Source organism: Mytilus galloprovincialis, chromosome 10, assembly GCF_965363235.1.
Source record: "Mytilus galloprovincialis chromosome 10, xbMytGall1.hap1.1, whole genome shotgun sequence".
Lineage (NCBI taxonomy): Eukaryota > Metazoa > Mollusca > Bivalvia > Mytilida > Mytilidae > Mytilus > Mytilus galloprovincialis.
Genome location: NC_134847.1, coordinates 76,473,913 through 76,543,189, shown reverse-complemented (window position 1 = coordinate 76,543,189; position 69,277 = coordinate 76,473,913). Strand labels below are relative to the sequence as shown.

At 31.8% G+C, this 69,277-nt stretch overlaps 2 protein-coding genes and 2 long non-coding RNA genes across 11 annotated transcripts in view; 2 read left to right on the top strand and 2 right to left on the bottom strand.

Moving 5' to 3' along the window:
- LOC143048420 (uncharacterized) overlaps positions 1–4,293 on the top strand; it is a 20,366-nt gene extending 16,073 nt beyond the window's left edge. The window contains exons 8-11 of the mRNA XM_076222104.1: positions 1,480–1,656; positions 1,957–2,133; positions 3,049–3,234; positions 3,874–4,293. Coding sequence (XP_076078219.1) covers positions 1,480–1,656; positions 1,957–2,133; positions 3,049–3,234; positions 3,874–4,148 — 815 coding nt within the window. The 3' untranslated portion in view covers positions 4,149–4,293. The remainder of the gene's footprint in view (positions 1–1,479; positions 1,657–1,956; positions 2,134–3,048; positions 3,235–3,873) is intronic.
- A 6,337-nt stretch (positions 4,294–10,630) lies between these two features.
- On the bottom strand, positions 10,631–66,718 carry LOC143048417 (transient receptor potential cation channel subfamily A member 1 homolog). 7 transcript variants are annotated; one of them, XM_076222097.1, is made up of 26 exons: positions 66,518–66,718; positions 59,218–59,505; positions 57,911–58,082; positions 56,599–56,693; positions 54,641–54,664; positions 33,990–34,190; positions 33,357–33,575; positions 31,502–31,791; positions 30,604–30,790; positions 30,143–30,250; positions 28,461–28,549; positions 28,020–28,166; positions 27,439–27,550; positions 27,046–27,182; positions 23,367–23,488; positions 22,971–23,123; positions 22,141–22,238; positions 21,462–21,631; positions 19,783–19,927; positions 19,300–19,431; positions 18,103–18,303; positions 15,073–15,282; positions 14,172–14,240; positions 13,050–13,229; positions 12,409–12,631; positions 10,631–11,677 (listed from the first exon to the last, which is right to left on the bottom strand). In XM_076222097.1, the coding sequence occupies exons 1-25, from the start codon at positions 66,635–66,637 to the stop codon at positions 12,440–12,442; spliced, it is 3,861 nt and encodes a 1,286-aa protein (XP_076078212.1). In that variant the 5' UTR covers positions 66,638–66,718; the 3' UTR covers positions 10,631–11,677; positions 12,409–12,439. The 7 variants fall into 7 exon arrangements, with proteins under 7 accessions (XP_076078212.1, XP_076078211.1, XP_076078214.1 ...); XM_076222096.1 differs by having other exon boundaries at positions 10,631–12,631; XM_076222099.1 differs by lacking the exon at positions 66,518–66,718 and adding an exon at positions 61,290–61,358 and having other exon boundaries at positions 10,631–12,631.
- On the bottom strand, positions 38,661–42,991 carry LOC143048419 (uncharacterized). The gene is made up of 3 exons (XR_012969820.1): positions 42,790–42,991; positions 40,826–40,956; positions 38,661–39,032 (listed from the first exon to the last, which is right to left on the bottom strand). It is a non-coding gene; the product is annotated as an uncharacterized LOC143048419 (long non-coding RNA).
- On the top strand, positions 43,078–51,857 carry LOC143048418 (uncharacterized). Of its 2 annotated transcripts, none has more exons than XR_012969819.1 (4): positions 43,078–43,244; positions 47,835–47,969; positions 49,350–49,416; positions 51,717–51,857. It is a non-coding gene; the product is annotated as an uncharacterized LOC143048418 (long non-coding RNA). The 2 variants fall into 2 exon arrangements; XR_012969818.1 differs by having other exon boundaries at positions 49,350–49,420.
- Positions 66,719–69,277: the final 2,559 nt, after the last annotated feature.

The following is a 69,277-nucleotide window of genomic DNA, read 5'->3' as shown; positions in this document are numbered from 1 at the left end:
CTTAATATGAATGGTTGTAGTCGGAAATATTGTGTAGACATCGGGCAATTGTTAAAAAAAAACAAATTACGTTTGCATACCTTTTTGGTCTCTTGTTCCTTTCATTACTGTCTCCGACATCACTACTCAAATAATATGTCTTGAAGTCGTTTTTTATGATAGGGATTTAAATGCAACAAAGTTATACCGAAGTGAAAAGTTTTATTTGTTTGTTTTATAGAATCATTTAGACTAATGTCAATGGTATTAATTTGTTAACTAGATTTCCAAAATAGGTTCGACTCAGCAGCTTGGTCTGGTAGGTTTCATATTCATATAAAATAACAATCTTACTAGATTGATCAATAGTTACAGTTGGCAAGAAATGATTATATATCGAGTTTTTTTTAATGTTTGGCCAACTTCAATATACACTGTCGCCTCAAAAACTGAATATTATCAACTTTATCTATTTTGAATTTGGTTGAATAACCTTTTAATAACAATAAGCGCATTGTTTATATATAATGTTTACAATTTCTTTTTGTTCAACATCAGATATATAGTGACAATTGCACAGTGCCCTGATATGTTACTATATGCTGGCCGAACTGTTACTTAAAACTGTGACAACAATTATAAACACAATTCTTGATTCTTGGATTTTGATATGAACATATCGTAAAAGTGTGACTTGGAACGGCACATTTCATACGTGTCAAGGTTATACTTGTACAAATAACAATCTAAAAGTTTAAGTTTCGGTCGTTCTATATGGTGATAATGTAGTATTCAATATTCTTTATAATGTTAAATTCAATATTCCTTTGAATTTTCTATAGCAAACATCTTGATTTAGAAGGTATATAGACATATAAAGAAAAAAATTATTTATTGAACAAATAAATGATTGAGTGAAATTCGAAAATCAAACAAATATCCCAGTAGACATATTGTGTCCATATACCATGTCAACTATGCAACTATGCAAGGTCAAGTTTCGTGGGCTTAAATACATGTTTACAACGCATAATGATGGATTTATTTTTTTAAAGTTATCTCATTACAAAATATTTTGGAAAAAAAAATTACAAGATGTTGAATTATCAAAAGTGCACATGGAACAAATCGGCGACTTAATTTTCTTTAGCGGTGTTGCAAACCTAAATAAATTAAGTCAAACTGATTGTTTGTTTATTGGAGGGCAATGACTTTTTTTTATCTGAAACCTCAATAAAATCCAATTTCGCTAAGACGAAATTTGAAAGGATCATATGCATAAACAGTTTTGATAACACATAAGTTTTGTTCATGAATGTCTATATGTCTGGTCTTATATAAATATTGAATTGTAGTTTCAGGATTGTTCTATTTGTCAATTATGATAATAATTTGATATAAGCCCTTTCCATGTATGCCATCTTTAGTCGAAATGAAAGTAATAATATACTAGCTATGTAATCTATATTGAATATTTTGTTTATTTTCTTTCAATTATAGTAATTGAATGTCCAGATCCATCTTCGTTGAATTCCAACTATACAATAAGTAATGGTTTAAGAGTTGGATCAGTTGTTACATACTCCTGTTATAGTGGTTATATTTATACATCTGGGTATCTTAGCCGTACATGCCAGTCTAACAGACGTTGGGATGGCACTGATCCAATTTGTTCACGTATGTATAACCGTAGTTTCTCAATTCAGTTTAAATTGACACAAGGCCATTCTAACTACCTCAGTATGTTTGATTAATAATTAAGAAATGATACATTGAAGCAATTGATGTGTTAATCATTTACACATAGCCTGAGCCGTGATTTTCGATTTTTATCATGAGCGTCCTACTTTCTTTAAAGATTTTTATAAATTTGAATTCATCAAAAAGGATAGTTGTTTCAAGCAATTAACCTGTTAATTTTTGGATTATTTTGTTGTATACATTTTCTACATGTATTATTGATTCTAATTTGAACAGATATGCAGTGTCTTTATCCAGATGGAATTGCAAATGGAACCTATGTTTTTACCGGAAAAAGTGTTGGTGACACTGTCAAATACACATGTAATGTTCATTATCAATATGAAGCTGGAGATTTAGAGCGTACTTGTCAATTAGGTGGATATTGGGATGGAATTCCACCTGTGTGCTCAGGTACCAATAATCATTTAGTTTTCGTGCTAATGAACTTTTTTAAACACAAACAATGTTTGAACTGTTGATCATTTGTACACGATTCGCTATAAAGTTTTTGACAACACGTCCTATTTTCTTCAAAGACTGTTTGTTTATCCTCTAGTTGCCAAAAAAAGCTGGAATATCATTGGTTGAAGTTATTTTTACAAGCATAGAAATTAGAAGGATGTGTTCTCAGATCATTGTTAGCAAAGCGAGCACACATTATCTTTGTAAAGCACATTAGCAAAACATGTGTAAGGGTTCCGCGGAACTTTGTGTCTCGCCTACTTATGAATCAAATCAAATAAATGTTATAAGAACTTTAACTCCAGACTATATGTAATGTTAACTGGAAGAAAAAAGTCCATATATAAGTAACATGCGGAAAAACTGAAAATACATTTTTTACAAAATTTCCTTCGTGATACTAGCTTTTGGTCATTAATAAGCTTCTGTTCAAGTTCTTTAACCACAGAGTGAATGTTATGTTAACTGGCAGAAAAACTAAGTCCATTTATAAGTTAAATACGGATAAACGGGATTTTTTTTTTACAAAATTTACTTCTGGATACTATCTCCAGGTTAGTTTAAGAAATTTCAAAATCTTTAACCACAGAGTAAATATTTGTGGACGCCGACGACGACGAAGATGACAGCGACGCCTACGACGGAATGAAGGATGGCTATGTCTAGTTTTTTCGACAAATTCCTAAGGCTCGACAAAAACAAAGGACAAAAATACACAAATTACCATATCACAATAACAAAATGACGGGATGTACAAGTATAGAGTCACGTCTCGAGAGGATGAAGATCGTCTCACACTCGATGCAGTGGTAGAATCTATGTTAATCTCAATATATGTTATATGCAATGAATACACTTTTTTAGTGATTAAATGTGCAGATCCAGGAGGTGTCTTCAACGCAACTTACAGGGTAGCAGGCTTCGCTCCAGGAAATACAGTGACGTATACATGTGTTGCTGGGTCAATGCATCAAACGGGAGACTCAACTAGAGTGTGTCAGTTGAATGGATCCTGGAATGGCATTCCGATAGTGTGTTATACAGCAGCAGGTATTACATCAGTAGAAACTCATTCAAATTTTACTTATTTTATAAAGAGACCGAGGCCGATAACACTTTGTTCAGGAAAACTAACTATACTATGAGTCACTTAAACCCAAACAAAAAAAATTGGCTGTGATCGAATATGCTCCGGTAGAATTAGTAAATCCTGCTTCACATGATGTATCAGTCGTGTTCACAATATGAAAAACTAAATCCTCTCTTGGGTCGTAATGTTGAGTTCATAATATAAGGTGTTCTCAATTGTATATGCAGTATTCTTTACCATAATCATTGAACTAAGTCAGTGAGATGACATAATCTATAGATCGAAACTTTAAGTGAAAGGAAACTGTTGTTTGTATTCATTCTTCCAGATTAGCTACTGAATAAAGTTTGATATATATTATTTAAGGAACAAGTAGGCAAGAACGAAAGAAAAATTGGTTCCAAAAGAAATGCTGATCATGTTTGTGACCATACCTTCCAAATTGTGACATATATGTTGACAACCAAAATTAAGCATATGAAAAAAGTCAGTTAAAATCAATGTTGACATTAAAACATTAAAAAGATGATCAGATATAAGTGATGTTGATACATAGTTTGGTTTAATAAGAATCTATAATTCTTTTGCTTTAAATTCAGGATCAACAAACTTCAATCCAGTTTTTTATTCTCCACAAGAATTGGCAGAAAGTATTGAAAAGACGAAAAAAGAATTGACTGTTGATAAGAAAACAACATCATCGTATGCTAGAACACTGGTCTGTGCTACGGACCCACGGCCGTCGTCGTTGTACATCGGTACTGGAGGCATAGTGCTGTTCAGTTCCATGCTTGCTGCTGTGATATTACCAGATATAATTATCTTTATACGTCATATTTGCCACATGTCAAATATTTATAGACGTCAAAAATGAAATGTTAACATACATATGGCAGGAATCCTCCTTTTGTCCTTGGTAATAGTACTTCTATTTTCTTTCTTGAAGCGACATATAGAACTTTTTTTGAAATAATGATCGAATTTGTAACAACATATCCGAATATACTTAATATATTCATTATGCACAGTGGTTTTGATCTAATTTTTTTTTTTAATTCTAGTGATCTATATCGACATACACACAACTTCCGTTTCACGATGTCAACAAATTCTAAGTCTGGGTATATTTAATTTATATCAGCCCCACAGGCAAAAATTGAATATTATCAGGAAGGCGGGCATTATAATAAAGATCTTGTTATAAGATGTTCTGCTTGAAGGATGTTTGTCACATAAGTAACATACATGGTATAGCGAATGTTTTCCTCGTGAACAAATGGAAAGAAGACCTTTCGTAATACAGTCTTAGATCTTTAGATATCAGACCAGTCGTCTGGTCTGTAATATTACCGATTGTGGCGTTTGACTGACTGCAGGCATGTAAATATAGATTCCAAAACTGCAACAAGTGTATTGCGATATTTCTCCACTCGAGACAGTTAAATTTTGATATTTAAAGCGCGAGGCTTGCCTTAAATGTTGAGAGTGAGGAAATATCGTAGTACACGAGTTACAGTGGTGGAATCTGTTTCTCAGGTGATTTTTATCCTTCCTTTTCAAAGATTTGAGGAAAGTTGTGTACTTCTGATGTGACGTAATCAGACATGGTTGCCTTTTTCATGACGTCACAATAAGAAAATTTAGAAGAAAACAAGAAAATTTAACGTCAATATTAAATTTCAACCAATCATTTGCCGAGAATAGATTTTTTCACTAGTGAGGAAAAATATTGTTCTCACACCGGTCAGGACATGTGAAAATAGCGCACAAATTAGACGAATCCGGTTTTGCTCCTTTCCAAGATAGTGAGATCACTTCAGTTTTTCCCTTTTATTTGTATATGTAAGAGATTGATGAGATATTAAACTATTGCTCTCTAATTAAAATTCAATGAATTGCGGTGGTAAATAACTGCACTGTCCATTAATCCTTTATTTCCACACCATATAACTAATTCGTTTACAAAGAAGAACTAATATTGGAACACTTGACACAAAAAACAGTACCATCTGACAAATATATTGAATTTTAGTTGATACTTGCAGTCTGTATGGTCAGGCTACAAACCAAGATAATGTATAAAAATTGATAATAAATGGAAAGGAATTGGTCATAATTAATGAGTTATTTCTTAATTTCAAATTTTTTATACAAATCACTTGGTTATAGCAGCATGTTAAATTTAAGGTACTTTTTGTGCTTTTTTGTTTTTGTTCTAATTCAGATTGTGACAAAGTGATTACTGCTGAACCCCTATTTTGACAGTTGTACCTATTATGTCTGTTTTTGTCATGCATCGTTGTAAATATCATAGAATTTGATGTGACTGTCATACAAGTGAGAGGTTTAGCGCTATAAAACCAGGTTCAATCCACCATTTTCTACACAAGAAAATGTCTGTACCAAGTCAGGATAATGACAGTTGTTATCCGTTCGATTGATTTGTTTTATCTTTTGATTAATTATGGAATTTTCATTATGAATTTTCCTCAGAGTTCTGAACTTTTCTGATTTTACTTTTTAGGCATACTTGGGGACTTGTCGGCACAGATATGTAAAAGTACAAATATGTGCCATTTGGACTCTGGAAGATAATTGTCCTATTGGCAAAAACACATATCTAAATTTTATTAGGTCAATCATGGACAATACATGTGGGATCAAAAATAGATGAATGTTGAATGTCTATGATCAACAAAACAGGCAAATACCCCATGCCTTTTGAAACTCAAATGTACACACATGCAATATGTATGTTTTTATCCTGCTATTTAAGTTAATGCAAGTGATGTTCTATTATGTATATCTAAGTTTTCAACATAACCGTTTGATGAAAATAGAAGAACACAGAGATTGTATCACACTCCTTTTTATACAATGTTGTGGATGTGTCACATAGTTCTGGTCAACTATACCAATAGTTATAGTTTGTTTATTATATTTATCATTTAATATTCTGTGTTCAAGGTTAATTTTTGTTTGTTCCAAAATCGGTTAATTTGATGGTTGACCTATTTAGGCATGCATATCAATAAACATGATTATGATTAATAGTTTTTATTATACAAAAAATAGGATTCAGAAAATTGGTAATTCATAGAACTAATGACAATAAATAACAATTATAAGTATCTATATAAATCTACATGGATAAGGTATACATACGTATTGGTAAAAAAGTTTCTCAGTATGCCTTCTTTCTTCAACACTATAATCCAGTCATAAATCAAACAACTCTACATAACAAAACAAAACAGGCAAAAACTTTTCAAATATTCAATCCAATAATAAATTTCAAATCATGTCATAAAAATAAATTTTACAAAGACTGAATTCATAGCTTAATTAAAGTAAATATAATGGATTGCTGCTGGCATACAACATGAAAGACTGTAAAACAATTCTTAATGTTTTAGAAAACCTTGTTCTATACTTTTGAAAAATGAATTGATCTTTAAACTGAGCAAAAATCTCTTGGAAATTGGTCTTTTATTGAATATAAAAACAATTAAAAAATCATATTTTAAACCTATACAGCATATTAGTGATGCATACCAAAGAAATTCAGAATTTAATGTACAGGTATACAGGTGAATAGGATAGATTTAACATTTATTCACCTATATGTGCACAGATCATTGGTCTGACTGTCATTTCTTTAACTTCTGACAGATAAAATCTAAACAATTAATAATTATTTTTCATGTCATTGAAGTGTTTACTTGATGTAACTAAGTTTGAAACATATGAGAATATATCAAAAGTGAAATGTAAATTTTTCAACATAAAAAACTAACTTCTTATTTTACCAGGTAAAACTGCTCTTTCCAGTATGACTGTATATACAGGACAATGCATTCATAAATATATACATACACATATATAGCGACTATACAAGTAAACTATGTCTTATTATATTATTAACAAATCATGATTTGATTTTAAAACCAAGCATTATATGAATGTAAAAATTTGTTGTGGTCATATAAAAAATGGAATTAAAATCTACAACAATTTTTGAGAAAAGAAACAGAAATTTTGTATGCTTAATATATAAATTCAGCAGCATTAACAACATATTAACAATTTTGATTGTCTACATCAGTGTAATAAAATATCACAAAATTTATCAAAACATCTACAAAAGATAAAGTTCAGAAATTCAAAGGAAAGAATATACTTGTTCAAAAAACATCTTGCATATTTCCAAATTAAAACTTAATAATAATATAAACAGTTCATCTTTTCAATAATGTCAAATTACAAAGTAGTACTAAATGGTATGAATTAGCATTATCTGTCTATTTAATTTATGATAGAAGATTGATTTCCATACCTGACTTTTAATTAGAAGTTACAATTTTTAATTCATTTTGTGTTTAATATGAAGATTAAAATAAAATGAATTAGAAGCATCAAATATTGCATACAATATACACAAGACAAAAGAGGTAGATTTACAATATACAGTGTCTGTTCAGATCTATACTTTTTAAACATATCTTAAATAATTAAATTTTACAACTTCAATATTTCAACCATTTGTTTACATTTTCCCCATCAAATGTTCATTTTCCTATATGCTCCACACTGAGCATATTTGTACTATGCACACAATTAGCTCATACAAATAAATAACACTGCTATGTAACTTATAAATTAAATATCCCACTTAATAGCCTTCAAATGAAAAATGATAAACGCAAGTTTGGACACAATATTCAAGCTTTATACCGTCTGAATTTTCTCAATACTGTGTTATTCACAATACAATGCAATTGAGAATTTCTTGCTAGTGCGCAAACCTAGTATTATACAAAGCAAAAATGTTAGCGGTAGTATAAAAAATGGTAGAAGTCAATTGTATCATCTGGAGTTTAAACTGCTTGAGAAGCTTTAATTTTGAACTTTAATACAGTTTACAAGTCTTTTTCCTCTTAAACATGATGCTGATAAAGGAGGGATAATAACATAATGAATTCATTTCATTAAACAAAACACAACCATAAATAAACAAAAAATAATTGGTCAAACAATAAAAATAGCAAAAAATAAAAATAATGAATTGGTCAGCATAAAAAACTGTAAAATTATATCTATAAAAAAAATGGTCTTCCTATTTAAAACACTTCACAAATTGTATCTACAAGCTTTTCCTTTGTTTGACAGTATTTCTCTGTTCCTTATATTTTGGCACCGCATAACTCTCAATATCTTTATTCTTATTTTTGATCTTCATTCTGCCGTTTCAGCAGATTATTTTTCATTCTTTTGAAACCATCCAAACCTTCAGGTAATTGTACACAAATTGTCAATATGACTTTTTATGCAAGTGTTAATATTCATATATTTTCATTTTTTCTAGGTTATATCTTTATGACATAAGGAATAATATACAATGTATTATAACAGTGATGAATAGATATTATTAAATTAAAGAAATAGCACTAATTACAATTATGAAAATGAACACAACATAAGTCATTAAATTTTAAACTATAGTAAATATGTCAATAATATTCTCTAGGATTTTTAATTTTCTTTTTATCTGTCAGAACAAAATTTGAAAATTGTCAACTAATTTTAGTAACTATAACTTCAACAACTGTCTATTATGATACTGATACAATCAAACAGATTATATTTTTCTGTTTACAATTATTAAACTAAAATTTACATATCCACACATAGAAAGAAAATACAACCATAACAGATAGGAACAACCTTCATATACAATAAACCTAAATAGTTTATATGGTAAGTCTGTGCTTTTTGTTTATATAACATGAAATGAAAGAACTTGCAAGACTTGCTTAAAGTAAAGTTGTATCTTTCATTCAATTATGCATAAGAAAAATTGAGCAAATAAATTGACCTGAATGAAAAGTATGAATCTATGTTTGGTTTGGAGAAAAATACTACTTTCTTGTTTCAAAACATGCATGGGTGGCACAAATATTGTGATACCAATACACATAAAATCTTGGATATAAAAAATATGACTTGAATATTTAAAGATATAAAAATTTATTAGAGTATGAACTATATGATAAAATTGAAATAAATCAACTCTTAAGCAAGTAGATACTGTTTTAAATTTTCATACAAGTATATCAAAGACTTGTTAAAGTCGCCGTCACGTAAAATTGGCACCATGTTTTTTGTCAAAATTTTCTTAAATATCGACCGCGTTTACTAAAGATCATGTTTTTCAATTAGTGGAATAAAAATCCTGTCCAAATATCCACTACTGTCCTACCTTTTATTGTGATTGCACTGTATAATCCTGACCTTCACATTTTTCAAGATTATTTACATTGTAAAACCGCCATCTTGGTTTCTATGAGGATCCCTTATTCCATAACATTCGTTACTCTCCGGTAATATCATTGTCATTGATGATACAATTTCCCGCGCTTTTTTACGTAAAGATGACGAAAAGCTCCGAGAGACACAAGAAAATGGAGAGCACGTGGAACTCCACGGCAACACTTCCGATAATAACAATGTCGGATTCCACCATACAAAATTATCTTGGATTATGTGAAGGTCAGGATTATACAGTGCAAACACAATAAAAGGTAGGACAGTAGTGGATATTTGGACAGGATTTTTATTCCGCTAATTGAAAAACATGATCTTCAGTAAACGCGGTCGATATTTAAGAAAAAATTAACAAAAAACATGGTGCCAATTTTAAGTGACGGCGACTATACATTTGAGTAGGTTTGATAAGGCCTCAATATGGACTTTTTCTAAATAAAATTTCTGGATTTATTATCAATATTACAAATGATCATAGTTTAAACAATGACTAAATAGAAAATGATGAAGACAGGTCAATTTCCATTCAAAATTACGGAATCTAGATATACCCTGATTTACCTATTAGTAAAGTTATTAGCATTTGTCTACCAGAAAAAAATATATTTGACAGAAATTTTCAAATTTCTTGAAACATTGTTTCATAAGTTTATAAAAAATATTGGTAGTAACAAAAGTACTTTAGAGGGATCTTAGAATACTCTATGAATCCTCAATAGGATACTTTAAATTACGTATCCTTAATATAAAAGTTCTGCACAAATCATAGTACATCCAGTATTTTAAAGAACTTTCACAATAAGTATACTAATGGGCATGTTTTCAACTTGATTTCTTTATTAATATCATCTGGTGACATAAGCACATTATAATAAAAATGATTCAATTACTTGCAATAATAGAAATTAAGTAAGACACAATATTTAGTATGCACTGGTACATATATACATACGTAAGAGTACATAAACACACATAACACTTATCTATACACATATAAGACATTTCTAAACATTTTACAAATAAGTATTTAGCTTACATTAGCAGTACAGTAGACTCCGGCCAATCGGATACCCAAAATGTCAGCTAAAAATATCCGATTGTCCGATATATTCAATTAGCCGATGAACGTATATTCCTCCAATTTTTCTTTCAAAATTGACAGACACAACCCTAAGATACCTATAGCTATTATAGCTGCTTTATTAATGGAAATTTGTAACTAATCTCATTGTTTTTTCAGGTACAAGTTCGGATAATTCGGTTGATTGAGTAACAGATCGATCAGTTGATAATAATGTATTTTGTTTATCTGTCAGTCTATTGATTATTAATTATGTGTTGATTATCTGAATAAAATATGTACCATTTAATTAATGTGATTTGTTGTTTTTGCGTGATTTGTTTCATTAGTGTGTTAAAACAGGTAAAAGCTAAAAATAGCTATGAATTCTCGGAAGTAGGCCACAGGTAAATTCTATTAATAGCTACAAATTCATGCTGACTATAAACTTCTAACTGTACTCGGATCTAATTTTCTACAGTTTTTTATTTATGAAACCCATTTCCAATTTCAAGTAATACAACTATGTTTATGATTATAAAATTGGGCATCAAGATGAGTAAAATTAATTTTGCTTTTCTATCTTATCTGTCGTGGTTCAAAATAAAAGGCTGATATTATGTAAATTAGGAAAGTACAAGTTACATAATTCTATTTCACCTGGGACATGCTATTGACACACGATTCCTTGTTTTTACACGGGACTTCTATATATTTTAATAAATTGTTGAGAAAGAGGTACAGTTCATTCATATTTAATAAATATTGATGAACATCACGCACAGTTTATCATTTCTGTTGTGTCATTGTTTGTGAAGTAAATGATAACGATCACATTTGGATAAACACAACAAACACATCTTGGGCAGAATATAATATCAAATTCATAAAATAAACAAGACAATAAGAAAAAATATGCTTTATTTGACTATGAAAGATCGTTTTTATTAATAAAATGAAACATTTCTGTACTGAAGTTTTCTTAAACTTCGTAATGGCGTAACTTCCGGCTTCATTTCCTGTAAAAAAAAGTATAAAATTATTTCAAAATATTCGATTGTACATGGTTTTCACACATTTTCCATGAATATTTCTATCCAATTAGCCGATATATTCTAATAACCGATATTCGATTATCCGATGTATTTTGACTGAAATGTATCGGGAATGGTTCTGTGTTTTGAAATAATATTACAATAGCCGATATATTCGATTAACCGATATCCGATTAGGTGGAGTCTACTGTATATGTTTCTATTGAATTTGATTTGTAAAATACTATATACTAAATATTAGTAAGTTAATATTGAAGTTTAACCACATAATACATTGTGCCTGAAATTCCAATCTTCATAATATTTTTTTTCTGGACATATTAAATGTGCTAATAAAAATAACCATGGATTGTCTTAGATAGTTTCAGATGTGCTGGAATGGAAAAAGCAAGAGGTTCAAAATTAATGATCCCACTTCTACCCATCTCAATTTTCAATTGTTCTCCCATTTTCATCAAAAACTAAAGGGAAATTAAAGTACAACCTTTGTACTTTTTCTGAAATTTTTCTTCAATATGAAGAAAGTTCCAAATTGTTCATTTACTAATAAAAAATTATGGGTGAAACAGAAATATATAGAAGTTTTCACAATACTTTTTACCTATTTGTAAGTCTCTACCAATTTCTTTTACGTTTCTAGATGGATTTTTGTTATTCGATTAGTAATAATATACATAAAACCAATATCTATCTACCATGGTTCATTTACAGACTAAAACAACATGTTTAAATGAGTTGTAAGTTTTCAGTGTCCTGGAAATCCTCCTCTTCAAATCCTACACCTTCTTTCTTCAGTAATGCCAATATCATGCTCTCTAACTTATTGTTCTGAGCCTGGATGTCTTTAATATTGGATTTTAACTTCTTCACATCTTTCTGTAGGTGGTCTTGACTTTCTTGTAGTTTTTCTATCTCATCCTATAAAATGTATTCAAACTTGGTGTAGAACAAATATGATGACATTACCAAATCCACAATTATAAAGTGTTTAAAAGAATGCTTTTGATTTCTAAAAGAATGAAATTATTAGAATAATGTTTATAAAATGATACTAGTACTCCATTTGGGGGGGGGGGGGGGGGGTAACAATAATAATTTTTGGGGTGGGGATTATTTTTTTCATAATTGTTTACTTCTTTTCCTTAAAATTTCTATTTTTAAATTGATAATTTCTGATTTATAAATAAAAGTGTAATTCTTCATCTGAATCTCTTGTAATCTTTTTTCCTCTTAGTCTTTTTTTTTCAAATTTTACATTTAATTTTACTTTAAGAAATACAACTTGCAGTTTTAAAATAATGAAACAGAAAACACTGCTTCATCAAATATATCTTACCAATTCTGGGCTCAAAGCCTTAGAAATAGCAGCAGAAGACAAATCCCCAGCTTCAATTGCTGAGAGCTTTTTCAGTGGATTCAATGATCTTTCGTTCGGCCTGATTTTTTGCTTTTGAATAACAAATCTTCTTCTTATAAATTCAGGCACAAGTCTTTCCACATCTAGAGCCAGTTCAACCTAAAACATTCAATATTTGTACTTGTCATGGCCATGCATTTACACTGATTTTCTATATAAAGAGAAACATAATAAACATGCCATATTATTAAACCTTACATATATTTCAAACAATTTTATTGGGTGAAACGTTATCATTTGACATGGAATAATTCAATTAATTTTCATTCAATTGCAAGGAAGGATGAATAACCCTTAAAATTTACACCAGCATTGAATAACCCTATTATTCACCTGTGAATAACCTTTTGAGTTTGTTGATTTGTACTTGAGTTACCTCCCATGAAAATGACGTCACAGACGTAAATAAACAAAATGGCAGCATTCAACAGTTACACTGGACGAGGAAATAAAGGCATTGGATATGAATAGAGCTGAGAGTGCCAGCAGCCAATAATATCTCTTATAAACGGTCCTTTTCAGGGCCATCAATATTTTACAAAAAGATTCTACTTTTGTTGTAAATTCAAGAAATTCGAACACAAATGTATTTTCAAACATCAGTCTGTGTGCTATGTTAAAAATAAATTTATTATTAAAAATATAGACACTATAGTAAATGCACTTCCTCTGTAAGTTCGGTATAATAAAACAATTGTGGCCCCTTAGAATCAATGAATATCCAAAATTGTCAGCCCTAAAAAAGTTATTTCACTTTGGGCTGCGCCCTCAATGAAATAACCTTCTCGTGTTGACAATTTTGGATATTCACCTTTTCAACGGCCCATAATTGTATAATATATTTCACTACTGATCACATGAAAAAAGGTTCATCAGATCAAAACTTTTTCTAATAAAAGTGACTCATACATAATGAATGATGCCAGATTTGTTTAATATTTTTTACAGTTAAAAATTTAACTTCGAATTTTAGGAACAAAAAAAAAGATTTAACTATAACAAAAGTTTAATTAGTAAGCAGGGTGACCCTTGTAATATAACCTGCATAGCCATTCTCTTTAATGCTGCTTGTTCCTGTACTGCCTTAATGTCATCTACAGCCAAACCAACCTATAATATTAACAAACATGAAGATTTGGAATATAAATGGAGGATCAGATATCACATCGGTAATTTGACAGCTCTTATTGTTATTTTTATATATGAATAACATGTTTACATTTGTTTTCGCAAAGCATTCTGCAAGGAAACAAACCTTTGCTTCTTGATAGTGGGATTAAAATGTTGTTTGAAAAGTCTGATCCAGACATTTTTAATTTTAGTTTCTTGTGTATAATTCGGAGTTTAGTATGACGTCCATTATAACTGTACTAGTATACATATTTTTAGGGGCCAGCTGAAGGACACCTACGGGTGCAGGAATTCTCGCTACATTGAAGACCCATTGGTGGCCTTTGGCTGTTGTCTGCTCTATGGTCGGGTTGTTGTCACTTTGACACATTCCCCATTTCCTTTCTGAATTTTGTGAAAAGATATAAGCTTCACTCCCTTTTGGATATGTGCATTTCCATCCCTAAATATAAATCCCAGGCCAAAACAGGAGGAAAACAATAGGAGTAGGGAAGGTTCATTTACAACTGAATAATTTAATTTAAACATACATAATATTAGCAGAAGCTTTGTCTAGTTTATGTTGCCTTGCTGACTCTAGCCACGAATAAATATGGCAACCAAGCATCTATAGGAAAAAAAACTTGGCACAAGCTGTAGCTTTCAATTACACAAAAAATCAACATAAATCAGAAAGACATTGAGTTGATCTGAAAAACAATACGATATTTTTCTTTCTGTTATTGGTTATAATTAAAGCAATGGATGTACAAGTTAAATTATATAAACTATATGAAAGCAGTGTAAACGAAATGATAAGTTTGATTCTTACCAGTAAGTTCATGATGATGATGGACATGATCACCATGAAGACAACAAACAACACATAAGTTATTGGTTCTTGGAATACAATGCTACGATAATCATAACTAGCACTTGATGGATCACGAAACTGGTCGTTAAAAATAGAATCATATTCAAATTCTCCTATCATCATTACGGTTGTCTTCATCAATGATTGCCACACTGAGGCAAATGGTTCCTAAAATATAAATAAAATTTTACTAATATAATACTGTTTAATTTTTAAGTCATCAAGACCTATTTTTTAGACATGACCAATCATTATAACTTCTTGGTTTCAGTAATGACAATTCTTAATACCCAAGAAGATGTGCAATGAATCCTTTTATATCACTTCATTTATTTAACTATGTTCACAAATTGGAATTATTCTGACAGTAAAATCTGTGTGTAAATGGGATTTTTTTTTTAGGAACAATACCTTTGTTAAAACAGCAACACATGCATTTCCTCTAAAAAGGTTTACCTAGCATAGTCTTTTTAATATTGATTCATACATTTAAATTATATCTAAATTAGAAAAAGTCTAAATGGAAAGCAAACCTTCAAAATATTTTGAACAGCTTGCACTTGCACAATAATGTATCTACATTTGTGCTAATGACACTAGTTTCAATTATAATTCACATGCTCAGAACAACAGCAAAATCTAAGGATAGATTTTTGCTTCTTTAACCCTCTTGCTGCCAAAGGGACATTTATGGCTTCTACACACAAATCTTGTTGATTGTGTAGAACGTCAAAGGTCCATGGTAACGTCACAATACTCAGGGGCACCGACAACGTCAAGAGACGGCGCCAAAAGGACGATTTAGGCGGGAAAGAAGCAAGCTGAATAAAAAAATGCATGAAAAGTATACTTTAAACGGATGTCAAGATATTATACAGGATCATAAGCTTGTTAGTACTATTATACCAACTTATTTAAGGTATTTACTAATTATCTAGCTCGTCATTTTCATGTAAAATGTTGCATTCTTTCGAGAAATTTGTTTTACGTTTTTTTCGTACATCTTTCAATCAGATTATCTCATATAATAATCGTATTCCTAATAGATAATCATAAAAAAGGTAACTGGTATACTTGATTACGCGAAATATTTATATTCAGTCACAATACACGCTTTATTTAAGAGAACTGGATAATTTACCTTTAGGGCTCAAATGTCGCGATTGAAATCTCAGTTAGTTTTTTTTTTTTTTTTTTTTTTTTTTTTTTTGTGAAAGTACACACATGTTAACCGATGTACTTGTATTGCAATACGACATTTCAATACATTTTAAACCCGTTTCATCATGGAAGCACTGACCTAAAAATATTTATTTTCATTCGAAAAGGGGATGTTAAATTAGTAGTAGACACAATGATTTCTCCTATCATATATATATAATCGATATCCTTTCCCAGTGGGAACCCTTTTTTTCTGGCATTCATCACAGATCTTTTACTTTGTTGGACCCAATGAGCAATAGATTTATTGTATATTGAATTTCAGACGTCCTTTGTATTGCATGACTGAAATATTTGCCACTGAACGTTGAGAAGAGAACAATTTATCAATTAACATATTTTAAAGATATTCCGTGTATGTCAATTACAGTTTGTACTTTATCATAGTAAATATGAAAATGAAGTATTAATGATTCAGGTTTAACCCCGCCACATTATTTATGTATGTGCCTGTCCCAAGTCAGGAGCCTGTATATTTAGTGGTTGTCGTTTGTTTATGTGTTACATATTTGTTTTTCGTTCATTTTTTTACATAAATAAGGCCGTTAGTTTTCTCGTTTGAATTGTTTTACATTGTCTTATCGGGGCCTTTTATAGCTGACTATGCGGTATGGGCTTTGCTCATTGTTGAAGGCCATACGGTGACCTATAGTTGTTAATGTCTGTGTCATTTTGGTCTTTTGTGGATAGTTGTCTCATTGGCAATCATACCACTTCTTCTTTTTTATATTACTTGTAGACAATAGCAATTCATTTTAGAGAGTTTCTTCCCTTGTTTTTACTATGTTGTTTTTGTTATTCTCTAAAACATTTTGAGCAATTAGCGGTCAACAAAATGATAATAAACATGATTAAAAAATAAGCAAATGGAATATGGATAATAATTTTTATAAAAAAATATTTCCTCGCTTACCGAAACAAGGATTGAAATTAAAATTTTAATCTGCCACGTTTGATACTTTACAACCAGAAGTAGTTCATAGAATTATAAAACAGCTGCTCGGAGATTTTATTTATTTTTATTTGTACACGTTTTGTTTTTATTTTTATTTTCATAGGGTGCCGATGTTTTGCCGTTTATATAATGATTTGGGAGATTTTTTTTATGATATTTACCTATTATACCAAGGTTTACTAACCTAATAAAAAATGAGAATAAATATATTTAAGTATTTCATATGCATGTGGTTAAGAATCCTTTATGCATTTCACTTGACAAAGATAAAACAAGGTCGCCTTCAAAGCTATTATAGCAATTGGTATATCATTTTCCACTTCATTTTCCCTTTATTTTAAGACAAGAAAGATACAAAAAAGAATATTTCAAGGTTATAAAAGTTGTATTTTTAATTAATGTTGTATTAAAAAACATCGTTTATGACAATTTTAGAGCAATAACTTCCGTAAAATTACTTAAACATTGCTTTTCATAATTACGGCTACATTGACGCGGGAAAAACTATGGACGGCGGGAAAGCGCAGTTCTACAGAGAGGCACAAGTTTTGCAACGTCACAGATAAGAAACGTCAAGATGCTTTTGGCGCGACATAGCAAGAAAAAAACTCGGCAGCAAGAGGGTTAAAGTGGATACACTGTATAGTTGGTAAAATGGTCCTCAAAACTACATTACAATTGTAGTGTGAATTGACATCTGTTATTGGTTTGTAGGACATGTAATTAATTGTTGTTGTTTATTTATAAACTTCATACTTATACATAATAAACCTTTAACAACCAAATTTTTCATAACTACACGAAATAATTACCTGATTTTGTAGTAATGTATAAAATCCCAAAGCGAAGGCCACAATGAATAAGACGAAAACAACGAAGAACTGTATGAATGTATTAAGGATGTCCTTGAACATCACAACATAGATTCCTAACGCTGGAAACTTCTGTAAAAACAACACCAATTCTATCCAGGCTAGAAATATAGATGTAGCTCCCAATGACCATTGCCAGTCCTGTCAATTATAAAATATTACAATTAAAAAACTTCATTCAAAAATAATATGAAGCATATACTTGATGGTTCATGATTTCAACCTGATATCTCAAAACTTGTTGGCCTATAAAAATAGTTATATATTTGTGGTGGTATATTCTTCAACATTGTTTTACTTGTACTCATGTTATGGTAGTGTTATCTGTTTAACAAGTATTTGAGACGAGGATGAATGAATGTTTAATGTCCAATTGCATATATATATAAATACATATTAAAGACAAGAGCATGTAAATGTCATAATTATATACACCCTGCTCTGTACTTGATCAACACTTTGAGCTTAATTCTTAAACTGAAAGTTCACTAGGTGAAAGCCTACAAGAAGACATGTCATCCTTCACAGAGATATTATCCTGAAAAACAGTGATCCAGTCTTTGCTCTTACATCTTTACATCATATGTTCAGGAGAGAAGCAGCAACTACTAAGTCTTTTGTTTGATCAAGCAAAGAATCAAATGCTTGCATGACCTCCCACACTTGTGCAAGATTCCTACCAGGAAACCACCTAGGAGGTCCCAGTATTGTTGAATTAGGTGATTTTTCAGCACTGCTCTTTATTGTACATGTATGTTGGTCTATGAAATTTTAGTTATTTCACAGACGGAAATTAAAAAGAGAAAGGTTGATGGTAAAAAAACAAATTGTTTAACCATGTCTTCCTATAAGAATGAACCTCAGCAATGATTGTCTTTAATAATTTTTACTGTTTCTTTTCCCTTTCAGAAGTTTGTAGCTATGGTATATATTTGATATATTTGTTTACCAAGTTCATTTGGTCTAGACACCAAGTAAATTAGTGCTTCATACATATCACATTGATAGTTGTCAATTGCTGAAGGCAGTATATTGACTCTAAAAATCTTTTGATATTTTTGTTGTTAAATTCTGTTTAATTGATGTACACTCAATATCTCTTTTGATTTACTGAATTTTATAAGCACAATTACTTACTTCTCTAAAACCAGTATCTCGCTGACAGGTTTTGAAATCAATCACCAACAGCAAGGCACAAATATAGGTCACCCATTCTATCAGATTCTCCCAACCTAAATATTGCAGTTTGGCCTGGTACACTTGGAGCAGCTGAAATCACATATTTACATACAGTATTAAAATTGTTACAACAGAAACAAATTTAAAAGGTATGAAAGAGGATGGTTTTTTCATGTATCAATTCTTACAAAAAGGTATACATAAGGTATATACATAAACTATCTGTTCAGTCAATTCATAGTTCTAAGTTGAAATAGACATCAATTCATAATATAACTTCTACATTTTAAAATCTTTATGTTTCCTATGTTCTCATTCAGAAATGGGCACTGAACATTCTTGTTAAAACTCATAAAGGTAGAAATGATGCTTTGAAGTTATATCTATCAAGGTTCTATTTGCATGAAAAGCAAACTTCACTCTAAATATCTACAAACTAACCTCTCTTAACAGATTCCATGCAGCCAAAGCCATGATGACATACTTTCCAATCCTAGCAAACAACGGTTGATCATAGTCTTTGTCTCTAGTGTTTGCAAGGTTCACCATATCACACGTGTTATTCCCTGCACCAAGTTCTAATTCACTACAATTAAACAACAAATAAGTTATCAATTAGAAATACATCTTAATTAAACCTAAAACAAGAGTGCACACACTGAAATGTCTCGCCTTCTTTACTAATCATTGATATTATGTTGATAGTCCTAAGTATAAAGCTTTACTACAACTGTCACATAAACTTAACATTAACCAAGATAGCTAAACAAAGACCAATGAACCATGAAAATGAGGTCAAGGTCAGATGAACCATGCCAGGCAGACATGTACAGCTAACAAAGCTTCCATACAACAAATATAGTTGACCTATTACTTATAGTTTAAGAAAAATAGACCAAAACACAAAAACTTAACACTGTGCAATGAACCGTGCAATTGAGGTCATGGTCAAATAAACCTGCGGGACTGACATATTGATCATAATATATTTCCATACACAAAATATAGCTGACCTTTGGCATATAATATTGGATAAAAAGACCAAAACTTAAAAACTTAACTTTGACCACTGAACCATGAAAATGAGGTCAAGGTCAGATGACATCTGCCCGCTAGACATGTACACCTTACAATCATTCCATACAACAAATATAGTAGACCTATTGCATAAAGTATGAGAAAAATAGACCAAAACACAAAAACTTAACTATAACCACTGAACCATGAAAATGAGGTCAAGGTCAGATGACACCTGCCAGTTGGACATGTACACCTTCCAGTCCTTCCATACACCAAATATACTAGCCCTACTGCTTATAGTATCTGAGATATGGACTTGACCACCAAAACTTAACCTTGTTCACTGATCCATGAAATGAGGTCGAGGTCAAGTGAAAACTGTCTGACAAGCATGAGGGCCTTGCAAGGTACGCACATACCAAATATAGTTATCCTATTACTTATAATAAGAGAGAATTTAACATAGGATATTGGACATGTGACTGACGGAAACTTCGTAACATGAAGCATCTATATACAAAGTATGAAGCATCCAGGTCTTTCACCTTCTAAAATATAAACCTTTTAAGAAGTTAGCTAACGCCGCCGCCTTCCGTAGCCGCCGCCGCCAGATCACTATCCCTATGTTGAGCTTTCTGCAACAAAAGTTGCAGGCTCGACAACAACATCAATCAGTATCATTATATAAAACATAGCCCAATTCTGAATCTTCTTTAAAATAACACCTGAACTATAAGTGTGTGTATTTCACGGAAAAAGATAATATACTGTTAATTCAGAAATGGTGTGTGTGCACTTGTTATTGTAATGGCAGGATGGGTTTTTCTATTTTGAATTCACTAGAGAATTAAAAGTTGCAGGTCAATCTTGTTAACTGTTTCATAAAATTTTGTTCCAACTCGATGATCAAATGACTTACAATTCTATTTCTAACATTTCTCCACCAATAAAATTTCATTATTCGACAAAAAAGTCTGAAAAAGCTGTTCATTTTAAGTTTGAAAATTTAGCTGTCTTCAGTGGAGAAATATCAAATGACACTTGTAATGCAGTGGTAGGATCTATATATACAACCCCTTTGAAAAACTAGATGAACTTACTATACAAAAGGAGGTTTAGTTTCTACAATATATCCTGTCAAAAAAGTCAGGAAAACAGAATAAATGAAGAAGTTGATGTAGTAGAAGACTCGACCAAAACTGTTCCATTTGTGCTTCAGTAAAGCTGTTACCAGTGGGTGAGCTAACAAATCTTCTCGTTTAGATGTCACCTGAAAAATATAATAATTATTTAATAATTTATTCACAATACTGACTTCAAAAGTTAATTGCACAGATAGACATAGATGCATTTAAAATAAAAATATACAAAATCGAGAATATATATAGTAAATACATAATTTTTTGGCAACCTTAAGTAAGTCAATATTTTAAAACAGTAGATACTGATATATATATAGGGCAACAGCTATCACTGATGCAGATATTAGATATGAAGGTAGAAATGTTTTTTGAAACACTTGATTCTTTTTTCATGTATAAAAAAAAATTATTTAACCATGAGGCTGTTATCTATTTAACTGATGCTGGAGGAGAGATGATCAAGTAAACCAATTCTGTGAGTTTTAATTTTCTTTAGAACTTTGAAAGAATTATAAGTATAAGGAAACTACTTTATTATGGGTGATGGAGGTTTATAAAAAGTGCCTCCTATCCCACCATGCCTATAATCGTGAACGTCCTTTAGTTTGATTCATGTTTTTCCAAACTTCAACCTTACCATTATCATCAATGGGTGATTTTTCTTCATCTCCCCAGAATCTGTAGTGTAGGCTCTAGCTTTTTTCGATAGTTTGAAATCATCACCATATACACTTCCTAAAATACAATACACAAATTTACATTAGCTTCTTGGCAGGTATTGTACTGTGTATAGTGAAACAGGGCTCAACTCAATCAAAATTAAATAAGGAACAAAGAATTGTTTTGTTTAAGCATGTGTTAGGTTTATACAGATGTTTTAAGTACAAACGTTAGTATAAAAGTACTTTGGTACAAGTCCTTTTTTTTAAATAGACAGTAATAAATTAACAAATCAAAAAAGGCTAATTCTAAATAATTCAACAGCATGAGTTTCTTGAAAAAATTAAATCTATGGTTAAAATAAAAGAAAATATCTAATAACAGTAAATATAAAGATGATGAAAGATTTATAGTTCACTTTCAGTGGCTAATATTACATGCATATCAGAAAAAAATCATGCTATCAAGAGAATCCAAAATGGCATCAGATAGATTAATATTATTGATGTGATTTTGATAGTCTAGCTACATAGCTTGTCAAACAAACAGAAATATATTTAAGCTATATACTAGCAGTTTCAATATTGAACAGAACCCTAGCCTGGTATGAGCTCATTTCTATGGAGACACTAGAATACGTCACAATTTTGAGCTTAATTATAGCTGTTCAACATGTTCAATAGTAACTAAAATTATGAGGGGAAAAAAAGTTGCTAATAATTATCATTATAAATATAAATCCAAAACATATAAAGGACTGGTGAACAAGTTAAAATAAAACGCTTAGACCTTAGAAAGGAATCTCACCTGATCCAGATCCTATTTCACTGGTTCCTGGTTCAGCCCAGTTGGCATAGGTATCATCCAGAAATTCATAGTTAAACCACACTGCATAATCTTTGTGTTCAGGATTCTTCTTGTTATCTGTCATACAGCGCAAAAACACAGCCTCTGCAACATCTGGAATTTAAATTAAGTGTTGATATTTTGCAATATAAATATAATATTTTATAATGCTAAAGAAAGAAAGAAAGGGGATCACTGGTAATTGGATGAACAAATGGTCTGGAACAGGAGCAAAAACATTCATCAGTTTTCTTTTTGGTTTCATTAACTTATTTATCCTATCAACTGGTTTTTGGTCTCTTTTCGATGGAACTACTGGATTAAAACTGGCAATAACAAAATAAAAAGTAAACGTACCTGGCATTTTCTTGATCAATTTTCTCATTGGTGTTGTCCTTGAGCCGGTAGCAATGTCAATAGTTTCATTTCTTAATGCATCTTCCCAGAACACAGAATTCACTATTTCAGTAGCAACATCACTGTAACAAAACAAAACCAAAAAATTTCAGACATCTATCTAACTGACATTTTTTTTAACAAATTTACCAGCTAAATTTAACACCGAATACAGCTTTACTGGGACTTACCAGCAAGTGAATATGTTTACAGTAGACTCCACCTAATCGGATATCGGCTAAACGAATATATCGGCTATTGTAATATTATTTCAAAACACCAAACCCTTCCCTATATGTTTAACGTTAATTTTATTGTGTAATCGAATATTGGATATAAGAATATATCGGCAAATCGGATAAGAATATTCCGTAAATTTTGTAAAAAAAACTTGTACAATCAAATATTTTCAATGTTTCTGACAGGAAATGGACCCGGAAGTTACGAATTTGCAATCTTGCAGACAAGAAGATTTTGTTTTTAAATAATTAAATAAATAAAAAGCATCATTTCTTATTAAATTGTTGCCTTTATTCATTGTTTTCCTTTGTCATGTGAATTAGATGCCCTTTTACTTCAAATAGTTGGAATCTATTTATAAATTATACAAGGCTCAGTTGACCAAGAGCAGTACGTTGCTGTTGGGAGAATTTTGATTAAACTCTAAATGCTCATAGAGTGAGAAATATAATTTAAATTGAATGTACCTCCTTCTGAATAATTTATTGCAATATAAATATAAATCCTTTTGACAAGAGAAATCTGACTTTTGTCAGAAATATTTTTTTCACATGTGCAAAGGTAATCACATGTGGTGGCCATATTGGTTTGTTTACAAATTTGTGAAGAAGCCTCTAGAACCATGACCTAAACATAAAGTCTTCAGAAAACATAAACTTTGTGCAATACTATTTTATCAATCATGATTATTTTCATAAATTTAAATTTGATTATTTAAAGAATAAAATTATAACAATTATTATTTTAGATTAGAGATTCTACACAGACCTCCGTTTCTTGATATTTTTTCATTAAATAATCAAGAATTTTCTCAATATACTGCTGAAATTTACCCCAAGGAACTAACTTTAAATAAATCAAATTTATTCGGTAATAACAGTCCTTTTCTGGATTTAGATATTTCGGTTTTAAACAGGAAACTCCACACTAAAATTTACGACAAAAGGGACGATTTTTCGTTCCCTATTGTTAATTTTCCATTTTTAGATGGTGATGTTCCTTTGGCACCATCTAATGGTGTTTATATTTCACAGCTCGTTCGCTATGCCCATGTCTGTTGTGACGTTTTTGATTTTAATGAACGTTATCTATGTATTACTGGTAAATTATTAAACCAGGGATATTGTTACCATAAATTACTTAAAACCTTTACTAAATTTTCCATAGATATAAAGATTTGGTTTTGAAGTTTGGTTGTACATGTAGAAAACTTATTTCAAATAGGAAACAGGAATAGCACATCCTCATTTTTACGGAAATGTTGTTAACCGTGCCCAGAAATTTCGAAATGATCCATGTAAACTTATCGCTCCTTTAAATAAATTTATTCTAAAAGGTTACCAATTCAACACTGTAATAAGATCATTGAATATTATTTTTATTGGTATAAATATTGATTTTGTTATCAGTAAATTAAAAGCAAACTAAATATTACTAGTATGTTATATACATATACACATTCATGGATCTACAATCTGTTGATACCTGTAACTTGCCTCAAGGTCTTGTTTTTCTCTGGCTGTTTACGTCTTTACACTAAATCCATTGGATGTTTGATGTGTACTGATTGATAGTTTAGTCTAAGATGCATGATTTGTTTCATTAGTTGTTATTGGCTTTGAACTAGAAGTCAGATAACTGTGAGTACTCTCAGATCTGTTCCTAGTGTCTTTTTTTGTCGGGATGTACAAGTACCCGGCCAAGTCCACTTGTAGTTTTGTCCATCTGATGAGTTAAGCCTTTTTCAACTGATTTTTATAGTTCGTTCTTATGTTGTACTGTTATACCACTGTCCCAGGTAAGGGGGAGGGTTGGGATCCCACTAACATGTTTAACCCCGCCACATTACTTAAGTATGTGCCTGTCCCAAGTCAGGAGCCTGTAATTCAGTGGTTGTTGTTTGTTTATGTGTTCCATATTTGTTTTTCGTTCATTTTTTTTATATATAAATAAGCCTGTTAGTTTTCTCGTTTGAATTGTTTTACATTGTCTTATCAGGGCCTTTTATAGCTGACTATGCTGTATAGGCTTTGCTCATTGTTGAAGGCCGTCTCTTTTGGATAGTTGTCCCATTGGCTATCATACCACATCTTCTTTTTTATATTTGATCTATTTATAGCCAAATTAGTTTAAATGTGTGAATAAGTAAATAATGGATATTAATTTGTTTACTTAAGGTAGCACAATACAAAGATTTTTTTACTTCCAATCACTAACCTTTAAAATGCTGTAACTTTCTTATGAATGCATAGAAAATAATAAAAGAGTTATATATAGATAGATAAAAGATTAATCTTTTAAATGGTTGCAATATTTTTATTATGCAATCATTATGTAATCCATTATTATGTAATTAGTGGCAAAATCTGGGTCAGTTCACTTGAATGAATTTAGCTCTATCATCTCTTTAACTATACAGAAAATTTTAACGAAATCTTAATCAACACATCATGGGCTTCAAAAGGGTGTCTCAAATTGTCTTTATGGTATTCCATTCTCTCATAAATCTCTAATTAGTGTAAACATCCTAACCACATAAAAGAAGGTAATGTTTGATTAGGTGTAAAATTTGTTCTATACATTCTATCTGAAATCTGAGACACCCTTTTGTAGATAATGGCCATAGGAACAACATATAATAAAATCAACCCTCTAGGGATACCTATGCAGAAGCTAATTTCATTTGAAAGTGGAAATTTGGTGAAAAATATTTTAGACACAGTTAACATTATAATTGGTTACATAATTGTTGCATAATACTAACATTGCATTAATTTGAAAGAGTAATCTGTTAGCTATCCAAAACTACCACTTTTATAAATTTTCAAGCATTATTAAGAAAGTTACAGCATTTTAAAACTTGGGAGTTGGAGTTGTAAAATCTTTGTATTGTGCTACCTTAACAAATAAAGACAAATTATGGATGGAAGATAATAAATATTTCAGGACATTTGATTTATTTTAATAAATATAATATTTAAAAACTGCAAGTGCAAACAAATTTAATCATTACATGATAATCAGCTGATAATTTTTTACGCAAACATGCAAACATCGTGGTGATGTAACTGATAAAAATCTATCCATCAATCCTCCATCCCTTTCACATATTAAGCAAATGTCAGGGTTAGTAACATCTCAGGATTAGATCTACTGATTATTGCAGAATATTCAATGAATATACATTCATCGTCTAATTGAATATATCAGGTAATCGGATATTTTTAGCTGACATTTTGGGTATCTGATTGGCCGGAGTCTACTGTACTTTCCATCATTGTTGATTTACACGAGTACGAAACTTGAAAATTCAATTTAAGTTGAAAATTGTACAGGCTATTTAGCAGTAATTAAAAAATTTAAACAAAAATGCAAATTAATGGATATTTCTAATACTTACACTTTATTGTTATCAATGGCCAAATCTAAGCAGTTATAGCCATCTGAATCACACTGGGTAACATTAGCCTTCCATGTGATCAAAAGTTTCACAACATCAGAATGGCCATAGCGACAGCCAAGATGGAGTGGTGTAGTCTGAAATTAATGATTATATGATATAAATCTAAGAATTGTTCATTTACACTTTTTTTCTTAATAAAAAGCATTTCTACAACAAAAGTATGTTTTTTTTTATTTATATCATACACTTTGTCACTGCAATCAACTGATAAAATTTAACTTCAAAAATTTGCATTTAATATTGTCAAAAAAATGAGGTTAAAAATTTTCAGAAACATGGTTAGGTAGCGGATATTGAAATGACGAAATGCAATTCAATAGTATAATGTACCTTTGTTTTATCCATAGGATCTACTGGAGAATCAGCCTCTAACAGAACTTTAGCTGTCTTAACCCAACCTTTAGCTGCAGCACAATCAAGTGGGGTCCACATACTGCCATTTCTGAAATCAAAGACACATAAAAATATGAGATAACTCACTTAATACAAAAAAATAAAGCAATAAAATTGTTTCAGAAATAACATGTCAATTACTACATACAATATTTCAATGTCTTTAGATCAATTATGATGGGATATTTTTACAAGTATCCCTCCTGAAAAAATAATCTCATAATTCAGATATTTATAATTATTGAAATCATTTGTGGTTTTGTTGAGTGGAAAAATTCATAAAATTTTTGAAGAGAATCCAACACAATACGAAACCCTATCCTGGCAACAACAAAGTAATAATGGAAGGACTGAATAGTCAAAATCATAACATTATCTACAACTTTGTTGTATTGGATATAATCACCTAACTGAGAGCAAGATGTAAAATGGTATCCAATCTGATTTCAAGACAAGTAATCTAAGTTTTAAAACTGGTCAAATACCATTAACATGGTTAAGGTGGTTTAATTCTTTACCTAGCGCTGACATCAGCTCCATTGGTCAACAGCAGATTGGCCACTTTAGAATGTCCACTCAGAGCAGCTAAGTGAAGAGGTGTGTTAGAATTCTCATCTTCGTCATTAGCAGCAGAATGGTCAGCACTTAACAATTCTCTTACACAACTAAAATTTACAAATTAAGAAAATCAAAACATATGGTGAATGTGCTCAAGGGACACAGATGATGTCTTTGCTGGCATGTAACATTATAAAGGAACATAACTCAAGAACGGTAAAATCATCTATTTTCATTGATTGAAAAACAATTTTTTTTTGTAGATGTCTGTTTTTTTTGTGGTTTTGTCAAATTTTGCATACAAGCCAATAGATAATTTGAATACTCATTTTGTGGTTTCACCAATACCCACAAATCCATGAAATTAGTACCCAAATGAAGAATAATGAAATTTTCCTTACTTTGTTCTGCCATTGTCTGCAGCTAAATGTAAAGGAGTCTGTTCTTCTTCATTCTTACTGTCTACATCAGCACCATTCTCTATCAGGATCTATAAATAGAAACATACTAGTTAAGACCCTTATATCTATCAGTATCTATAAATAGAAACATATTTCAGATTCTCATGTCTATTAGGATCTATAAATAGAAACATTCCAATTCAGTATAGGATTAAACACATTTTTTCTAGAGGTTATTGATGTGTAAACCGGGGCGATTAACTCACAATCTGAATAAAAGTCTGAAGGGCTTCTATGTTGAGTTTGTGAGTAAGAGCCCCGGTTTACACATCAATAACCTCTAGAAAAAATGTGTTTAATCCTTATAATTCTTCAGCCAAACATTTGTGATATTTAATAAACATTTGTTTTGTTGATGGCTACTATATATATTTACCATCAAAAGCACAATGGCAAGTCGTAACTAAGGAGTACGCCGCCATCATGACTTTCTAAAAACCATAAATGTCCGATAAATACAACGGAATCTTAAATGAAATAGCACCTACCTCAAAAACTTCATTTTAATTAAATGTTATCCGAATTTGAAGTGTACACGTAACGAAATAATCTTTCCCTTGAAAATTTCCATTTGTACGACGTCATGTTTTGCCATGACGTAAATTCGCCAAATCCTTCATGAAATTTCGCGGAATTTTATCAAATATTATTTTTATACATTTTCGAAGTTTTAGTGCTTTAAATTTATTTCTTTTTTTGTTATGTATGCACTAGAATAGTCACAAATGTTATACAATTGTTTTTGAATCTCAATTTGCTGAAAATCCCGGGATCACTGTAAGCTTGTGTATCGCGCATGAATAGATTAAAAAAGTAGTTTCGGAAACATGGTTTATCAAAGTGTAAACTTAGAGAAATATTCTAAATGACCAATCCAATCTAAGTATTTATAGATATGCAAATCATATAAGAATTATACCTTGATGTCTATATCAATAAGTATCAATAATAGAAACATACTTCTGTAAAATAAATTCAGAAATTTTTCCATGCACTTATTATTGCTATTTTGAAGAATGGACAACAATGTGAGATTAATTAGTGTTATTTATAATTTCAGGATATTATATATTAAATATCAGAAGTGCATTCTTATTTTTCGTATTAAATTAAAAAAAAATACAATTTCAGAACTTACAGTTATTCTGACCTTTATGACTAAGTGTTGGTTTGCTAAGCAACTAATACTAAAATGCCTGAAGAGTTCTAGAAAACTTGCAGCAAAATGTCTAGACTACTCAATTTACCAAAATAGAAAAATCAAATAAAGTTATCTTAAATCTTAAAACATTTTAAAAGACTGACAACTTTTAACATATTTCAGATTTTTATTTACTTGTAAATACCAGTCTTGATTTGTTTTTTCTTGCATGAGTTACACTAGTACTGGTTGAACTGAGGTCAATCAGCTAAATTTTAATGCTTTATAGAATGACAGGTTTTTATTGTGATGTAATAATACTAGAATTGTAACATAGGATATTTAAAGGAGTGCACATGTCTAGTTAACCTTAAATTTCACAATTTTATTTTATTACCTGGCAGTCATTTTGGTAGGGGATCATGATGGAGCCTTAATCAGAAACCAAAACAAGATAAACATATAAAAAAAAAATATTTACCCTTAGAACTTGTAAAAATCCTTTCATGGCAGCAATGTGTAATGGATCATAATCAAATCTGTCTCCAGTGTTGATCATATTACGTACAGCTTTGTACTTCAATAATGCCTGTAAAATAGAAAAAAGTAAATCTATTAATGATTATGAACAATGAATTAATATGCTGGCCTTTATTAATTTTTCTGTTATCTACATCCATTATTGTTTTCAAGGTAATATAAAAATTAACAGTGCAATGACCATGATGACACAATTAGGAATGGTCTTTAAATTTACACATGTTGATATTGTAACTCATGATTCCATGCATCTTGTAGCTTCTATTTAGGAGATAACTGTATTGTTTTTTAAGCTCAGACAGCATCAATTGGTAATTTGAAGGTTGAAAATTAAGTTTACTGGCAACACATTAATTTTGAATATTCCTAAAATGAGTATTTCGGTTAATAATTTCGCCTTACAGATAAAGCTTCTGGTTTATCCTCCTCACACGCCAAGTACACAGCTGTCTTGTCATTCTTCTCAACTGCTTCATAATCAGCTCCTTTTCTTAGAAGTTGATGTATGGTCTCAGCATGGCCATATGTAGCTGCTATCAACAGTGGAGAAAATCCATCTTTGTCTCTATACTCAATAGGAGGCTTTGGTCTAAAAGAAAGATAATAAATCTTTTGCCAAATTTCAACATCTTCTAGATGTTGTTTTTTTAAGACTAGAATATGCTGCTTATGTTTCACTGATGTTTACCAAACATCTCTGTTAGTTCATACAGGAAGAAAAATGTCAATACCTGTAATGGTTCGTTATCTTTTATTTATTGTTTTTTAAATAAATCACAATTAAAAAAAAAACACTTCCCAAGAAGGTCACATTGCATATATGGAAGGAAACTTCATAATAATGGTTTGACCTCTATATTATATCAAAACCACAGCAGCCATGTTTAAAGCTTGAGTATATGAAATATTATTTTTTAACAAATACCATATATTAGGCTGATTGTGGACTATAGGTTCCTGGCCTTGAAGTCACAAAACTTTCGAGTCAGATTTTGTACTCATACTCGAAAATCAACCAATCAAAATATTGAAATTCATGTTTCGAGCATGATTTTTATGCTCCAAGCACTGAGCAAAGTTTTATGACTCAACCCCAGATGAACAGATTTTCAAAAGGAAAAAGCATACGACCATGACCCCAGGTGATAACAATAGTTCAGATAGACTTCTAGTCCAAGATGAGCTAAACAGTCAGTTTGGTCAAAATAGCTTCTATTTGATTTGTGAACTTCATAGATTTAGATTCTTAAACAAGGCTATTTTTAAATATTAATCAAACTCGTATTTTACAATTACATACTGTCTCAAGAAAAACTCTACAATATCTTTGTGATTGTATTGAGCTGCAATGTGTAATGGAGTGGCCATTTCTATGTTTCTGACATCAATACGAGCTCCATAGTCGACTAGCAGCTTCACACTTTTAACATCGCCAGCCTTTGAAGCTAAATGAAGTGGGTACATGTAATTGTCGGCTGGTGTGTTGAGATTTGCTTTCTTCTGTAGACAAAGTTTGACAACCTCATAGTTTCCATTTTCCACAGCCAAATGAAGTGGAGTGTTGTAATCACAATCTCTGTCCGCTAACATCTATAAAAGATTAAGCATTTATGAAATAAATCTGATTTACATGAAAATTTAAACAAGAGCTCTCAAAATGACAGTAAACCGGATTCTTTAACATTTATTTGTGTTCTAGAATTTATCAATATTACAAGGACCAAAACTCCTAATAGGTAAAATTTATGATTATCAATATCAAACTTGACAACAATAACAACATATAAACTAGATAGAAAATGACCCTCTAGCAGGACAAACTGTGTGCCCTTAATGCATAAAGTAAGAAAAAATTACTAAGTCCACCTACCTAGGATTTTGAAAATATCTAAAATAAAATTTTAAAAGGTTTGGTTGAACGGTTCATGAGTAAATGCACGGACACAACCTTTTTTAAACTTTCAAGAACCATAACTCCTGAACAGTAAAAGTCAAAATCGTCATTATTGAACTTGACCTCCATTTTGTTGTCAGTAACAACATATTAAAATTTTAAAAGGTTTGGTTGACTGGTTCATGAGTAAATGCACGGACACGACATTTTTTAAACTTTCAAGAACCGTAACTCCTGAACGGTAAAAGTAAAAATCGTCATTATTGAACTTGACCTCCGTTATGTTGTCAGTAACAACATATTAAAATTTTAAAAGGTTTGGTTCAACGGTTCATGAGTAAATGCACGGACACGACATTTTTTAAACTTTCAAGAACCGTAACTCCTGAACGGTAAAAGTAAAAATCGTCATTATTGAACTTGACCTCCGTTATGTTATCAGTAACAACATATTAAAATTTTAAAAGGTTTGGTTGAACGCTTCATGAGTAAATGCACGGACAACATTTGGTTGCCGCCCGCCCAGCCGCCCGACTGCCCGCCCGCCTGCCCGGCCACCCGCCGTACATCCCCAAATCAATAACCGACATTTTTGACACAAAAATCCGGTTAAAAACAGATGTATTAAAAGTTGAGCAGATTGATGGAGGGAGGGAAGGAGATATATGTCCTCCTGCATTTTGCACCAAATATTTTATTTCATGCTCTTATCTTTTAGAACTTTACCGTTTTTAAGTTATAATTATCTTTAACAAAATGATGTTCCATAAAAAAAAATAAACAAAATTGTTCCATAAAAAAAATTAACAAAAATGTGTCTACAGTAAATAAACTCATCATACATGTAGATACCAGGACTAAAGTTAGTATATACGCCAGACGCGCGTTTCGTCTACAAAAGACTCATCAGTGACGCTTGAATCCGAAAAAGTTAAAAAGGAACAGATGCCTCACTCTCACTATTGTTTTCTCTGTTCAGTGGACCAAGAAATTAGGTTCAAGACTCTTATTCGGCACAAGTTTAAAAGTTAGAGACCATATCATAGGGAACATGTTACAAGCTGATTGAACTTCAATTTCATCAAAAACTACCTTGACCAAAACTATAACCTGAAGCTGGACAGATGGACTAAAAGACAAAAGAACAAACAAATGGATGCACAGTCTGAAAAAATATAATGACTCTCTAATATCATAAGTGGGGCATAAAAAGAAAACACCTTTAATTCAAATGTATAAAATACAAATTAAACATATTTACATCAGCAACTGATACCCAACTTCCTCTGGATTCAGCAGCTTCAAACAAAACTTTAACAATTTCAACTGTTCCTTCTGTGGTTGCACAATGCAAGGGTGTTAACTTTTCATTGTCCTGACATCGTAACTCACATCCAGCTTCCAATAACATACTGCATATAGACTCCTGGTTGTGGGTAGCTGCCATGTGGATAGGTCTCATTCCCTGTTTATCTTGAGCCTTAAATAGAATGGCATAAACATGATAAATATTGTGATGTTTACTTGGTGACGATAGACTTATTATTAACATTTAGCTGAATTTGCTTCCAGACTACAAATGTAAAGAACAATTTTAATTTTAATTATGCGGTTGCTTTTCTGTTCAAAATATACTCATCTTTTTTCAAAAGAATAACTAGTGTTGTGATATTATATTTTAGTATGGGTTATCACAAATCACATGATCAGAGAAATGTTCAATAAAAAGTGGACAAATATATCTTTATCATATTTATTGCAGCAGTAGTCAGGTGAAAATACTATAATAATCTCTATTCAGAAACTATCATTATATATATATGTTGGAAGATTCAATACATTGATCTAGGGAACCTTTAAAATAACTGGGTTTTCTTTCGTAAATATAAATTACCTCTAAGTTTATACCAGGTAAAGCTAACAACTCCTTAGCAACAATTTCATTGCCTCTCATAGCAGCATAATGAAGTGGAGTCTGACCATATCTGTCCTCTATGTTAATCTTGGCATTACTTTTTATCAGGAAATTGCACACACTCTTGGAGAAATCATCTGCAGACTCAATGTGTCGCATCGGTAACTCGCTTTCAGAAGGCTAAAATAACCAAAATATATATTTGTACATTTTTAGAAAATTCACTGATAAGCGAGTCCGATAACATCATAAAGCATATATAACATTATTAATTATATGGATTATTAAATGCTATGACTTTGAAATCATTCTTGAACTGACTTCCATAGTCAAAAGTAATGTTTAAAAATAATATTATAACAGTTCATCTGGAAGCTTTTTTTAACCAAATGTTTTTGACAATATTCATTGGGCATAAATGCCTAATTGCAGTAATTTTGAACATTAATTTGTCCTTCATTAGCTTGTAGCTGGCAATGTTTATATCACCATGAGGCCCTACTCCAAACTAGAGGCTCTAAAGAGCCTGTGTCGCTCACCTTGGTCTATGTGAATACTAAACAAAGGACACAGATGGATTCAAGACAAAATTGTGGTTTGGTGATGGTGATGTGTTTGTAGATCTTACTTTACTGAACATTCTTGCTGCTTACAATTATCTCTATCTATAATGAACTTGACCCAGTAGTTACAGTGGAAAATGTTGGTAAAATTTTACAAATTTTGTGAAAATTGTTAAAAAAAATGACTATATAAAGGGCAATAACTCCTTAGGGGTCAATTGACCATTTTGGTCAAGTTGACTTCTTTTTAGGTCTTACTTTGCTGTACATTATTGCTGTTTACAGTTTATCTCTATCTATAATAATATTCAAGATAATAACCAAAAACAGCAAAATTTCCTTAAAATTACCAATTCAGGGGCAGCAACCCAACAACAGGTTGTCTGATTCATTTGAAAATTTCAGGGCAGATAGATCTTGACCCGATAATTTTTTTTACCCATGTCAGATTTGCTCTAAATGCTTTGGTTTTTGAGTTATAAGCCAAAAACTGCATTTTACCCCTATGTTCTATTTTTAGGCGTGGCGGCCATCTTGGTTAGTTGGCCAAGTCACCGGACACATTTTTTAAACTAGATACACCAATGATGATTGTGGCCAAATCTGGATTAATTTGGCCCAGTAGTTTCAGAGGAGAAGATTTTTGTAAAAGATTACTAAGATTTACGAAAAATGGTTAAAAATTGACTATAAAGGGCAATAACTCCTAAATAGGTCAACTGACCATTTTGGTCATGTTGACTTATTTGTAAATCTTACTTTGCTGAACATTATTGCTGTTTACAGTTTATCTCTATCTATAATAATATTCAAGATAATAACCAAAAACAGCAAAATTTCCTTAAAATTACCAATTCAGGGACAGCAACCCAACAACAGGTTGTCTGATTCATCTGAAAATTTCAGGGCAGATAGATTTTGACCTGATGAACAATTTTATCCATGTCAGATTTGCTCTAAATGCTTTGGTTTTTGAGTTATAAGCAAAAAACTGCATTTTACCCCCATGTTCTATTTTTAGCCATGGCGGCCATCTTGGTTGGTTGACCGGGTCACCGGACACATTTTTAAAACTAGATACCCCAATGATGATTGTGGCCATGTTTGGTTTAATTTGGCCCAGTAGTTTCAGAGGAGAAGATTTTTCTAAAAGATGACTAAGATTTACGAAAAATGGTTAAAAATTGACTATAAAGGGCAATAACTCCTAAATAGGTCAACTGACCATTTTGGTCATGTTGACTTATTTGTAAATCTTACTTTGCTGAACATTATTGCTGTTTACAGTTTATCTCTATCTATAATAATATTCAAGATAATAACCAAAAACAGCAAAATTTCCTTAAAATTACCAATTCAGGGACAGCAACCCAACAACAGGTTGTCTGATTCATCTGAAAATTTCAGGGCAGATAGATTTTGACCTGATGAACAATTTTATCCATGTCAGATTTGCTCTAAATGCTTTGGTTTTTGAGTTATAAGCAAAAAACTGCATTTTACCCCCATGTTCTATTTTTAGCCATGGCGGCCATCTTGGTTGGTTGACCGGGTCACCGGACACATTTTTAAAACTAGATACCCCAATGATGATTGTGGCCATGTTTGGTTTAATTTGGCCCAGTAGTTTCAGAGGAGAAGATTTTTCTAAAAGATGACTAAGATTTACGAAAAATGGTTAAAAATTGACTATAAAGGGCAATAACTCCTAAATAGGTCAACTGACCATTTTGGTCATGTTGACTTATTTGTAAATCTTACTTTGCTGAACATTATTGCTGTTTACAGTTTATCTCTATCTATAATAATATTCAAGATAATAACCAAAAACAGCAAAATTTCCTTAAAATTAGGTATTCAGGGGGAGCAACCCAACAACGGGTTGTCTGATTCATCTGAAAATTTCAGGGCAGATAGATCTTGACCTGATAAACAATTTTACCCCATGTCAGATTTGCTCTAAATGCTTTGGTTTTTGAGTTATAAGCCAAAAACTGTATTTTACCCCTATGTTCTATTTTTAGCCATGGCGGCCATCTTGGTTGGTAGGCAGGGTCACGCCACACATTTTTTAAACTAGATACCCCAATGATGATTGTGGCCAAGTTTGGTTTAATTTGGCCCAGCAGTTTCAGAGGAGAAGATTTTTGTAAAAGTTAACGACGACGGACGACGACGGACGACAGACGACGGACGACGACGCCGGACGCAAAGTGATGGGAAAAGCTCACTTGGCCCTTCGGGCCAGGTGAGCTAATAAAAAGGAAATTAACAATCAAATACATATTTTATTATCTCAAATAAATCAAAAGACATTCATGAAAATGTGAAAATCCTTTCAAGTACAAGTTTGATATAAACTATAAACATGATAAACATGAATGAAATGCATTGTTTGTTGTAAAAAGTTATCAAATTATATAAAATTTTAACGCATTTCAAATTTGTGGAAATGTGAAAATTTGGTCAAAACATAATGAACAATCCATGAAGATTCTGTTTCTTCTCCATAAAATCTGGTGTGAGGTATAAATTATTTGTTAATTTACAAATTTGTCAACAAATTACATTTCAGCTGACATCAATTTATTACAGATGTTAGTATGTAAACAGATGTGATAAAACTGTAGTTATATATTATTATTGGGAATATCAAAGCAAAGCAAATTTTCACTTCTAAACATACATGGGAAAAACAAAGGAATAGACAAGTGTCCACTTTAAATGTACAGTAATAAGAATAACTCTGCTTCTGTAACACTGTTGACATAAATATATTATCCATCTGTTAAATGTAATCAAATAGTGAAATTTAAAACAAATCTGTGACTTTAGATATCACAAAGTCTTACTGGTACTGGAATGTTTCTCATTGATGCTTGACTGCCAGTTTTTCCATAATACTAAATAGTATGATACAAGAGTGATAAGATTTTGTCATACAAGTTATAACAACACAATCAATGTTTGCATATATTATTACCAATATGTACTTCTATTTAAGAACTAACTGTATTTCTATTTATATATTTGCTGATGTCAATCATTGATTTTAATGTTTCAAATTCATTTTTTCTGAAACAGGTTTGTTACCTCTGAGATATAAAAAGACATTGTGTATGAAGTTCATTAAATTGTATGAGGCAAACTAAGGAAAAAGTGGACACAAAAAAAAAAACTTCCAATTTTTTAATTATAAAGGAGCATAACTCTAGAAGGGTAAATTAATCATTACTAAAATCCAACTCTATCTGGGAGATTTGATTCTAAGCATTTAGTTTTATAAATTATGGATGAGTCAATCTAATGTAAGAGTGCCGAAACATTAAATTGGTGGACATACAGTCAAGCTGGGGTAACACTTAATGATCCCCTCAGATGCAACAGGGACATAAAAAAATTTAAAAACCAATAAAGGAAAATGAAGTAACTTTGATTTACTTTGCTAACTTTTTGTGTCATTGGGTTGGTATTGATGTTTATACTGCAATCAGCTGTTTTACCATACAGATAAAGCTATACCTATAAACGTTAGCTTTATATGTCAATGACCTCAACTAACCTATAAGCCCCGCCTACTTACCGGAACTACTGTATTTCATCAATAACGTCAAGTCACAACCATGACAACATGTAGTACACAGCAAAAAGTGCCACGCATGTTTCACGCATGGTAAAGAAAACGTGTGTAAAACGTATGTTTTTTGTGCGTTTAACGCATGATTTTTACAACATGCGTATAACAGGCGTGCAAAAACATATATTAAATATGCGTTACAAAACGCATGAAATATTTCACATGTGTAAAACATGTGTAAATACAAACTCATGTAAAATACATGTTTTACATGCGTTTTACATGAATTTCAAAATTATATTTTTTTTATGACTGATTTTTTATCTTTGGCTTATTTTTTTTTAGTTTTGTAGTGGAAATTAACAATTTATAAATGAAAGACATGATTGGAACCCCTCCTTTATCCTTGGTTGGGAAACCCCTTTGAAAAATGGGCTTTTGACTGGATCCGCCACTGAAGAATGTAATAACTTGAAAGTTTGAAAAATAAATGAAAATTACAAAAACATGTCTGCCTAAAATATTTAATATTTTAATTTCAAAGCATTTTGTTAAGCTTGAATAGACAAAATTTACACATGGTTAAAATGAAATGCTGTAAAGTATGTAGATGAATTAATGTGTTAACTGACGAAATATACATTGTGATATTTGATATGCTGTCATTTATTGTCTTTTCCTTTACTTCTCATCATTGATGTCCTCCAATAGAAGCATGAGAGTATTATCTGACACAAGTTTGGTAAATTCTATATTTTGATTCAGTTTATATTAAAGTTCTATTCGTCACAGTCCTGTTGCAACAAATGACTGGAACTGCTTCCTAGCAGAGTTACTTCTCCTTTTTAATTTGCCCAAGACATTTCTGTGTGACAATTTCTTCTGTAAACATAAAAAAGGTGATTAAGTAAAAAGACATTTGTGATGTTTATATAAGAGATGTTGAATTTCACAAGAACTGAATGTAACTGAAAGTTAAAAGTTCACGAAAGGCAAATATATACTGAACATTCTTATGAAAAAAATGCGCAAAATCAAGAAGTTATTATACTTGACATAAGTAACAAATGCAGTTTTCTAAAGCAGCTTAACTCCTGCAAAAAAAGCTAATCTGCAACATTTATTGAACTCATCCATGACTTTGGCTTGCCAAACTAACCTTTGAATTTGATAAAAAAATTATAAAAACAAACATGAAGTTGAACAATAGGATTGAGATTGACAATGCAATTTTCATTATACTTTCCATTTAAAGGGGAACTATTAATTCCTGTAAAAATAGTTTCTTAGCACTTAATTTTTAAACTAGAAAAAGTCAAACACCTTCCTTTTTAACAGAATTTCAATGCATAATTGACCAAAGCTGATTATTTAACTGGTCTTAGCAAAGGTGGATTTAGAGTGGGGCCAGGTAAAAATTTGGTTGATTATATAGAGAATCACTGAAGCATGACCGGAGCGGGCGCCCTCTTAGGCAGTCAGTGGCCTCCTACTTATGAACAAATGATGAAAATTTCTAAAATCCTACAACTCACATAGGCTTGAGAGAGCTCACAATGCTATTTTCTATATCATTTATATTTCCAAGTGGCAACATGTGTACAAACTACTATTATTTAACTTCACCAAAACATTGTATGGGAAAGAGAATGTGCAAACATGAAAAAAACTGGATAAAATGAAAACGTGTTGCATTTACTTTATCGCTGCAATGTGTTGTTTTGCAAGACAAAATTTTAAAAAGATGAAAAAGTACTAACCTAACTAGATATGCAAATGCAGTGAAAAATTTGCGGCTAGCATATAGACATAATAAAGGACAGATTTTTTCTGTAAAATTCCTGTTGCATATATTCATAAAATTGAGAATGGAAATGGGGAATATGCCAAAGAGACAACAACCCGACCATAGAAAAAAACAACAGCAGAAGGTCACCAACAGGTCTTCAATGTAGCGAGAAATTCCCGCACCCGGAGGCGTCCTTCAGCTGGTCCCCAAACAAATATATGCTAGTTAAGTGATAATGAACGCCATACTAATTTCCAAATTGTACACAAGAAACTAAAATTAAAAATAATACAAGACTAACAAAGGCCAGAGGCTCCTGATTTGGGACAGGCGCAAAAATGCGGCGGGGTTAAACATGTTTGTGAGATCTCAACCCTCCCCCTATACCTCTAGCCAATGTAGAAAAGTAAATGCATAACAATACGTACATTAAAATTCAGTTCAAGAGAAGTCCGAGTCTGATGTCAGAAGATGTAACCAAAGAAAATAAACAAAATGACAATAATACATAAATAACAACAGACTACTAGCAGTTAACTGACATGCCAGCTCCAGACTTCAATTAAACTGACTGAAAGATTATGATTTCATCATATGAACATCAGGCACAATCCTTCCCGTTAGGGGTTTAGTATCATACCATCATAACATATATGAGAAGATCATAACCCGTGTCATGCCAACAACTGGTTCTTCAGATGAAGGATAATTTATAGCATGGCACATTTGGTATTAACTTTCAGTAAGCAAAATATTTACCACTTGATATCTCTTCAGATTTAGTGTTTGTTGGGATGCTGTCCCACTAAAATATACTTTACACATTCTTTTATTCAAAAACAGATTAACTATTAAACAAAAGTTATTGCAGAATAAAACTTCTTACCTGAAGAGTCCATTTTTTCTCCAGTGTCGATTACAAGTACATTTCCTTTTCTTTTCTTTGGTCACGTTTTTTAAACAGTGTCTTCTGTCCCAAAAGTTTTTTGTTATTGCATGTATTGACTTGCTTGGAAACTTTAATAAAAAATATATCAGTTATAGATAATTAAACATGTTAAACAAAAATTGTAAAACGAATTTCTCTGATAATTACATCTATACATATATATATATGTGTACGGGAAAACATGGTTTATATATAATGTTTGAGTTTTTATTAGCTTTTAATGAGCTTTCAATAACTGAAAGTACTATTAAGTTTTGATTGTTTGTTTTCATGTTAGAATTTTTTAGCTTTGTACCAATTCAATGAATCAAAACAATTTCTAACTGATTTCACCACTTTGTTCCTCTTTTGTGCTGTTACACAACAGTCACAACATTCTATTTATGCCTGTTCCAAGTCCAGATGAAATTTAGTTGTTGTTTGATGCAGTCTGCCATATTTGATTTATTTTGACAAATCATTTTACATTTTGTCATGTCAAGCCTTGATGGCCTGTTATACATTTTTTGTAGCTGACAGTATGAGCTTTGTTCATTGTTAAAGGTATTAGGGTGTCCTATATAGATGCTTAAATCCAGTTCATATAAACATTAGTAGATAGTAATCTCATAGGCAATCATACTACATTGATCTCCTTATTTTCAATATTATTATTGAAAATTGTATTTATTTTAACACATGTATAATTAGTCACAAGGAATATAACTCAAGTTACAATCTAATGTAGCTTAGTTAATAAAGCTGCCAGTGTAGTGTGCATTCCAACACAAAAATGTATATATATCTTAATTTATTTAACACTGTGTCTGAATTCTAGTCATTTTGCCATGTTTGGAAACCTGGTCAAATGGGCACCTAAGCCACCTTTGATAGTTAATATGGCATAACAAGTCAAATCCGCCCCTTGTTAATTCTGGTAACCCGCAGTAGTTAAGTCCATACCCAAAATTAATATTATGTTTTGCAAGTGAACTGTTGAAGACTCCCATAACAGTGGCGGATCCAGAACTTTTCCTAAGGGGGGACCGCTCCAGTCATGCTTCAATGATTCCCTATATAATCAACCAAATTTTTCCCACAAAAGGGGGGGCCCGGGCCCCCCTTGATCCGCCTATGCATAATTGTTTTATAAACTATCTAATATAATTGAACTGATCCTTAAACCTCCTCTGAAAAAGGAACCATATTTTCACAGGTAGAATCTAGGTGCTCTATTTATATACAGTGCTGTTTCTCCATCTACCATTGGACATTTATCCAAATTTACATGATCTTGTGTGCTCTCTGTATAAACAATCAATGGAACCTATATTTATTATTTATATAATGAACTTTTATTTCATGACAACTGCACAATACTAGCAAACAATAGTATTTATTGTTTTCAAGTATACAGGTAAAAGCATAGGCGGATCCAGGGGGGGGGGGGGGGGGGGCCTGCCCCTCCTTTTGTGGGAAAAATTTGGTTGATTATATAGGGAATCATTGGAGCATGACTGGAGCATGCCCCCCCGTTAGGTCAGTCAGCACCCCCCCCCCCCCCCCCTAGAAAAAGTTATGGATCCGCCACTGAAAAGATCAGGATAATCAGGAAAGGCAGATTATCAAAAAAAAAAATCAATGATAAAATTTAATTGTTTTCTCTTCTTTTTATCCTCATCTGTATACACTGCAGTAGAGAAGAGAACCAATAATTACTTTCAAATTAAAGATGAAAACCGTTTTTAATATCAGGTGACAGTTAAAAAATCAATTGCAGAAATGTCGTGAAAAAAAGGTGCCGATTTGACTTTAATAAGGTGACGAATTACCAGGTGCCCGTGTGTTTTGTGTCCAGTAAAATTATTTAGAAATTACAGAGTTTTTTCATGTTAATTAATTCACCGTATCGATATACTTACACTGAGTGAGTCTTTGCAAAATTGTTCATTCTGTTAGGTACATAGTGGCAAGTGATAGTCATACCGTATTTTATTTATAAGTTGTACAAAAATAACCGCGGGAAATACCATTACACTGGCATGGAGACTCAGAGGAAATTACGGAATCCACATTCATATATTTTTTTTAAGGTCCAATCGGTTACCTACAATTATTAATCATGTTTACTTGTTTTTATTATTTATAAATCTACGCATGAATTTCAATCATTTAATGCCGTTTAAATGGAATTTTTAATGCTTCGCCTTTGGTTTAATATTAGCCCATACGGTTCACCCGGAAACGAGCGTTCAGACAGACGACACTGATATTGACATCATGATTCGTGAAGCAAAACGCAAATTTTATGGAAGATATGAGATGCAGCTAGGACAATGTAGGATATCTTCAATCTAGGACACTAAAGACAAGATGGGTAAGAATTCAACTTTAATATTTTATTCGATTAACATTTCACGAAGGATTTTTAAATGCCATTTCCAAAACTGATTTATTTATCCACAGCCACAGGACTCAGGAGTTTGAAATCCTATCAATAACGGGGTAAACATATACCAAACTTGAATATCACAGTAGAGCTTCACTCGAATCAATCTTCTGTGATTTATCCAGTTTGAGTAAATTATAAAGACATGCACGAACTTAAGTTAAGACCGTAAAGTAGAACCAGATGACCATTTATGCTTACACTTCCGTAGTCCAAATAATTATGACATCTTGAAAGGCTATTATAATTTTTTTCTTTGACGAAGTAAGGCGTCAAAGAAAAAAAATATAATAGCCTTTCAAGACGTCGTAATTATTTGGACTAACACTTCCGGAGCACCCGAGATCACCCCTTGTTTTTGGTGGGGTTCATGTTGTTTATTCTTTAGTTTCCTATGTTGTGTCGTGGGAACTATTGTTTGTCCTTTTCATTTTTAGCCATGGCGTTGTAAGTTTATTTTCGATTTATGAGTTTGACTGTCCCTCTGGTATCTTTCGTCCCTCTTTTATCTGTTTATAACCATTGAAATGTATATGTCTCTTTGATAAAGTTCTACATTTTTTGGTAGCGAGTGAAACCGGAGTGAAGTTAACACTGGCTTCGTAATATTCCTGTTGTCTTCCCAAGTTCTGAGATAAACTATCAAAGCACGTAAACAATAAGATGTTTATTTAAAAGACATATATATATGGTTGAATATAAGTTATATACAATACCATAAATATACAGTGGGGCTGCCGCTAGTCTACTTGTTAATGTTATTGTAACAGTCCCTAAAGTGGGAGCCATAGGATGAGCGTCCTCTCAATTCAAATCCTATTAGTAAACTTTCCTGAACCCAATGAGTGACATCATACTTATAGTTCCTAGCTAGGGACATAGAGTCCAATAGGGTTTGGAAGTCTGGCAAGATCAAAGTCCTGACAAGAATAATAACATGGCAGGTGGCGGTCTCGGGAGAAAGAGTTGCAGAACTATAACTGTATAAGTAATACATTTGTACTAAGACATACCTGCCAACTTTTCACAATGCCCATGGGGGTTTTACGTGCAAGATGGCTATAGTGTAAAACAATGTAGTCCTACAAAACCTTCAATGGGGCCTTCAAATACATTTTAAAGTTGTTTTTTGGCTTCTCCTTACTTTAACAAGCCTATGGCCATTTGAAAATTAATTGTTTTGTTATACGACCGCAAAATTTGAAAAGTTTTTCGTCGTATATTGCTATCACGTTGGCGTCGTCGTCGTCGTCGTCGTCCGAATACTTTTAGTTTTCGCACTCTAACTTTAGTAAAAGTGAATGGAAATCTATGAAATTTTAACACAAGGTTTATGACCACAAAAGGAAGGTTGGTATTGATTTTGGGAGTTTTGGTCCCAACATTTTAGGAATTAGGGGCCAAAAAGGGCCCAAATAAGCATTTTCTTGGTTTTCGCACTATAACTTTAGTTTAAGTTAATAGAAATCTATGAAATTTTGACACAAGGTTTATGACCACAAAAGAACGGTTGGTATTGATTTTGGGAGTTTTGGTTTCAACAGTTTAGGAATTAGGGGCCAAAAAAGGACCCAAATAAGCATTATTCTTGGTTTTCGCACAATAACTTTAGTTTAAGTAAATAGAAATCTATGAAATTTAAACACAAGGTTTATGACCATAAAAGGAAGGTTGGTATTGATTTTGGGAGTTTTGGTCCCAACAGAATAAGGGGCCCAAAGGGTCCAAAATTAAACTTTGTTTGATTTCATCAAAATTGAATAATTGGGGTTCTTTGATATGCCGAATCTAACTGTCATGACTGTGTATGTAGATTCTTAACTTTTGGTCCCGTTTTCAAATTGGTCTACATTAAGGTCCAAAGGGTCCAAAATTAAACTTAGTTTGATTTTGACAAAAAATGAATCAGTTAGGTTCTTTGATATGCTGAATCTAAAAATGTACTTAGATTCTTGATTATTGGCCCAGTTTTCAAGTTGGTCCAAATCGGGGTCCAAAATTAAACTTTGTTTGATTTCATCAAAAATTGAATAAATGGGGTTCTTTGATATGCCAAATCTAACTGTGTATGTAGATTCTTAATTTTTGGTCCCGTTTTCAAATTGGTCTGTACATTAAAGTCCAAAGGGTCCAAAATTAAACTAAGTTTGATTTTAACAAAAATTAAATTCTTTGGCTTCTTTGATATGCTGATTCTAAACATGTACTTAGATTTTTGATTATGGGCCCAGTTTTCAAGTTGGTCCAAATCAGGATCCAAAATTATTATATTAAGTATTGTGCAATAGCAAGGAATTTTCAATTGCACAGTATTCAGCAATAGCAAGAAATCTTCAATTGCACAGTATTGTGCAATAGCAAGAAATTTTCAATTGCACAGTATTACGCAATAGCAAGAAATCTTCAATTGCACAGTATTGTGCAATAGCAAGTATTTTCAATTGCACAGTATTGCGCAATAGCAAGAAATATCTAATTGCACAATATTGCGCAATAGCAAGAAATTTTCAATTGGAGTTATCTTTCTTTGTCCAGAATAGTAGTTGAATCAACTTAAATCATTGTTTTATACAATATACATGTACAATGTATATTCACTTTTACTACCAACTGATAAATTAAAACAATCTTTACCATTCAGTGATAACAAGCACTTTTTTTACATTTTAATATTTTATGATGTATTTAAATGAGTAGTTATTGTTGCAAACTCCATTAGAAATTTGAATTGAGATCAGTTTTGGAATAAGGGAAAGGGGGATGTGAAACAAAATTGGGGGGGGGGGTCAATTTTTCTTATTTCAGATTTCATGAATAAAAAGAAAATTTCTTCAAACATTTTTTTGAGAGGATTGATATTCAACAGCATAGTGAATTACTCAAAGGCAAAACAAAAATTTTAAGTTCATTAGACCACATTCATTCTGTGTCAGAAACCTATGCTGAGTCAACTATTTAATCACAATCCAAATTTAGAGCTGAATCCAGCTTGAATGTTGTGTCCATACTTGCCCCAACCGTTCAGGGTTCAACCTCTGCGGTCTTATAAAGCTGCGCCCTGCGGAGCATCTGGTTATCATTATACTATGGTTTGTTTTAATACAAAAATGTATATAAAATATTAATACAACTGTTCAAAATATATAGCATATTCCCTCAACCAATATAGCACATATATCGGATACTAGCATCATTAAGTCATGCTAAATTACTGAAATCTTCACAATTTTAGAATTTTAGTTAAATTTTAGACGTTTTTTTGTCTTGAATGAAAGTGGCCGTATTGGTGTCCATTCTTAAAAATATTGAAAAGTAAGTTGTATTTGATGATAACACATAACATATATAAAGGTTGAGGATGAACACGAATCAGCCATTTCAATTAATATTTTATAGTGCGTCTTTCTATGTTGTGATGTTACACTATTGTTTCTGATAAGGGTGAAGGTTTGGTACCATTTAAAAGTTTAAACCCCCTGCAATTGTGTGTCACCTGTCCTTAGTCAGGAATCTGATGTTTATTAGTTTTCGTTTGTTGATGTAGTAACTAAGTTCATAAGTTTTTGTCGTTTCTTCTTTTTATACGCCCATTTATGTGAGTACATATGTATTATGGTATATCGTTGTCTGTCTGTCCATGGTCAACATGTTGGACATTAACTCATAAATGCTTTAACCATTTTGCATAAAACTTCGGTGAATTGTTTATATCTATTGACATGAGCTGCCTTTCATTTTTTATAAGGTTTAGATTTTAAGTTTCTGAGTAACAGGGTTGTTCATAAAAAAAAGGTGATTTTCCAGTTTTTAGTCAATAATTCAAGAATGTTTTCTCCTACTTGCAAGAAATTTTGGTGTATTTTTTATATCTATTGACATGAACTCCCTTTCAATATTTATAAATTTTAAATTTCTGAGTTACCAGGTTTTATATTTATAAAAAAAGGGTGATTTTCCAGTTTTCAGTCAATATCTCCAGAATGTTTTCTTTTTCTTGCAAGAAATTTTGGTGAATTGTTTATATCTGTTGACATGAGATCCCTTACAATTTTTATAATGTTCTCGTGAAACTTTTGTGAATTGTTTATAGCTTTGATGGAAGCTCCCTTTAGAATTTTAAAATTTTAGATTTTACATTTCAGAGTTATGGCATGGGGTTTTATTCATTAAATAAATGGGATTTTCCAGTTTTGTACAATAACACAAAAATGCTTGCAGCAATTCTCATTGGATGGTTTTACTCTAGTAGTAATTTTTTGGGCCCTTTATAGCTTGCTGTGCATTGTGAGCCAAAGCTCTATGTTGAAGACTACTTTGACCTTTAATGGTTTTACTTTTACATGTTTTATAAATTGTGACTTGGATGAAGAGTTGTCTCATTGGCACTCATACCACATGTTCTTATATCTATCATCTTCATTTTGGCTTTCACATGAACACATGTGTCTGTAATTGTAAAGTAATATGAAAATAGTTTCTGTAAAATTTTTATGAAATGGATTTCTTTTTATCCTATAGGCTAGTTATCAAATTTGACCTCCCCTAGTATGTCAGGAAGGTACATGTACATGGATGTTTAAAAAATCCCACAAATGGTGAAGAAAATGGCAAGGGAAGACGCCTAGTAAATGTTTCAAGTACAATTCAGCAATGGTAAGTATATTTTTTGTATGGTGCAAGATTTTTTTGCTGAGTTGAAAATAATTCGTGGCCTTCCGTTGTTTTTTGCTCTTTGTCAGACTTTCTGTATTGAATATATATGTACTGGCCTTCCGTTGTTTTTTGCTCTTTGTCAGACTTTCTGTATTGAATATATATGTACTTTGTAAGACAACTTGCTTTCAATACATTATTTATGCTGAAACTTTATTACTATATATTAAGGTAACTTTGCTGTTACAGTCTTTGCCAAACTGAAATTTGAACTTTTCTACTATACATTCAACTAAAACATCTTGAAAGTTCTTTCTGTCTGAATTGCTTTTTGTCTGAGACTTGTTGGTGAGACAGAGTTTGGGATTCACTGCTGTTACAAATAGTAAGGAGAATTTATTAAAAAAGATATAATGCAATAGAGAAACAACTGATAACTTATAAGGGGTATACTATACATGGTATATATCAATGAATCAACATTAGTAAATACACAGCGAAAAAAAAAGAAACACATACAATTGCAAGATGGCCCTATATGGTTTTTTGAACCTCATGGAAAATTGACCATCAGGTCAAAATACAGCTATGGCAATTTAACCCCCTTGTATGGAAAATTGAACATTGGGGTAAAATATAGATTTTGGCTTACAAAAAATGTATATCTCTGAAAACAAAACATTTAGAGCAAATCTGACATGGGGTAAAATTGTTTAACCAAATATTATGAAACTTACACACCCTGATAATATCAACTAAATGCAGATCAAGTACAAATTTGGGTAGGTCACTTTTACTGTTCTGGAGTTATTTCCCTTATTATAACATTATACCTATGCAAGCGGGGGCATCATCTGTGTCCCATGGAGATAAAAAAAAAAAAAAAATTATGAAAATGGACAAATCTGACATTTTGATAAACCAAATATTTATAGTGAATCTAGTGTTTTATTTAGAGATGTCTAAAAGGATGGAAGATCATGATCCGGCATGTATTACAGCTGATTTCCTTATGCTTGCAAAGTAAAACTTTGGTTGGCTTGCTTGCTTTGTTTGTATAATTGTTTATACAAGCTTTGTGAATAAGATTGACATCTTTAAACCATATATATATAGGCATATTTAAACCTGTATATATTATATTTGAATTCAATTGGGTGTTATCCTAATATGATTGTACAATATACAAACAAAGCAAGCAAGCTAACCAAAGTCTTGCTCTACATGCAGTAGGAAATTAGCTGTAACCCTGTATGGAAAAACACTGTCATTGAGAGTGAATTGAAACTATTTGTACCTTTACCATGTTCATAATTAGTACAAAATGACATCTAATAAAGAATTAGTTCAAAACTTAATTTTATTTCATTTATGTTACAGGAGTTTCTGGAAAGCCAAGCAAAACCAAAGGATATTTTCATAGAAAGGACTTCTGTAGGCAAAAAAAGTAGGTATGTGTATTAATATATTTATATTTATGTTATATTTGGAGAGAGATTTTAAAAAAATAAATGTTTTAATCCTTGCTCTTCCAAACACATTGCAGTTGTTAAAGTTTCATGGGTTACCTATAAATAAATGAATGAAAAGTTTCAACTTAATTCTTATGGTTATAACACTTTAAAAACTGCTCGATTTTGTAAGTAAAAAGATCAGTTGTGGTTACATTTTGTATTGCAAGATTGTTTTTATTACAAATATTAATTGCTTCCAATTTTTAGCTACATATATTAAAGTTTAATATAAAAATAAGAAGATGTGGTATGATTACCAATGAGTCATTACTCTCCACCAGAGACCATTGAAGAAGAATTTAAAAATTAGCAAAACTCATGCCAAATGTAAAACCAAAAATCATGTGTCTAAGACTTAAATATCAATCAGTAAACATCTAATTGATTTAGCGTCTAGAGAATAGACTGCCATTAATCATAGGATAAGGACATGATCTTGTACAATGCCAAAATATAGGTATCAACAGTTTGTAAAACTGGTCAACATACATATGTGTATAACAATAATGTTTAATTTGGTTTTAATTTACTGATAGCAAAATCAATATTTATATTTATAAAATACTTTCCAGTTTTATTAAGTCTCCCAAACAAAGTTCTTCTTCTTCTTCTTTTTCTTCCGCCACTTTTAAAAATGAACTTGTCCGCAGCGTTTCTCCAAAACCGCTTCTCAGATTTACTTAGGGGTTCATAGAATGTTAGAATAATATGTCTAGGTGAGCCATCAATCTTTCGTTTGTGCATTTGGGTCTATTAAGGGGTATTTGGGGGGGGGGGGCAGAAAGAAGGGAGGGGTTTACTATAGAACCCTATAAATTTTTCAAATGAATATAACTTGAAAACTGTAAGTGATAAACACACTCAATCTTCAGAAATGATCATAGGACAATAAAACAAATCACATGAAATATCGGGTGAGTCCCTGGGGGTCATCCCCACGCCCTTCAATTTGAGAATATGCTATTATCTTGTAAACAGTCCAGATTCCCACCCTTAAACCATATATATTCGTGAATAGGACGACAAAACAAATCAAACGTAATTAAAGGAAAGTCCCTAGGGGTCACCCCCACCCGTTCAATTTGAGAATGTACTATTATCTTGTAAACGGTCCAGATCCCCACCCCTAAACCATATATATTCTTGAATGGGACGATAAAACAAATCTAATGAAATTAAATGGAAGTCCCCGGGGGTCATCCCCACCCCGTTCAATTTTAGAATGTGCTATTATCTTGTAAACGGTCCAGATCCCCACCCCTAAACCATATATATTCTTGTAGGGGACAATAAAACAAATGAAATGAAATTAAAGGAAAGTCCCTAGGGGTCACCCCACCCCCTCTTGTTTGAAAACTTGTTAACGGTCAACATCCCCACCCCTAAACTATATATATTCTTGTAAGGGACAATAAAACTAATCAAATGAAATTAAATGGAAGTTCCTGGGGGTCACCCCCACCCAGTTCAATTTGAGAATGAACTATTATCTTGTAAACGGTCCACATCCCCACCCCTAAACCATTTATATTCTTGTAGGGGACAATAAAACAAATGAAATGAGATAAAAGGGAAGTCCTGAGGGGGTCATCCCACCCCCTCTTGTTTGAAAACTTGTAAACGGTCAACATCCCCACCCCTAAACCATATATATTCTTGTAGGGGACAATAAAACAAATAAAATGAAATTAAAGGGAAGTCCCTAGGGGGTCACTCCACCCCACTCTTGTATGAAAACTTGTTAATGGTCAACATCGCCACCCCTAAACCATATATATTCTTGTAGGGGACAATAAAACAAATCAAATGAAAAGTAGGTAAAGTCCCTGGGGGTCACCACCACCCCCTCCTGTTTGAATACTTGTAAATGGTGGAGATCCCCACCAGTAAGCCATATATATTCTTGTATGGGACAAAAAATCAAATCAAATGAACATGGGACCATATGAATGGCGAGTTATGGGAGCTTTGTTTGGGAGACTTCGTAACAGCATCCTGTTACAATTACTTCTTGTTCAAATATGTTGTTATATCAAAACGAGACAAATATGAAAAAGTAGATGTGGTATTATTGCCAATGAGACAACTCTCCACAAGAGACCAAAATGAGACAGAAAAGCATGTTTAAAAGTCACTGAGGATATGTCATTATTTTTAAAATTAACAACTTACAGTATATGGGAATAAATCAAATTAAGTTTTTAAATGTATGAATGTAATTTTTTTTTTTCAGATGAAGACAACTTCAAGAAGAGTGACATTTAGAAGATAGAACATTCTATAGATATTGTTATTATGACAACAACAAAAAAACATAAAAAGTTGTGTAACGTTTTGAGATTGCTGTATAAAATAAAAGTAGATTGAAATCAAATTTTTGGGAGTTTTTTGAAAAATTTATATTCTGCAACAACTAGACAACAGAGAAAAAAAATATAAATGAAATTCTTTAAAGTGGATTTATTTAACATGTTTAAAAAAATAATACAATCTCAGATTTCTCAAGACATTGGTTATTATCAAACCGGCAAGGGACACAACTTCAAAATTGTATTTAAATTGATGCTAGAGGAAACATCTTATACACTTTTGGGGTTTTCCTTTTCATATTACATGCATAAGTCAACAAATGTGTTTGTCAAAGTTTAACCATAAGTAACATTTTAACAAAAATTGTCAAATACATGTACAACATTCCACAAAATCCATTTAAGACAATTTTGACCTCTTTTTAAAAGAGTTGTGGTATTACTGCCAATGAAACTACAGAGACAAAAGATTGTCGGTTTATATTCCATGAAATATTTCATATCATGGTCTTTTCAATCATCTTAGTGTCAAATGTACCTGATCAAGGTTTTAGAAACATGAAAATCATGTTACAGATATTTCTTTTGTTTATTGGTGTATTCAAACAGGAAAATTTTAAAGACTGATGATCACTGATGAAAAGTGAAGTCTGGTCTGAAATATATGATTCTGATGTTGCTTGTCAAACATGTCAAAAGGAGATTTGTGGTCAAAATAACATGAAGAGATGTTGTATGATTGCCAATTGGACAACTATCCAACAGAGTCCAAATTAAACTGATTAAAGCAATTATATGTCCAGGGAACAGCCTTCAAAAGTAAACATAAGTCGTCTTGGTTGTGTGGAATGTGAACTAGTAAACTTGACAAAGGTTTTATGGATGATTTGGAATAATATCTTATAATTTGTTTGAAATATGCATTATATGCATGTTTGTTACACACATGCTATACGCATCATTTAAAACGCATATTATACACATGTTTCTTACAACACATGTTTAACGCATGATTTTGAAACATGCGTTTTACATCACATAAATTTTTCATGTGTAAAACGCACGAATAATGCATGTTTTAAACATGCGTTTTACATAACATGTATTTTTCATGCGTAAAACGCATAAATAACGCATGTTTAAAACATGCGTTTTACATAACATGTATTTTTCATGCGTAAAACGCATGAATAACGGATGTTTAAAACATGTGTTTTACATGCGTGGTAGGAAAAAGACGTTTCCCATGCGTTACCAAACATATGTTTTACATATGTAAAACATGTGTAAAACATGCGTGGCACTTTTCCCTGTGTAACAATGGTCATACTTTTATGAATATAAACTTGTTATGTCTTTTATATACCATGTTTATTAAATTTTAATAATTAAGTTCATTTTCCCTTTCTAATTCGTCTTACCGCCTTGACTACACTCATAAGGAAATACCCCAAAATGGTACCCCAAGAGGGAAATTCCAAACATTTTTTTTTAACAATATTTGTTTCATATTTTTTTTAATTTAATTTTTTTAACGATTTCAGTATAAAGACAATTTACGTATAGTGTCTTGAAATATGAAATTCATTTGTATTCGGCAAGAAACTGGAAAATGCTCTGTATAACCTCGCATTTCCACCGTTTCTAAGCCTCATACAAATAAATTTCATATTTGAAGACTCTATACGTATATTGTCTAAATATATACTTGATTGACAGAAGTTTTAAACAGTGACACGAGACTGCATTCTCAACCAATAACAAAACAATATAAACTCATTCCATTGTACCCTTGGAACTAGTGGCAAATAGTAAATCAACACTCACTGATGCCTATAACCAGAAATTGAACTTAAAAATTAGTGCCATTTCTCAAAGTTCAAAAACAGTATCTTATATATGTGCAATAGACAATTAATATTGACATTGGATAAACCAATAGAAACATGTTGTCTCCATAACCAGGAGCAGTGATAAAATTAATGTTTGGTTAAAGCAATGTTATATTTGCATCCACTTAATTTTTTAATCCATCGAAAAACAGTACAATGAAAACAGTTTGATTTTCAAAATTTATTTAACTGTTATATTAGCATTGTTTAAATTCACATGTACTACTGTGTTTTCTAGATTTCTAACAGAAATAAACAGATCTTTGACCAAAAAATCAAAGCTTAGAAACTTTTAAATAAGAATAATTACCAGAATATAAAATTTTGCTGTTTTTTGTTTGATGTGAATCCTTTTGTGAAAGTTAAATATGGCTTCAAATCACTATAGTCATGATAATAAACATTACTTAAGAGTATAAACTATTAAACTGTCAAGTATCTTGATTCTTTAATTAAAACACCATATTTTGAAGTCTCAACATACTATAATCTTAACAGCTTCATAGTAGGCTGCTGGCCTTAACACAAGATTATCTAGCTAAAAGTCACGCTCAAGTTAAGAAAAATATTCAAACTAAATATGAACACTTTTTTAAAACAACACTGAACAAATTAGTTGAACTTTCAAAATTAAAATAACATGGAACAAAATATGTCCAGTCAGAAGGAGAATATTGATAAGTAACAAAATATATGAGCGGGGGTGACACAGGGTGGATGATCATTATCAAAGTCAGTTTTTGGTCATTTTTTCCCCTAAGATTCCGCTTTTTTAATGCCCTATATCCAAAATCCCCACTTTTTTACCCAAAATATCCTAGATACAAACCGTGTCATCCCCTCACTAAACAAAACACAAAATTAACATAACATCTGTAAACAACATGACAACATGAACTACATGCCTAATGTTAAAACTGCTGAACACAAAGCATTTCATAAAATACAAAAAATACCTTTGATACCAATGGCGCCTCTTGCTGTAATAAATTTATAAAATGTTCATGCTAAATTCTACAAGACTCAGATATTAACTTGTCCACTAACTGTAACAGTGAACTTAAAACTCAGCTCAGCCTATTTTTCTTTAATTCATATTTAAGAAAATGTATTGCACTTTCTAAAAATATAAGCTGACCTAGATTACTGTACTAAAGTTTAACTCTTAAGTTGTCTTTTTATTACTGTAATTTCAGAAATCATTGCTTGCATGTATTTTTGCCACTTCGACAAGAGAGATAAAATGTGAGAATAATCTTTGTTACATGTATTAACTGAAATGCTGAATACAAATATATGCTAGTTCTTATAACTGTGATATTCATTCTGTGCTTTATTTTCAAATCAGAAACCTCACAACAGTAGTAATAAATACAGGTCTATAGATATAACCAGGTGATCCACAGAGTGCAGCTTTATACTACCGTAGAAGTCGAACCCTGAACAGTTGGGCAAGTATGGACACAACATTCAAGCTTGATACAGCTCTGAATTTGGATTGTGATTAAATAGTTGACACAACATAGGTTTGTGATACAGAATGAATGTGGTCTAAGAACTTAAACTTAAAAACCTTTAAATTGGACATTTACCTATTATGGTCCAATATCCAAAATCAAAATACATGGTTAGATTCAGCATATCAAAGAACCCCAAGAATTCAATTTTTGAAGAAATCTAATAAAGATCAATTTTGAACCCTTTAGACCTCAATGTTGATCATGACCAATTTGATAACTGGGCCCAAATATAAAAAATCAAAATATATATGCCATGGTTAGATTCAGCATACCAAAGCACCCCATATATCCAATTTTTGTTGAAATTAAACAAAGTTTAAATTTTACCTCGATTTGGACTTGCTTGAAAACTGTGCTCATTATCAAAAATCTAAGTACATGTTAAGATTCAGCATATTATCAAAGAACCCCAAGAATTCAAATTTTGTTAAAATCAAACTAAATTTAATTTTGGACTCTAGGACCTTAATGTAGACCAATTTGAAAACGGGACCAAATATTAAGATTCTAAATACACCGTAAGATTCCACATATTAAGAAACCCTAATAATTCAACTTTTGATGAAATCAAACAAATTTTAATTTTGAACATTTTTAGCCCCTAATTCCTAAACTGTTGGGACCAAAACTCCCAAAATCAATCCCAACCTTTCTTTAGTGGTTATTAATCTTGTGTTTAAATGTCAGATTTCTATTTACTTATACTTAAGTTATTGTGTGAAAACCAAGAAAAATGCTTATTTTGGCCCTTTATGGCTCCTTATTCCTCAACGGTTCAGACCAAAACTCCAAAAATCAGTGCCAACCTTCCTATTGTGGTCTTTAACCTTGTGTTCAATTTAAATAGATTTCTATTTACTTATACTTAAGTTATTGTGCGAAAACCAAGAAAAATGCTTATTTGGGCCCTTTGTTGGCCCCTAATTCCTAAACTATTCGGACCACAACCTCCAAAATCAATCCCAACATTCCTCTAGTAGTATTGAACCTTCTGTTAAAAATTCATAGAGATCCATTCACTAAAACTAAAGTTATTGTCTGTAAACTAAATGCATCTTCGGACAACATCATACAATGTACCATTATACGACGCAAAAAAAATTTTGGCGGTCGTATAAAAAGATGCGGTGTGATTGCCAATGAGACAACTCTTCACAAAATACCAAATGACAAAGAAATTAAAAACTATAGGTCACTGTAGGAACTTCAACAATGAGCAAATCCCATACCACATAGTCAGCTATAAAAAAGCCCTGAAATGAGAAAGCTAACTAACTGGTTTGTAAGACCTTTACCACATGCTGCTAATTGTCTTTTTGTAAGACATTTGTAAGAAGCCCTTTCTTTCTCCTCTATTTTTTATTCTACTATGCTTATCCCCTTTTAATACTTACATCCAGCTGAATTTCCTGTTTCCTTGATTTTTCTCGTTTGTATCTAGCTGTATAATGCAATGGTGTCAAATCTTCTTCATCTCTGGCGTCAACATCTAACAATAAAGACATAAACATATACTGTGGATTCATTATTATGTGTTGGATACAAATTTTTTCGTGGGTTTTGTGGGTAATAGGGGAACGACAAATTCAAATGTTCAAAGATTGACATGTTTTCTATAAGCTTTGTAAACAGATATTTGCAAAACCAAGAAATCAAATATCCATGAATATGCAAATTTTCAGAAATCCAGAAAATTGATGTCCACAAAAATAAATGAATCCACAGTATTGTCAACCATGATAAATTTATATTAGAGGAATAAATGTATCATAATTGCCATCAATTGGTTTTAAATTGCACATGTGTGTACCATGCAATAAGTCATCTGCATTTTAATAATTCATTGTACCATGTATAACATATCAGATTATTTTTTATTTGTTTTTTTTTTTCAGTATGAATAAAAGCTACTTTGGCTTAACTTCATTTCTCAGAACTGTACTCTTCATTTACATGAATGTGATAATTTAGGAAATCTCACCTAATTACAATGTAAATTTTAATATTGTCAAGACTTGATCCTGTTTTATGCTGTAGATGTGAAAGATTGATTTAAAGTCAATCATTACATGTTCATGTTCTTTTTCTATTGTAGCACTTCAAATATACTCATTCAAAAATAATACAGACACTATGTGTTTTCTTCAAATTTTTATGCTACCTGATTTTTATTGGTTAGAGGTTTTTTTGTTGCCTATCAGTTCAATGCGAAAGTTAGTGATTTTTTTCTCGAGAAACCTAAATAAGAAAAAGATGTAATATCTTAAGAGATTTTACACTCACAGACTGGAATTTACAAAAATGGCAAATTATTGTTTTAAATAATGATCCTCAAATCAATCAATCTGATTAAAGAATAAAATAAAAGGTTTTTAACTACATGTAGTAATATTTGTAATTCTATCAAGCTTTGTTCCATATCATGTCAAATGTACAAATGTATGTTGACCCAGCTGTTATGCTTTAATTTGATGTGACTGTCATACAAGTGATAGGTTTAACAACTAGCTTTAAAACAAAGTTAAACACCCCAATTTTCTACATTAGAAAATGACTGTTACAAGTCAGGAATATGACAGTTGTTATCCATTAGTTTGAGCTTTTGATTTTGCCATTTGATTAGGGACTTTCCTTTTTGAATTTTCCTCTGAGTTAAGTATGTTTGTGATTTTACTTTATAGGTATCATTTAGCATTCTAGACTTACTTGCACCACATTCTATAAGTTTTCTGGCGACATCCAGATGATTGTAACGTGCAGCATAATGTAATGGTGTAATTCTGTTTTCATCTTTAGCATTCACCTTCTTCCTCAGTTGGTTAGAGTGAATTGTTTTTAGATATTCATTCAATGATTCAAAGTCCCCGGTTCTGGCACTCTAAAATAGATATTTTTTATTCAATCACAGATTTCTTTTTATTTTCTATTGCCAATTAACAAGAACACATCACAAACTACAAAGGAAAACAAAGCAGTTTTACAGCTTTAAAACAAGAAGCTGCACAAAAGCTTTAATATATCACCTGCCTGACTCTATAACCAATGTGTACAACTAGTCAGCATGTTTTAACAGTGAACAATTACATACCAATCCATGTACAAGACTTTTTGAATGCTGCTTTATAGCTAGATATCATGACTTATCAACAGGACAGGTGTCACTAGAAAAGCATGAACTGCTAGCCCTTTGGTAGAACATGAGTTCAGTCCACATGGTCCATGTTTGGCGGGGTTAGTGTTCGTAGAACATGAGTTCAGTCAACATGGTCCATGTTTGGTGGGGTTAGTGTTCATAGAGCACGAGTTCAGTCCACATGGTCCATGTTTGGTGGGGTTAGCGGTCGTAGAACATGAGTTCAGTCCACATGGTCCATGTTTGGTCGGGTTAGCGTTCGTAGAACATGAGTTCAGTCCACATGGTCCATGTTTGGTGGGGTTCGTGTTCTTAGAACATGAGTTCAGTCCACATGGTCCATGTTTGGTGGGGTTAGTGTCATAGAACATGAGTTCAGTCCACATGGTCCATGTTTGGTGGGGTTAGTGTTCCTAGAACATGAGTTCAGTCCACATGGTCCATGTTTGGTGGGGTTAGTGTTCGTAGAACATGAGTTCAGTCCACATGGTCCATGTTTGGTGGGGTTAGTGTTGCCTTTCTGTTAGTGTGTTGTGTTTAGCAGACTGTTTTACATTTTTTCACCATGTTTTCAACAAATCAATAACCATGATAACACACCACAGAAAAAAGGAATTTTTCAGCTTTCAGCATAAAAACACAAGTTGTCTGACCCTTTATCACCAACAGGAACAACTAGTCAAGCCTTTAGTCCTGTACTACATGTAAGTAGTTAGTATTTTTTTTTCATATGTTTGCATTTAAATGTTTAAAACTGACCGTAACCTCCTTGAAACGGGCTAGTAGCTGTGATAATACCTTTGGGGTTTTATACTAATATAGAGATAAGTTAACACGAGGGTACCCAAATTGCACCTTTTTTGACAGTTTTTTAACTAACCTGATGAATTGGTATATTAGCTAATGCCTCTAAATTTTTGTCATGTGACATATCTCTTGGCTTCATTCCCTCTGGGATATGTGAATCAGATGTATGAATCTTTGGCACATCAATGGCTTCCACTTCCTCTTCTTTCTTTGTTGGAAGAAGGTTGAACATTTCTTGATTTGGCTTTTCATTTCCATTTATACTTATATTTGTCTTGTAAGTCCCCGGAGGGGAACTATCATCACTCATTTTGTTCTGTAGTGGTGCAACAGAAGAGTCTCTTGTTGGTGAAAATGACTTCTGTAAAAAGTAAAGAATTTGATGGATAAAGGCTAAAACAAATACATTTTGTACTTTGTTAACTTCTTGTCACCTTGCAATAATGGTTGAATAGGTAGGACTAAGGTAAATGATAAAATTTTCTTTTTTAAAATATTTTAGACTTAAGACTGTTTAGAAATATGTTCTGAAAGTTATAAGTGCATGAATTTTTCTAAATTGATGTAATGGTGGTGAATGTCAGAAGCTGGAGGCAGGCTACATCTTCTGCAGGAACAGAAATAATGGCCCATCAAAATCTAAAAATGATTTCATCTTTCTGAAACACAAAATGCATTTAACTTTTATATATCTTGTGGATGCAAGTCATTAAAACTTTCCAAACTGCACAAGTAAGTCTGTACACAGAGTAGTTTTTGAGGTGTAAATACGGACGTTTCATTATTTGTTCAACCTTAAATAAACAAGGCAGTGTCTGCGCGTACCCACATGCGGGTACAAATAGCAAAATTGCCGTTCGTAGGCTAAGCGTACTCACATAAGGTTTTATAATAAAATGCCATCAGATCAGGAATTAAATGTGAAATATATACAGAAATTATTGCAATTCGTGAATAAAATTGATTAACTACTAAGAAGTTTTATAAATATTTATATATAATAGGTAAGTGAACAGTTTTTCTCTGTTAACATGGTTAATAAATATTCTTAAAATGGAAGAGAGTGATATACATGTGGGGAAGACATTTCATGAATTGGAACAATTTGTTCAAAAGTATCAATCAATTAATTTTATGTAAAAAAAAACTTGGAGTCAGTTGCAGCTGCAGAGATAAGAAAAAGAACTGGAAACACAAAAATAAATAAATAAAGCAGAATTAAAGTTTAACAGAATAAATTTTTCCTGTATTTACGGAGGCAAAAAATTCTAAACCAGTTTGACAGGAAAAAAGGCCTAATACATTATTTCTGATAAACAAAGGCTGATGCCAATAATCTTCTATGAAAGCTTCATTAAAAAAATAACAAAATATTTGACAAAAATGTAAACCTTCAGGGCATCAAAAAATATTTTACCTCTAAAGCGTGGAAGCAACTTAAAATTTGGATATTCTGAATTAATAAATACAATTTTAAAATATTATTTGTCATACTCTTCACTCGTTCTACACGTACACAAATCCCCATAATATCGATAATTTCTGTATATATTTCATGTTTAATTCCCGATCCGACGGCATTTTATTATAAAACCGGATGTGGGTATGCGTAGCCTACAAATGTCAATTTGACTATTCGTACCCACAGACACTGCCAATTAACAAATTACACTTTCTGTTTTTCTGAAAGTGAAAGTTAAATATGTCATATGATAGAATAACACAATAATACTTCGTTTTAATGCATCTAACCCCAATAACTCTTCATGGTTAATTACAAAATCGTCCTGGTAGTGCTTCTAATATTAGTCACTGGACTCTTTAAAGAAACTGTAAATAAAGCACCTATATCCACCTGTCATTATCGTAAAAGAAATATATAAGAAGCATAATACCTTTGAAGAACTGAAAAATTACCTATGCGTTTGTCTCAGCGTTCCCTATCTATTTCATCCAAACCCGGGTGTGGTTATTAACTTGTTTACAAACCGACTGTAAAGTTGAACCGGTTGGGTGATTTTAGGTTCGCTTACTGGGATGGTTTAATCTGGACATCAAAATTATCCTGGTGCATATCAGCGTTTGCAATTATAACATACGAATAAGAAATTATGACAATTATCACTTCGCATGAAATTATCTTACCTGATAACAGTTTCACAATTTCCCAAGTTTCATTTTTCGGTGTTCAATGAATCGAGTCGAACTTGTCACGTGATAAAGTGACTTCCGAGGGAGCGTTTATTGTAAATATTTTGTAGCACGAATAATACTTACACAAGTTTTAGCTTTCTAAAAAGCTATATCTGTAATTTGTAATCTGTTATATAAATTCTGCCAGTGTAGGCACACCTCTTCCGAGTAATGGATTTCACAATATGAATAGAAATATATATCTTCCACCAATATCACTATACACTATTTACATTGTACAATTTATTCTTGACGATAAAATTGGGCTTAATGTCAATATCATCAACTCATTAAATATTTTAAAATCTAAAATATTTATCAAAAGATATCACTGTTTAAGAGTAGACAACCAATCGTCACTTAGGATTCATAAAATGTTATTATCTACTTTCTTTTCTTTTTCTTTATATCATCTAATTGCAACAGTCTATACCTTTCACAATGGAGATTGTAACATAATCGTCTACATTTTGGATCTATAATGTTCTGTATCACTTTAAAAACTTTTTCATTTCTTAACTGAGGAAAACTTAACATTGTCATGTAAGTAAAGGGATCTATGATCAGTTGTAAAATGTCAAAATGTTCATCTTTCATATTAAAGACAGCTAACTCTTCACTACAGGAATTAATTAAATCTTCCAAAATTGGTTTTCTAATATCTTCTAATATTTTACATGTTAATAAAAAATGTGGTAAAGTTTCTTCTGTTTCATTACACAGTTTGCATATAGACAGTTCTGTATTACTTATAAATTTGGCTCTAACTGTTTGCAGAATATAACTCCCAGTAGCTATTTTCAATTTTGTAGGAATTCTAATAATTTCCCTTGAATTCATAGTATTTGTATTTGCAATAGGATGACATTGTCCTGGTTTATATATCAACGATAAATATTTTAAACTGGTATAAAGTTTTGCTTGATTCAGTATCTTCACAATCCAGAATTTTTGAACTTTGGAAGTTATTTCCCTTTTCCATTGGCATTTACTAATTGGATTAAGTAAGTATTGTACAGGATCATTAAGTTCATATTTCAAAAATATTTTCCTCAATAAACTAAACCAACTATTACTATTAATAGCTTTAACATTTAATTGCCTTTCCGCTAGTTGCCATTCAATAGAATTTTTTCCTTGTCTAGTAATATTTCCATAAAAAGTTAAAATTTTTACATCTATTTGAGCTTCTACAGGTAACATCCCAGAAATCATATATATAGCAGGATCTGCTACTGTTTTTGGTAAAGATAACAATTGTTTCAAGAATTTCTTAAATTGTATATTTAAATTTTCTAAACATCTTCCTCTAGGGATCACTATTTCCAATCCATAAAACATTATTGGTATAATATAAGTATTCATAATTGACATTGAGGTTTGTGGATCTAGACCATTTTCGCCATAAAGTCCAACCCCCATTAAACTATAAAGTGTCCTTCTTGCTTTCTTTAAATTCTCATCTATTGTAGCTTTACATGAATCATCGTCTGTACGACATATTCCTATATGTGTTGCTTTATTAGAAGTTGGAAGAACAGAATTGCCTAAATTCCAAAAATTTTCATTTACTTTCTCATGATGACGTGATTTCGACTGTATAACACAACTTTTGGCTGGTTGTAGTAAGTATGCCTCACGTTTACTAAAATCAAAGGCCATATCAATTAAAATTTGTGTTTCATATGGACAGTTACTAAGAATGGCTAAATCATCTGCGCAAGTAGGAGCACAACAAGAAATCGATCCAATTTTTCCTCCATATCCTGAATCAGCTAAAATGTCTAAAAGTGTATTTATATAGATTTTGTACAAGTCTGCACTAAGAGTCCCTCCTTGTCTTACGCCTTGTTCTATTCTAAAAGTGTCCGATATTTGATTATTCCATTTAACACAAGAAACAGCATTTTTATATAGATTATCAATAATTAAAATAGATTGTTCCGGAATTTTCATTTGATATAATCTTCTGATAAGCCCAGCATGTTTAACAGCATCGAATGCAGATTTTGCATCAAGCATAGTTATTATTGTTTGATCATTTAACTCAATACATTCCTTGTGATATTCTTCTATAATAAAAGAGCAGTTTAATGGTACTGTTCTTTTAGTGAAACCACGTTGTAATGGATTTTGATATTTTATAATGTCAGGATTAATTCTGATCTTTAAAACAGCCTCAATGAGTTTGGATAATGTAGGAGTAATTGTTATTCCACGATAATTCTTACTGTCTTTACAACTGCCTTTATTCTTAAAGAGTGGGATTACTATCCCTAATTTCTGTTCGTCTGGTATATAACAAAGTCTAAAAGTACTATCCAAAAGTTCTTTAAGGTGATAAATAAGAGATTGTCCTCCATATAATAAGTTTTCAGTTGAAACTCCAAATATATCTGGTGATTTATTTAAATTTAATAATTTCAAAGCTTCTACTATTTCACTTTCAGTAATACTTTGGTGCTGAAACATAGCTCTACAAATGTCAATTATATCAATATATTCTTGTTCGACCTTTTGTTGGTATTTGTTATCAAAATGTTCATGAATAGAATTTTTTGTTAAATTTTCAAAATGATGTTTCCATCCACTTAGAATATCATTTTCTGTACTATACACTGTATCTCCTACAGATAGTTCATCTATATGATTACTTAATCTTCCCCTCTGTTTTTTAATAAGTTTATAAAATGAATTTTTGTTTTTGATATTTGCTTCCATTATTTTTTCTCTTTCATCAATTCTATTCATCGCAACTGCCTTGCGACAGTGTTTACGTAAATTATAAGTTGTCTCTTTTTTCTGAATATAAAGTTCATTCCTTGGATCTTCCGACCGCCCATTAATCTTCCATTGATAAAAAGCCTTTTTTTTCATTGCAATTGCGCCAGAAATGTCTTCATTCATTACTTTTAATTTTGGTTTTCTATATCTTTTTCGAGGAGCTGGACAGCAACTTTTTGCTGAATTGAAGAGTAAACTGTTCATATTTTGAAAAGCAATATCCACTTCATATTTATTTTCTAAAGATGATGAAAAATTATCTAAACCATTTTCAACTAAAGTTTTATATGCGTCTTTATCTATTTTTTTCCAAGGAGTTTTCCCAGAGGGTAAAATATTTGAATTTGAACATTTCAATTTTTCTTTAGCATTGATGATATATTTCACTCTCGCTTTAACATGAATATCTTGCAAGACGGTGAAACAAAAATGATTTTAGACTGCTTCGCTCTACACTAATTTAAGATTGCATGTGGTTGTTAAATTAGTGTTGGAACTGTAGTATTTTTAGATATTGATTGATATAAAAGAAAGTACTTTAAGAGTGTGTGTTATACACCCATGCTTTTAAAAGGTTGAAAATTAAAACAATTATGAATTAATTGTCACCACACTGGAGGTGGGCCTATATTGTCAGAAGTAATAAAATACAGACAATGCATCATTAAAACTACAATAAAGATTCTGAGTAAAGTATAGCTTGCATCATTTATTTCTTAAACATTCAATGGCCATTACATAATTAATCACATTCTTATTACGTTATAAATCGTTGACTATATTATAGCTTTTTTGTAGATATGCAGTTACTGGCTTGAACTGAAAATATTGTGTTATTATTAAAACGTCTTTTCCGTAATGGAATTTGTTTAATTTCTTTTCTGCGCCATTTCAGTGTTATTCATTGATAGGTACCCGTACTATGATATGTAAAAAGGCCAGATGGAATGAGATCTCACAAATATAGTTAAAAACCAGGACTTTAGTATATATTTCTAGTATAACCTTTTCAAATAAACCAACATCATATATTATCTTGTAGAGCTCTGAATATCTTGCAAGACGGTGAAACAAAAATGATATGAGTTGACATTGCATGCCGGCGTTTGCAACTGCTATAGACAGGAGCATGGGTCATTCAATACATATCTGAGATCATTTATTACCTCCTAGGATTTACGAAAAAAAAAGAAATGTAATATTTGGTTGAGGTAAACTTTAGTTAGAGAAAATTCAGCATTTTTTCCATTTATAATGGGGCTTAATTTTAGAACAGTAAAAGTGACATAATCAAAATTCAAACTTGATCTGTATTTTGTGGTTATAAGCATTGTGTATAAGTTTCATGACATTTGCATGGTTGATGAAAACTAAAGTTTCAGAGGAAAAACAAAAAAATCAGCAACTTTTCCAGTTGTAAAAGGGGCATAACTCTGGAACGGTCAAAGTGATACCACCTAAATTCAAACTCAAAGTTGATCTGACAGTGTGTTTGGTGGTAATAAGCATGTATATACATGGTATAAGTTTCATAACATTTAATTGAGGAAAATTCAGAGAATGGAATCAGACTTTGGGACGTACGGACGGACGTACCTACAGACGCACAAGGGTAAAACTTAATGCCCCAGGGGAGGATCCAGCCATATAAAAAAAGGGGGTTCCCAACCCAGGACAAAGAGGGGGATTCCAACGGTGAACCACATGTCCCCATACCGTGAAATGCATTGATCGTCCAAAAAAGGGGGGTTCCAACCCCCGGACACCCTTAGGCAGCAACCATTTGATTTTCTGGGGGGGGGGGGGGGGGCTATGGTTTTTTTTGGAAAAAAAGTTTGTTTCCAGTTTTTGGAGAAAAAAATAATTTGTTTTTGATTCTGAGAAAAAAAAAATTGTTTGTTTCACCCTCAGCTGCCACTATATGTAATGCTAAAATTGAAAGAAAAAAATTGTTTTCGACTTGTCGCGAAAAAAATAGATTTGTCCAGAAAAAAAAACATAGCCCCCCCCCCCCCCCCCCCCCCCCAGAAAATCAAATGGTTGCTGCCTTAGTGTAACGGATGCAACATCGATAATGGCAATGTACGGCCGCAAAAATAGAATGAGAAACTCCATAAAATACTGCTCCCTTTAAAGAATGTGATCTAAACATAGAATTCCAGGTTACATAGTAATATCATAACATTTCACAATAACAGATGAACGGTGATATATTACGAAATATACCATGCATTAAACAATGAATAGGATGTTCATAGTTAACCATTTCAAGTGATGAATGTTAACTATTCGGTATTTTGAAATTCTTTACTAGGACATTGAATTTATCTTAATAAACATATTAATTATAATGCACATAAACGTTCTATTTGTAAATGTACATGTTCCAGTCAAACCTTTTGCTTCTTCTTTTTCTTTTTCCTCTTTTTACGCGCTGGTTCGTTTGTAGTCGGATTTTCTTCACCTATTTCTGGTGCAACAATTGATGTGTTAAGAGGTGGAAGTTTAATATCCATATCTCATATATATTTTTCCATTTGACATTTTTAAAAGGAAAGTTATTTAAAGTTGTTTAAATCCTTATTAAACATGTAAACATGATTAGCTAAATGGTTGTCAACCAACCATGTTTCCCTTGAAATATTTATATGTTGTGATTTCTAATTATTGATCTGTGCTGGGACATGTAATCTATACTTCATGAGTACTATTCCGATATTTTAGGTATAAATTAAACATTTTAACTTAATATACTTTTGTGCAAGTGCATCAGAGCAGGTCTCCATTGGCGTTTCCAGGATATTTGAAAGACAGGCGTATAAGATAATCTTTCTCCGAGCAGAGCGAGGCGAAAAAATGGATCTTTTTTTGGCTATACATGCTAAAAGACATGAAATAATTGTGAAAAATGCACTTCTGTAATGGTTCCTGACTTGGAGCATGTATATATTTTATGATTCTTTTATAGTTATGGTGGCAGGGTTTGATATTTTTTATGCCGAATTCTCTCCATTAATTGTCTATGTCAGGGGCGGATCCAGGATTTTGGAAAGGGGGGCGAAGTTTTTAAATTTTTTTGGGGACCTTTTTTTGACTAAAAACATGAAATAAGTGTAATATGCACTTTTAAAACGATTCCTGGCGTGGGGCATGTATACATATATGTATATAATGTTTTGTTCTTTTGTTGTTTTTTTCTGTATATATATAATGTATTGTAGAATTATTATGTTGATTTATGTGTACCTTCAACCCATATGGATAAAAATGTGCATTTATATTCAATAAAGATAAAGATATATTTTGTAGTTCATGAAAAGTGTAAGGGTTTGACATTTTCGAAGCTGTATTCTCCCTATTAATTGTCTATCATAACTGATTACTGATAAATTTGATGTGGGACTTTTCAGTAAAAAGACATGGAAAATTCTCGCTGGTTTGTTAAGTTATCATAACCTCACAGATTTCTTATAGTAAACACGATATAAGTCGGGCTATTCGATGAAATTTACAATACGACGGACACCAGCTAAAAAAGACGAACAAGCAATGTTATCAAAATATTTGGTTGATATGTTTCACCCAACAAAATTAAGGGAAGTGAGGAGTTCCAAATCAACCAAAGGCTACGAATGAATCTGAAATGACAACGAATTTACGAATGACGTTCGAAAAATGTAGACATAAAGGCTACTTCCAGCAGGCAGGTTGCAGTCTGGTCTTGAAAAAAGAATTCAATATATCAGTTCGGCTAAACAGACATTCCGGCTAGACATGCAAACCCATGCCCAAAAATAAATAGGCCCGTTTTTATTCATCATGTTCATTTATGGCTAAATACTTCTGTTGGATTTTCGTTTCTTATAGCAAAAAAATGGACAAGATTATTGTTTTCAATCCAGATACGGCCAGAATTTTTGATTAATGCAAAAATCAGAGTCAATTTTTCATCTCTCAAATATCTCAGATTGCCTCCTCAAATCAAATGGTTCGTACTTGAGACTTTAAATCTATCCATGGTGATCATTATTTAGCTGTTATTTTAAAATAGGATGCCGATCATGAGGCGTTACGAGTTAATAAAATTGAGAATGGAAATGGGGAATGTGTCAAAGAGACAACAACCCGACCATAGAGCAGACAACAGCAGAAGGTTACCAACAGGTCTTCAATACAGCGAGAAATTCCCGCACCCAGAGGCGTCCTTCAGTTGGCCCCTAAACAAATATATATACTAGTTCAGTGATAATGAACGCCATACTAAACTCCAAATTGTACACAAGAAACTAAAAGTTAAAATAATACAAAACTAACAAAGGCCAGAGGCTCCTGACTTGGGACAGGCGCAAATTTGCGAAGGTGTTAAACATGTTTATGAGATCTCAACCCTCCCCTATACCTCTAGCCAATGCAGAAAAGTAAACGCATAACAATACGCACATTAAAATTCAGTTCAAGAGAAGTCCGAGTCTGATGTCAGAAGATGTAACCAAAGAAAATAAACAAAATGACAATAATACATAAATAACACACATGTTTTCGTAGGTAAATAATCTTGCTGAGGAACTTTTTTTCATGAGAGTGTACTAATATAGAGTATTACTGTGTGGTGGAATAATGAAATAGATGTCAATACGTTCTTGCTTAATCCTGTGTCGCCTTGAAGAAGCTAAGATTGTCATGCTCAGCCTAAGCAATTTGTGACAGTAATTTGAATTTCAAAATGACTGAGTGACGTTTTTTAAACGCACTGGTCAACTCCACCATAGTGAATCACATGGCTTTCAATTAGTATATACCAGCGAAAAATATCTTTATAAGTAAAGAATTGTCACATAAAAATTAAATACACGGCAAATGGCAAAGTTCACGTCGTCTAGTCTGATTAATCATTTTACAAAAAAAATGGCCCTCTACGCCACCCTCTGGATCCGTCACTGCTGTATAAGGCGTTACTTTACATTTCAATAGTCCTATGCCAGAATTTTATGAACAGGAGGCGTTATTCCGACTTCCCTGGTATAGGGTCCATGGGGAAGGTCAGAAGCTCCTGGATTTCCACAATTTAGCATCAAATTATAACATACTCCATAATAGACGAATTGGTTAAAATAGTCTGCCTTCGGATCATTCAAATTATGTATTGATTAACAAGT

Bases quoted from the DNA above. Each gene is read 5' to 3' on its own strand.
- LOC143048417 (XM_076222096.1), bottom strand. From the start codon at position 66,637: ATGGATATTAAACTTCCACCTCTTAACACATCAATTGTTGCACCAGAA. The intron at 58,083-59,217 runs GTTAGTTAAAAA...TATCTATTTTAG, and splicing joins CTAATATACCAATTCATCAG to AGTGCCAGAACCGGGGACTT. The intron at 27,551-28,019 runs GTAAAGAATTAA...CTTTGATTTCAG, and splicing joins GGAGCTGATGTCAGCGCTAG to AAATGGCAGTATGTGGACCC.